The following is a 58,298-nucleotide window of genomic DNA, read 5'->3' on the forward strand; positions in this document are numbered from 1 at the left end:
TCAGACAATAACATCTCATTAATATGGATTGTATAGCTTTAGACTGTTGCAAACTGGCAAAGAATGGATATGGAATTTATTTTCTTTTTGCTGGATGCTTTGTTTAGCTCTTCAATTGACTCATTATCTTAAGTAGTGTAGTGTTGCTCTCTCTTTGAGCTTGTCAAAACTGTGTATGCATATTTTCTCATTCATTAATGATGCAAGGCAATGCAGCAGATGTTTAATACATACAGCACAAAAAAACTTGACTGAGGATGAAACATTTGAACTTTATTGACAGTTATCTCTTCATTTAAAATATGTGTATTCACACGTGTACAATGCACAGTGCAGAGGCCTCAAGGTTACGGAGAAATTGTGGCTAAAGTTAAATAATTCATTATTGCTGTTCTTTTAACCTTCAATTGACAGGTGTCTAGGTGAGACCAAGAGTGGCCACACATTTACAGCAAGGGCTGAATTAGTCCCCCCTCTCCCCTCCATCGCACCTGCTCTCAGAGCGTGCACCTGTCACAGAGCACGTGCCCACTTCTGTGTTCTAAAAGGTTAAACGTTTCATTTCAAACACTGACACAGCGACGGCAAATTATGCAAATGGTGTGGCGACCATCAACGTGAAGGGAGCCATTAATCAAATATCTTATCAGACCAAAACAAAACTTTGAGAGGGGTGGAATTAGACATTCTGAAACATTTTTTTTCCATTTCAGGAAGTATCATAATGATTTATTTATTGCTCCTATGTGAACCAGAAGGTGCCGGTTGCTGAAGCAGTTCCCAGGCTTCATCGGGTAAGAGGCAGGAAAAAACAACATATTATTTTTAGTCAAATATTATATTTAGTCAGAGCAATTGCTTGAAGAAGACCAACATGGTTATGATTATTTGATATCAAAGGCTTCTGCTTCCCTCCCAACTCAGTCATTAACAGACATTTTTCTCATAACCCTTTGCTCAAGTCACGTTGTTTATTTACTTTGCTCAGAAAATAAGTTAGGCCTGCCCAAACGCCTCCTCTGAAACAACAGCAGAGGAGAAAGGACGAGCAAATTGACGCTAAACGTCCACAATGGGCCACAGAAGTGAAAAGGTTAAAAGGTCACTTCGGTCATGACCCTTGTAGTCATTTAAAAGGGATATGGTCTGTACTGCCACCACCTCACCAGCTTGTTATTGCTGGCCAGGTCACCCCTGTCAACAATACGTTTTGCTAAGCAGAACAGGCTGACTAGTGATAAAGAACAATACAGAAAACATGTTTACAGTATAAATTAATAAGATTCTGCTATCGGCTGATGTGACTTTGCTATTTTCCTGCTTCAGTGCCGGCTAACACAGTGTGACCTTCCTCCCAGAGCCTGCAGAGACCTTCAGAATATTGCTTTTGAATGGGGTCCAATAAACAAACAATTACAAGAGAGGAGGACGTATTTGGCAGAATTGCTTCATGATGGTGAAGCGTTTAATTTCCGATTTCACAGTCCTTTGACTGAGGGGAAAGGGGGCCAGGCTAACAGCAGTCGCTTTCCCATGGACACACATGTATAAAGCTCCTCCGCTGCCTTCAGAGGCACACACACACGCGTGCGTGTGCTCACATACAGACAGAAAGATGTACTTCTTATTTTCATGCCTCACTGTCTTTGAGCAGCAAATAATAACATCTTATAGCCAAATGTCACGGCTCCCTTTGTCAATTTAGCATATGGTTATGATGCGTTGTGGAGCGAAGGCAACATCCATCTCTACCTGGGTTTTTACATGCTCCTCATAACTGGACTGCATATTGAATAATTCAATTTGCAGCAGTACATAATCACTAAATATTGCGGAGAGTGACCACAGTCTCAATACTCGCATAATGGATTGATTCATTTATTGCAGTGGTCTGGAGTAAGTAGTTTTCCTGCTGTCTTGTGTAACCGCAGCATATCCATAAAGACCAACATTAAGCTACACGCAGATCAATACGGACCACTGGAAAGAGGATGGGCCTTATCTTGAGTAAGAACATGATGAAGCCTTTTTCCTTAGCGATAGTTAAATGTTCAGTATAAAACATCTGTTAATGCCTTTTCCTTTTCTGCTTTCGTGTTCTAAGCAGGGCTGTTTTGTAACAACAGAAACAACCTAAAACATTTCAAGTCCTTCGTCTTCAGGCTCATTTATATCTCCTACCAAGCACCATCGGGGTTTTTGGAGGGACAGGCAGTATGTGCTATTTATTTAAAGGTCATTATTATCTTTTAATCTTCCAATTTTTTTTACATTGCATTTAAGAAAACATCCAATCGATCAGATCCAAATAAATAAATGTGTTATTACAAAAGCCCTCTCAGACACAGACACAAAGCTGTTAGGGCAGCGTCCTCATGATTAGATTTCCATTTTACAGTCTAACTCAATATACTAATTAAACCCCAACCTCAATTTTGCTTTAAGCTAAATCTGTTGCTCTGAAATATAACATTAAAAGCATTGGACATTTAAAAATGACTGGACCTCAGAAGTGGGGTAAAATTCCCTAAAATACACACACACACGCACACACAAACACACACATGCGCGCGCACACGTGCTTGCCCATTGTTCTCGTGGTATTGTTCTGGGTGGATTTGTGTGTATCACTGATGCATCTGCCAGCCCCGATCCATTGTCCCACAGTGTGCCACACAAACAGGCATCAATTAGGCCGGCTGCTCCATTCTGTAGCAACCTGATTGTTTTGGCCTGGTCTCCTTTGCAGCACCTGTCTCACACATGTTGGAGTTCTTTGATGGGCTGTAACTTAACCCCTATTCAAATTACCCGAGAGGGTAAAAATAGTACGGTCATGGTCACGTTGAAACAACAATTAGTTCAGCTGAGACATTTCCAATAGATACATTTATTGGATCCAACTAATTCTTATATCTGTTTTTTTATTTTTCATGGCTTCGCAAAATCAGCAGGTGCTTTTATTTTCAACAAATTGTATCTGTTTTTATGTATTTATCACTTTATTATTAATATTTAATTAACTTACATTGACTTTGTGTTGTTTGTAATTTACTATTATTTCTTTAATGATTTGTTTGGACTATGTTTGCCCCCGATGAAATGCTGCTCTGCAATCGGATGCTGTTTTAGCTCAAATTCAATCAATAAACTATTGGAAATATTTGAATAGAGCATCAATCAGGCGAGGAGACGTATAATACAGCTGTATAGAGACAGTTAAATATGGCGACTGTTATGAATCAGGAGCAAATTTTAACGAAGAAAGCGGCATATGGATGGATGATGAAGTTAAAGAGTCTGACATGGTTTGTCTGTGACGGTGCGCTTCCTGTTGAGGTGACATCGATGATGAAAATGCCTGACAAAGGTGATTCATTTTTATTAGAGGCTTTCTCAGTAAAGGCCATTCATCCCCATTCAGACACTGTGTCAGAAAGTCGTCTCCCTACTTTAAATCATAGCAATCTATCTAAATACAGGTGTCAGCACCGGTAACAGCACATCACATAAGCATTTTCTTAAATATGAGAAGTATATATTTATTTACTGTATGTGTCTACACAACAGGGATTTCTGAGCAAACACAGAAAGTGTCTGGAACTGCATGATTTAACCTTTCCATTAGCGCGAATCAGTAACATACCAATAAACATCTGGCGCAAAGTTGATGCAAAATCACATATACATGAAGAGATTACAGGATACTAAACTTATAATATTGCTGCACATGATTCAGTCAAATAGTGTGAAGGCCTTTTTTTTGTCTTTTGGATTCTATGGCAACATTCACCGACATGCACTTCAATCACGTCTGCTCGGACGGAAATTAAATAAATACAGTCTTGTATACAAAAAGATACTGTTAATCCCTTCTCATACTACATGGTTTAAAAGAACCGCAGCTAATTAACCGCACACCAAAACAGGAATATATTTTAATATTGATCCCCTTATGTCCTGGTGCATTGTCTTTGCGTGTGTGTTTATGTGTGTGTGTGTGTGTGTGTGTGCGTGCAGACAAGAGTATGATTATGAATATTTTAAGAGCACATTTAACATGGCGAATCCAGAGCAGGCTCGGTGAGGGATTTGCGCCTACTCTTCAGCTAATGACCCCAGGCGCTTCCAGCAAAGCTTCTTCATATTTTAAAGAAAGTCGATAGAGCTGCAGCCCAGTCAGCAGCATTAAGATTCATACAGACGCCACAGGGACCCTGAAAAAAATTAATAACACGCGTGTCTAACAATCCTTCCTGCGATTTAGTGGAGCACCCAAGCGCTCGGCCTGAAATGCAAAGCAGCGGTGAACTCACAGCTAAGATAAATTCTGAACATGCATCCCTTAACCCTCAAGTTGACGCACAAACACGGATTACTCGCACTACTCCCAATGTAACCATCATAAGAAACACATCACAACTTATACAGATGCAACTGTCCTAATCACTCTGTCACATTCAGTTCCCATAAAATAATGGGAAATGATTATGACTGAACTATTCCAGAACACTAAGGGAACTCTTTTGGCTCTCATATTGTTTCTTCTCCAAGTTTTCCTTTTCCTTTAAGGACGGCCAGAATTTGCCTTCCAAGTTTAATTGTTGGTAAAAATGAAAACATGAAATAAAATATTGACCCTGATCAAAATGTGGTTTGTTTACCCTTTTTTTTATTAGTGTCTGGGGGTGTTGCTGAGCAGCGGGCTTCCCTCAGTCAGGACAACAGTGCAGCAGTGGGCTCTGCCGTCGCTGGGAGGCTAGACAACATATGGTACTGTCTCTGAGGGAGCAGCACACTATCCAAGCAGCCTGGCAGCATCAGTGTGTGTGTGTGGGTGTGTGTGTGTGTGTGAAGGAGGTGAGTGAAGTCATTGTACTGTGTGTGCCTGCAGAAGATAGATGCCTGCCAAGTTTCTTTGCATGGTAAAAGAAAATAAATTGCAAGTGTTATTTGTTTTCACAGCAATTTCAATCCAAGCAGACATTAAATTAAACACGTCAAACATTTGCAAGTCTGACTGAGTGATTAAAAATACAGGGAATCTATTTCCATCCGAGGGGTGTGCCGTACGCACTGTAAACATAATTTAAAGGGGGTTGAAAGTGATACGCAGCACAACAATATGCTTCAAAGGAACACTTGTTTGATGGGGATGCAGAGGGTGTTTCAACGTTCAGACTAGGGCAGCACGTTGTTTAGAGAGCAAGAAGGAGTTAATGAGCTGATTCACAGTAGACGAGGAGGAGGAGGAGGAAGAAGAAGACTGCAGAGTCCTTGTTGTCTGTTGAGCAAAATAGTTTCCATTTTCATGTGTGTAAGTTAAAAGGGAACAAATCCATAAGACATTAGTGGAAAGCCATCACGATATTCCGGAGCAATCTTGGGCTTATTACAGCCAGTTGGTCAGGAAGTTGGAAATTGTCTCTTTAAGGTGAGATATCTAAAGACTAAAGCTGAAACAACTTGATTCTATTCATTTGACCATTACCTAGGAGATTATTAATATTCATAACCCGTTTGTGTCATTTTATGCATTGTTTTACATTGTATTACATTAAGCCCAACAATGCATTCAGGCATTTTTAATCCCTCTCTCTCTCCCTCTCTCTCGCTCTCTCTCTCTCTCTCTCTCTCTCTTTCTCTCTCTCTCTCTCTCTCATTCTCAGACCATTATGAGAAGCTTGTGTAAGCAGCTCATCAGCAGCCTGTTTGCCCATATGCGCCTCACACCCCACATTCCCCAGTGGGTCCTTGGTTTTGTGCAGTGATACCATCTCATCTGCTAACACAGGCCACTTGAAAAGAAAATGACGCTTTCCCTCTTCTCTTTGTTTCCTTGGCTGTAAAGATCCACACAGACAGCGTAGTCACTCTGAGGTCCGAGTCAAGTGCCTCATCAAGGTCTGGTCAGTAATAAAGGAAGGAAAGTGAATTACTCTTCATCAGATTTGGTGAAGACTGAGAGTGATGATGCCATCTGAAAGTCGTCAAAGGGAAAATCCATAGTGTCTTACGGCGAATGTACAGTACATTTATTTTTGCTTTTGAGGGGTCAAACCTCCATATAGGTGAGAATGATACATCGATGAATACATACAACACTTAGCGGTCCAGTCTCGTATTCGCAGTCTGTGTCAGCAGGTCCCGTGCGACGGAGCTTCGCGTATCCCCCTGCCACCACACATATGTTTGGGAAATGGAACAGTTGGACGTGGCCAAAGGCTAAAATGGGTCAGATCGACACAGATGGAGAAAAAAAATCCCACTGGGTCAGTGTCAGATGACGCAATTCCATAGAACCTAGTGTGAATATGTTCATACTGTAGGCGTGTGCATGAGTGTGTGGGGACAGTTTTTTTTAGGGGGAGATTAACAATATAAATTGACTTTTTGTGTATTAAATGTAATAAACTACTCAGTGGTACAAGCTAAGTAAACTCAATTATCTGCTGTGACCACAATAAACACCTGAATTTATATTTTTGCTTTATGACCTTAAGTGCTCAGGTCAAAAAAAATCACAGTAAAATTTAATGAATTTATCAACCACAAGGACAGTATTATTGTCAGTATGCCTGAAACTAACAAGCCATTTGAGACAAAATAACATGACACTGACATGACTCACAAATAAGCTGCTGGAAACCCGCAAAAGATGCTGAAATGATTTTTATTTCACTGTAAAATCCACTGGGCCAAAGTTAAAATGTCTATAGAACTCTTCTGGGAAATGTCCTTGATTGTTAGACCCTTCATTGGTGAGGCCATCATTGCTAAATTGAAAGGTCATCCATCCATTTCTTTCATTCTGGGAAACGTAATCCTTTAGTGGCACAGAGAGACAACCCAGAGCTGCCTGATGAAGGCCACTCAGAGCCCAACACATAGAGTTTCCAAAGAGCTCCCAGTTCTTGGTCACGTTCACATCCTTTATAAATGCATGTGTATGTGGTGAACACAGAGAAATATCCCTTCATCTTTCACTAAAACATGGTATCAGATCCAGATTAAAAAGTTCATTTGTACTAAATCACCCTCTCCAAAAAAAAACAAAACCCAAAGAGCCTGTCAACCTTGCTCTGGCTTTCACTCTGCGGCCATCATATGTTTACAGTGAATCCCTTGGATGGATGTCAAGTTTGCAGCTGCAGCCTCAAAATAATTCATCGCTCTCCTTCTTACCCTGGAGGAGCCACAGGTAGTTGATGAAGTGGCAGTGCCAAGACTCCCAACTGGCAAAGACGAAGCGCAGCTGCCAGGAGTCAGCGCGGCCAGATGCCGCTGCTGATGTACCATGTGTTCCAAGCAGGGCAACAGTGTGTTTTGTGCGTGAGCTGGAGTGGGAGGGGAGGAAAAGGCATGCTTGCCAAGACATTCTCACACTGATGCCAACCTGACACATGCTTGTGTACTCCCCATGGTTTGCGTTACCATCTCATCCTCTCTCACAGATCTGTGGGGGGTCCTCTCGCTCCCTATTTCCTCTCCTGCTGTCCCTTGCCAAGTGTGGAGTTGGCGCCTGATTGCAGCCACCCAGCCCATCCTTTCAGGTGGTCTTTTTCCGAACAGGGTGCTGGCAGCAGGCCATTGCAACAGAATGCCAGATTCTGCTAACTGCTCTGTATAATCATGTTTTCTAGGCATAACCGCGAGTCGTCAAAGTATTCGTACGGTATCCTGTAATGCCCGCAAAAGAAAAATGCAGTATAGGCGATTCCCTTTAGTGTCTTTGTCCATCCCTGCATCTGTCCAGGAGCTGTACGTAAGACTCGCTGTGGCTCACATTCCGATCCTCATACACCTGTCAAACGTACGGCCAGCATACAGGAAGGAAATCCAAAATCCTGGATTGTCTCTACCTTATTTTGCTTCATCTGAGATGCCATCCAGTCATTTTTAAGGGTGAATCCTTACAAAAAAGGGCATCATCATCTTCGTAAAAGTCTGCCAACGATGTACACAGAAAGCAGTCTCTTGAAATTTCATAACTGCTGGGGTAGCATAGCATTCCCTTGAACAGCGTTTTACCCCGAAATGGCAATGAGTAGTCTTTGACGATACTATTCATATGGAGTGGAGGGGAGTTCTCGCAAACAAAGGCACCCGTTTCGTTAGGAACATGCCATCCTTGTTTGCAGTGTAGGGGGTTTGGGGAGGGAAGTGAAAACTTTTTGAACGCGTGCCATGCCTGTACCATTCTCTTATCTGAGGCCCACGACTGCCAGCTGGCGGTTGAATGTGCCCACTTGCACTATGATGATGAAGCAAGCCAAGCTAGTTGGCACATAGATTGGTGAGGCTGGCGTGTGATCTAAAGCCAAACAAAGCTGTGTGTGGTAGCTGCAAACATACTGCAAACTCAACTGCTATTCCTCATCTCGGGTGAGCAGCCTAGACAGTGGACCTGGACTATCTCAAAAATATGGACCAACCAGAGTGGAGCAGAATAACAAGACACAGTTTATATTGTAATAACTTTCAAAGAAAATATAAAGAACAAGGGTTCAAGGGTGTCAAGATGTCAACTTTATATTTTTATAATTGTGTATGCTGTGCAAAATATCTTGTAATGGTAACAAATTACTAGATTACAAAACTACACAAACTGTTATTTAAACCTTATGGTTGATGTCACCATTTGTGGCTAAATGTTTGAATATTGAAATGTTATATACATTTTAAAATTAGAATTTAATCTTAATCTGATTTCCTTAAAAGTGAATATAGAGAAACAGAAAAGGTTAGGAAATATTTTAAAACAGTAAATTAAGTCAGCATAAATTAATATAGTTTGTATTTATCAAATGTATGCGATTACCACGAACTCTTTATTTGAATAGTTTAAAATACTATGTATTGAGGGAACTTTACAACCTCTAGCCTCATTCAACAGAGGAGTTTAGGTTAGTTTGTATTCCTACGCGGACGGAACCATATTCGCATCCTTTTTTCATACCGGAAGAGTAACAGTGTTGCACCGACCTTCACAACAAGACATGTCAGTTTAAGGTAAAGTGAAATTGAATACACATGTTCTAAATCACAACAACGCAGTGACAAGCTGACTAAAAACGCCTTTTTTGTCTTCTCTTTAAAGTAAGAGTTTACGGTTTATTTTGGTTGAATTGCGATCTGTGTGATGGTCGTTTAAAATTCCATTTAGCTTAATAAATGTCAAAAATTGAATGGTACGCTATCTCACAGTGAAATTAATAGATTGAATGGTGACTGCACCGGACAACGTTGCTTGGATCTAAGAACTATGAAGTAAACTTATAATTTAGCGATGTTTGTGGCGTCTGAATTGAGAGCTTTTAATTACTTTTAAATTATTGTTTGCACTTTGGTAATTTCACTATTAAAATATACCACACAACCGTAAAGTTGTAAGGATCTTTAGAGATTTCTGCAGGTGTGCTTCTTAAAATGGATTTGTCATGTCTTTAACACAGGAGCAAGTTTTGCAGAAAATCTGGGTTAAAGTGGAGGTTTGTAATGTAACAGTTGCGTAGAATAGCAATGATGCCCTTTTTGTCCTTTTTCATGGCTAAAGATCCCAATATCTTTGCCACAGCTCCTGCCTTTGAATTCCATTACAAATGAATGAAATAATACATTTTTCATTTTACAAAATAAATGATGTATAGCATAATATGTACAATCATTTCAATATCATTCTAATATGCTCTAAATTGTCCTTTTTGTGTTTGTTTACATTCACCTGATGACAGGACACAATCATCTGATGTAATGGATGGAGGAATCATGATAGTCCAACTCCTAAAAGTCTGAATAGCTGGAAAAGATGGTCTCGGGAGGCATTCCTAGCATCTTCCACCCACTAAAATGGTCATCACTTGGGTGGAATTCCTTTCCCCATTCATTTTTTTACAACCTCACTCCAAAGAAGCATGTCCTGGAAAATATACTTAACAGAAGAATTCATAGATTGACTGCACCATCATCTAGGATAAACCAGAGGCCAGTCTTTACCAGAAGTCCTGGATTTGAAGACAGACTTGCCATCATAGACAGTGGTGGAAGCCACACCTATAAGCATTTGTACTACACCAGCTTGGGACTTGCCGAAAGAATCAGTGCGGCTCTCAACACAGACTTTGGCGGTTTGGAAGGGAAGAGAGTCTGCTTCTTGTGTGCTAATGATGCTTCTTACACTGTGGCACAGTGGGCAACTTGGATGAGTGGTGGGACAGCGGTGCCCCTGTATCAGAAACATCCTCATGCTGAACTCGAGTATATCATCTCCGATTCACAGACTTCCCTGCTAGTTGCAGGGCATCCTCATTTTGACACCCTCCAGCCACTGGCTCAGAGGCTGGGGTTACCATGCTTGAAACTTCCTCCTACTTCTGATATGGGTACGTTACATGGGGCGGACTCAGAAGAGAAAAAAAACGCCATTTCAGACTGGGCAGATCGACCAGCAATGATCATTTATACTAGTGGTACTACAGGACGGCCTAAAGGAGTTCTTCATACACACGGAAGCATCCAAGCTATGGTAAATATACACTGGGTCAAAACTGTACTCTAATCCCAACATATATAGCCCAATAGTTTGGAAGTTTATCAACACAAACACAAATTAGTTCGTTATTGAGAATGGTACAGTTGGTGCGAATAGACCTCAAAGCAACAACCAAGTAAAATAAGAAAAGTTGCTTGTTAAAATAAATATAGATATATAAGTCTGCAAACATGTATTTTACTGAGATTCTTGAGATACGTTAGACTAGGATTTGCTCATTTCTGCTCTTTGCTCTTTCTCTCTCATCCTTCAGGTCAAGTCTCTGGTTTCTGAGTGGTCGTGGTCCAGCGATGACGTCATCCTCCACACTTTGCCACTCCACCATGTTCACGGCATTGTCAACAAGCTGCTGTGTCCACTCTGGGTGGGTGCCACCTGCATCATGCTGCCAAACTTCCATCCTCAGAAGGTCTGTCTTTCATTGACACCAATGGACATTTGTAGGGTGCAGATAAAGGCGAGGAGGTGACTGAGGAACAAATCAGTGACCGTAGAGTTTCGACACTCTTTCACATCTAATAATCGTTAGTAAGGTGTGATGCGTGGCTGAAGTATAGACCTTCCCATTTTTCTACAACTGTCTGCTTTTCTTTGTCCACGTTTCCCATTATTCTTCATCTTTCTTTCTCCTTCACCTCTCTTTGTATCAGCGCTCGCCTCCTCATCCCTCCCCCCTTTCTGACTGTCAAACTAAGTGTTTGGGGTTTAGTGATAAATTGCCCTGTGTGGCTTTGTATCTGACCAATGCCGACTCACGGCAGGAGCTTAAGCAGCGGATCAATCGATGAGCTGACATTGAAGAATGATAGTACTTGTTTGGCTCAGACAAGGGAGGGGGCCAAGATGAGGTTCTAAGTGTGTTTGTGTGGATGTGGCTTTGAAAACAGAAAGTAGCATAAGTGCAAATGTCTCCGTGTGTGCGTGCGCATGTGTGTCTGGGGGTGGTGGGGCCGTCGCTGGCTTTGGTGGATAGAAAGAAAAGGTCTTCAAAGGAGACAGTATCTGTCGTCATGCATATTGTAACACGGTTAGCCGTAGCTATCAGTATTCAGCTGTTATACCTGACCTTGTGCACTGAACCACAAACCCTCTCCTCTCATGCACTGAAAAAACCCTTTATTCTCCTCCTGAAGTTACAGTACATTGATGAAGTGATCAATATTCTGTCTCTTCTATCCCTTAAGATCTCTGAAGGGTAGCCTAGGCAGCAAAGGCTGCCATTGATTTCTTTTTTTCCCCTGATTTCGCCCAAAGATACTGACAAAACAAAAAAATTCATTGCGGGAATTGTGATTCAGTAAATGGTAGAAGTCTATCTGTAGTGTGTTTGTGAAGCCGTCGGTGGGTGCAGCTCAGGGTGAGTTTGTGTATTTAAAACACCATTTTCTACTCTACAAAAATAAATGTATTCAGTCAAGGAAAGTCAAATTTACCAGCATTTAACGATGTACAAACATTAAGATTTGGGTTTGTTAACGATCACCGAATTTGCTTCTGACATGGTATTTCTTTTTATTTTACCATCTATTTTTCACAGTGTGTATAGTTCCAAACATATATCATAACAAGCATCCTGGGTTTCAAGAAGGAATTTAGCTCTACTTTAGACTTTGTGAGGACCAGAGGAGAATTGATTATTTCATACAAAATAAATTCAGTTACATGTTGGCCTGATATTTATTTTTATTCTCCACAATCTAAAGAACAGTTTGTGATAGGCTAGCAAATAAAACAAAATATTAGTGGAAAAAATAATTTCAATTTTTCCAATTTTGGTTTCAGTCCGTTGTGTTAGAGTTCTGTTGTTGAGCAGAGGTTTTTGATTAAGATGCAAGACATGGCTCTGGGTTCACACAACGTTCTGTCCCCTGGCTGTTGGCCGGCTCTTTGACAGACATAAATTGCCTTCTTCTCCCTCCAAACTGGACTTGGAGGAAGCGCTCCACTGCACTTGATGGACACTGCCCAGAAGGGTCAGGGTTTGCTCAGTTAATAATCATTCTCAATGCGCAAAGTTTTCATCTGTATGTGCAGTAAACATTTGAGCACATACAATATTACACATTTTAGGTGGCTGGATGGCCAGAAATGTTGTAACAGACTGTTGACAACTCTCATTTCTCTGATACTACCTTTCAGTGTTCCTGGGGAGAAGCTGTTATATAAGCATATGACAGGAAAACTAAAAGAAGGAACAGATAAAAAGTTACATTTGTTGGCATTTTAAGAAGGATGCATTGGTGCTGAATATGTGGGGGCTCAGGGGAAAGACCATCTTGTTCGAGTCTGCTGGGTAGCCAAGCTGAAAATCACAAAATGGGGAGTGAAGGTAAGTGAATGTGAGATGGGGAGGGGATGAGAAAAAAGAAGATGGGAAGACATAAGAGGAGGCCTGAAATTAGAGAATGAGAAGAGGGTAGCAAAAAGGTAAGGAGATGTAGGCTATAGGGAAGGTTGGTCTTCGTTCACTCTATAGGTGAATGTTGATGTGATTTAAGTAACACTTTTAGGTATTTCTATAAACATTTACTCAATGTGTATTTAATTTCCCTTTTACACACTGAAATGCACATCATTACTGAAATAGGCTCCCATTATTGTTGCTGATATTTCCTTAAAGTATTAACAAAAAGATGTCCAAAAAGCAATTTTAAAAACAGGAATCAGCTGCTGGGCCAGAGCAGCTTTCTGCTGGCACGCTTGCTTCTGCGATGGACAAGCGTGTCTTTTTGTAAATGTCAAAAAAGGATATTCGTCAAAAATAGCTGCAGTGCAAACGGCATTTTACCTGCCCTGTAGCAGAGTGCTGTTTTCCTCCCGCTGACCTTTACAATTCTTCTTTTTTTCCCCCCTTTTCTGCCTCGCTTTTGTGTTGACAGGTTTAATATGAGGTTAGCAGGAGCTTAGATTACATTTACATCAAATAAAACAATAATTCAACTATGCATGTCTGAATGAACGGGAACGAATTTGCCTCGCATTAACCTGGCTGTGTAGTAGAGCCCTTTCCTTTTTATTATCTTCTTTGGCCTTTTTTCCTCTCATTTTTATGCTGTCTCATCTCCCTGTGTACACCCCTTGTATTCCAGGTGTGGGAGATGCTGTTAAGCTCCAGGGCTCCCCTGGTTAACGTCTTCATGGCCGTGCCAACCATTTACTCAAAGCTAATTCAGTACTACGATCAGCACTTTACGCAGCCTCGTGTCAGGGACTTTGTGAGAGGAGTCTGCAAAGAAAGAATCAGGTATTGGATATTGCCTTTATTTATATATTTTTGCAGAGATCTTTTTTTTCCTGGAATGTCTCCTGTAGGTGTTTAATGCGAGGTTCTTTATAGCATAACGGGAGATATTATTATTTAAAGCAGGAGTACTTTCTCTGGTGTTGCCGTTCTTCCTCCAGACTGATGGTTTCGGGCTCGGCTGCTCTCCCTCTTCCCACACTGCTGCGCTGGGAGGAGATTACTGGTCACACGCTGCTGGAACGTTACGGCATGACTGAGATTGGTATGGCGCTTTCCAACCCTCTTAAGGGCCCACGCATCCCAGGTACAGAAGTTTGACTGGCTGCATACGTGTAATTCATATAACCACCAACACACTTTTGTATTGGGGGGGGGCACATACAGTACAATAGAAGTAAACTTAAATGATGCTCGGGCCAGGTGTTTTTTTTAAGAGTTGATAACAATAATGTCAATCAAGCAGAGAAATGGTCCTAAAGCAGCACAATGCCCCAAATTTTAAAAATCTTTTAGGCTGCCTGTAGGATACAAACCACCTGCAAGATTATTGGCAGGAAAACAAGCTAGAACAAAAGTTGTTTTCAGAGAGAAGTTAGACATCTGATAATTAGCAGCTGCTCAAGCCTGGAAAGCTTTTCACTAACAAAGCAAACAGAGGCATGATTTCTTCATGCAGTCTAAACTGTATGAACAATAAATGACAGCCAAGAATGCAGGTGCACCACAAGTTTGAGATTTCTTTTGTTTATTCTTCAGAAGGGAGAGAAAAAAATCTTTTGTTTGTTGCTTATAAAGCCCTTTCAGAATCTTCAATGTGTTGATTTCCCAGCCGTCAAACATGCTGCAGGACTGTCCGTATCTAGGAAACGTGGATGTGAGTTAACTGCCGTGAACAGACAGTTTCAGACGGATGAACGGCCATTAAAAATGAAAATGCGTTTAGCAGAAACATGTCTTTACAAGAGTAAAAGCTTCAGATCTTCACCACACCCACAGCAACTTAAATAAGTATGGGATTGTTCTGCTGAAAAGCAGGACGAGATCTAAAAAATGAGGTCAGATTAATGGCGTGTTTTGTTTTCATCTGCCTTCTTCTCCCACCCTGTCCCGTTCCGCGTTCTCCAGTTTCTTCTTCCTCCTGTTCCCCAGCCAAATCTTTTACTTTACAAGCAAGGCTAATTAGCTTGCGCGCGTATTGAGTAATCCTCTGTATGCTTGTTTTGTTGTTGTTTGTGTTTGTTTGTCTGTCTGTGGGGTTATGGTTTTGCATGTAGCGAGCAGGCTGCGTTTGATTCCTCTCCAGTGAATATTAAGAAAGGCTTCAAGAGGTCTATTGATGTTTCCACTGCTGTACAGACTTCAAAATGTGTGCTTGGTTTTGTGCGTGTCTGTGTGTGCTTGTGTGCGTGCGTGCACGCGCAGGCAGGTAAATGCAATTCGTGTCTGAGTCTGGATGCGCCCGTCTTTCTTTAAGTAGGTTAAAAAGGATCAATAGCACTGTAGTAAAACACTGAGAAGAGGAGGAATGTGCTGCTTTTCCCTTCTCTTTCTTCTAATCACCCTTTTTTGAAAGAGTGTGGCAGCTTTGCCTCACAAAAGTCGGCTTTTTATATCTATCTTGACAGCACTTTTATTCTCTGATGTTCAGATCATTAATTGGTTTTCAAGCATAACAGATCAACAGCAGTGTGGCTTTCTGGGTCATTGAGATGTATATATAGTGCATGTGAGATTAGTTTAACCTAATTCAGTCTGCAGCATTATTTTCAGCCTTTGTTGTGTGTTTCATCCTTTTGTTCCTTTGGTCCAAATTTTAGCTTCTTTTTATATTGGTGGGCAACGGGACATCCTTGACCTCCGTCTGCTAAAGCTTCATGTCACCTTATGTCAAGCATATGAACTGTTTGATGCTGGTCTTCCTCGGATCTTCCCCCATCCTGCACATCGCAGGCTCCTAAAAAACGGCTGTCAATCTCGTCGAATCATAGGAGTCCAACTGCTGCATGTTTCAGGATTTCTACACCTCCCGGTGCCAGAGGGGGAAAAATGATGACAGAGGAGGAAATCAGAGTTGAGAAATTCCCTGAAATTCACCTTAAATTAACTTTGGAGACTTTTCATTTTAGAGGGAAGGACAGCGTGAAGATTTTTTTTTATCTCATACACTTTTTCACTCTTATGATGTCGTTCCTCCTTTAAAGTCCGCGGTATTCTTTCTAGAATTCAACCATTATTTTATTTTTCTGACAGACGTGACAAAGGATCCTTTATAGAATATTTTACATCCAGATCAGGATACATTTAAAGTCTTCTGAATCACACAGGTTTGTCTTCCATACTTGTCATATTTTGACCATCCACAGTCGAAGAGTTGAGTTACTTTTGTAATCTGTTAGTTTTGCTTTCTGGAATGTGAGCAACAAATGGGCTGACAGACATTTCCCATCAGTCCCAAAGCGAGGTGGATCAATATGAACTGAGAGAACCAGTCTTTAATCAGGACTTGGCCTTCCCTTTTATTCAGAGCCCAGTGGCCTGTGAAATGATATAATAGCTTTAAGTCAGGCTTGCACACATGCAGAATATAACTCCTCTTCAGATCCCATGTGCACGCTTTGATATAATTACTTAACTTGGGACGTCACACATGGATACACAAAGATGACCGCAGGTGAGGTCAGCCCCTGTGGGAATTTTAAATTGACCTTTTGTTTGCACATTTCTCATTAAAAGCTCCTCTTCAAAAATACCTTCAGTTTTTTGGGTTTTTTTTATCATTTGTCGGTTCCTCCTCGCCACCTTCACACAACTGTGCTGCAGAAAGAGACCCTTATCAGTTACTCAGCAGTATTTAGGCCTAAATGACTGAGCTGACAGCTCTGTTTTCCTTCAGAAAACAAAACAAAAGTGAGACATTAATTTAGTGCATTTTGTCATGTTATGGGTTTTATGTTGACTCAATGCTGCAGTTGAGCATATTTTGTAGGACTCAGTCACCACGTCTGAGAGAACCAGATATTTTAGAGTGTAGTCCCATCCTGGAACTACTTGATGCTGGATAATTTAGCTGCATTAGACGCTCTCCTGTAGATCCCCATTATTGACCAAGGAAGATCCTCACTGATATGAAAAAGTCTCAGTCTGGTTTTATAAGCAAACCATTTATGTCCTCATCATCAATCATTGGCAGGTGTCTGTAATGCAGAAATGAAATCTTCATCATTAGAAATGTGGTTGCACAGCTCAGACCAAATGATCCAACATGCTGCTGCTTTCAATTAAGCGTGTTTCTTTTGTGGATTCTGTTTTGACAGGATCTGTGGGATCCCCACTTCCGAGTGTGGAAGTTCGGATTGTCATGAATAACACAAACCACACTATAATTGCAGAGGGTAACCAGAAACAAACACGGGTAAGCAATACATTTCAATCTATTTTCTTCTACAGGCAGACTAAAATATAAGGTTTTGAGTTGTGTCATTAATTCAGAGTCATGGGATAAAGCATAAATCATTTATCAGGTCAACACTGTCCAAACAAATATTTTACTATAAAGGGTAACATGGTAATGGATTTTTAATCCTGTCCTATTCGACTCCCACAAAAAAAGCCATCAATCACGCACATTTTTTTTGCCAACCCTCATGACTTAATGAAAAAAATGTTTGTAAAAATGTGTCAGGCTCAGTAGAACGGCGGTTCCCTCCCACAACAACAATTTTATTGACTGATTTTCAGCAAAGTTGTCAAAAATTTGCACCTTTGATTAATCGGCGCAAGCAAGTTATACATAGTCGCTGCGCCTTCACCCCTAAAATAACTCTGACACAGGTGATATTCATACCCAAACCTATTTTACACACATTCGGTTTATACTGCTGCTCAGCAACAGAGAGATTCTTATTCCACTAGTACTCTTTTGGTCTTCCTTTTTATTCCAGGTCCATCCAGGTCTGGAGGGGAAAGAGGGAGAGCTCCTGGTTCGAGGCCCTTCGGTCTTTAAGGAGTACTGGAACAAACCTCAAGAGACCGAGCAGGCTTTCACTGATGACGGCTGGTTCAAAACAGGTCTCATCCTCCCATCTTATCTCAGACATCAGCACCGTACACGCACGCACGCATTTCACACGCAATCCTTCGGAGGCAGTTCTGCACCTTATTGCATGTTCATGAGTGGTGCTGTCAGAGGGCTTCTCAGGAGGGTTAGGGTGTAAGATGTTTTCTTTTTTTCCTGTAATCTTTGCTGCGCTGCACTTTCAGAACCATGCTTTAAACATTTAAGAGCCAGGATTACAGTCCACACAAAAAGTGTGTACTGTGTACGTTTGTGCATTATGGAGGACGATGAGGGAGTGATAAATGGACTATATGCGTTTTTGGTGCTGCGGGGCATTTTTCCTTCTAAGTGGTTGTGACTGCTCTGGGTCTGGAGAAGCCAAGTATTGCCTTGTTGCACCTCAGCGTGTGCGTGCCTGTGTGTGCGTGTAAGCACACAGGAAGGCTGTCATCACAGACTTTTTCCCCTGCAGCTCAGAAACTCTCTTTTTGCTCCAAAACCAGCCAAGCCACTGGTTATGAGCAGTTACTTTATCAAAAAGGGCAGTGAGAAGCAGGGAGAATGCAATTAGAGCTTTTTATTGTTTATAGAAAGCAAGAAATAAGAGCCTGAAGCCAGAAAAGTGCTGGGACTATTGACCAGAGAATATAGCAGTAGATTCTAGACAGAATGAACAACAGGGCATGGCACGTATGGCTGCTCAGAGGAGACAAGGTCAGTATAGGAAAGTTGGGGATGATGGGGGGAGCTTGAGGGAGATGGTGGGTGAAAAGAAGCAGAGGGGAGCAAGTGATGGAGAGCAAAGCAGGGCAGAGTGTGTTTAATTGGCTTTGCAGGCTGGAAGGACAGAGATCCAGAGCACAGCACGGTGCTGTCACACTCCATTACAGCCAGTGGTCACATAATGAGAGCCCGTGCAATCAGGTCCCCACAGATCAATCCTTCAAGACACACACATGCACACACGCATACACACTGCAGGCAGCAATCAAATTCCTTGCTCACTCACCTGCCTGTTCCTTGGTTCCAACTTAACCCGCATCACAGGTGCAACAGTTTTTTCTGTGGGTTCTTAGTTCTGTTCAGACAGCAGAGACGAAAGCTGAAATGATCTGAGAGACAAATATTCAGTCACCCAAAGAGCCAGACTTGTGCTGCGTTGGGGAAGTCGGATTATCGTGGTTACAGGTGCCTCAAGATCACTTTTGGTATCTTTGGAGGGAAAAAAAAAAAACACAACTGCAGAAAAAAATCGTTTTCTGTTTCAACCACAATTAAGTTAGTGGAAGTCGATTAAAGATTCCTCACAACAGATGGACACATGCAGGACACAAGTTACGCTCGTCCTCATGTCACCCTGCATCAGTCTTGGATTTGTTAGATGGAGACTTCGTTCTTAACCTTCTCACCTTCCTCCCTCCCCACATAAACTCTTACCACCTTCACTCCTCACACCTGCTCCCTGGTTCACGCTCTACCTTTTTCTCTCACCCTCTTGCCATCTATCCATCTTCGACCCACTTGGTCGGAAAAGATGACCTTTTAGGGATTTTTAATAAAGCTTGTGTGACTTTGCATATTAAGAAATGTTTCTTTTTCTTCTAACCTCACAGTGAGTAGTTAGCAGTTAGCAAATGAAGCTGGGTACCAACCGCATCACACAGGTGAGGGTTGCAACTTATGGACCACTCGACTAACCTGAAAAAATGAATCCTAATTCCGGATCGTTGCTGCAAAGCAACGCAGCCCACCCACAAAATAGTACGCCCCCTCGCAGGGGCTCCTACAGGCTGCAGCAGGTTTGCAGCTGCATTTCTTCAGCTGGAAATATCGCTTGAATCAGGGCGGAGGGGATAATGAATTGCTCCAAATATAAACCAGCTCCTGGAGGCGTCTGCTAAAAGAAATGTTGCATGATACGACAGGAAGAGGCTACTTGTGTAAACTGTATTTAACTGTGAGTTAACATTGTCACCCTCAAAAAACAGTTGAAAGTGAATTTTTAGTTTTGGTCTCAGTAATTTTAGCAGGAGTGTGGGTGAGAAACTGTCAGCTCGTCTTGTCTCTCGTCATTTTAAGGTGACCGAGGTGTGTCGTAGTATGTTATTTGGTACACAGATGCATGTAATTATAACAAGCCAGAGCCACAATTAGCTGGGAGAAAAGCTGAACTGAACTAGCGCAGGAGATTTTGTGTCTGGCAAACATACGAGCCTGGTGGTCCTTGTGGAATGACTGATGATGTTCTAAAATAAAGCATAAATGAATGTATGAAAAGTTAAATTAATAAAGACTTGTGGGGAAGAGAGGGAAGCTTGGGCATTAGTGAGTTTTCAAATTTTGCATTTCAGTGATGAATAATTGAGGCCTAGTTGTAGAAAGCAGCACTGGGGAAGCTGTGTTTTGGGGGTTGGCTATTAACCCTGCCATGTCTAAGGTGTAATGAATTAATTTTAAAGGAAGGGAAGAGCCATTCAGGACAGAAAGTGGTAGTTGGGGGGACTGGGCTGACGAGGCAGTGCACTACTTTACTCAGTGCAATGGACTGTAGAGCTTGCAACAGTATCCTATTTAAAACAGAAAATTAAAACATTAAAGTCAACTTTATGAAGATATCTCAGTTCACGTCCGTCGTAACCATATTATTTAAACAAGAATTTTAAATCTGTGCAACCTAAGATGGTCATTGCTGTACCCAAAGATGTGTGTCTGGGCTGGAAAATTGTGGCGACTTTAACTGTCTCTAATGTAGCCTGAAATATGACCAGATTGCAGCAAAAGGGGTCTTTTATGGTCACATTACATTACTAAGGACACAGGAAATGTTGCTCCTCTGAGGTGGTGGTGTGAAAGAGTCCATTTCATCAGTAATGTAGCTGTGTTGCCATGGCCACATGTTCAGAAAACATAGGACTTTGTTGTTGTTGATGAGACTTATGTTTGATTATGTTAACTTGCACAGTTGGAGGCAATCTACTGATTTATTCCAGTTATACATTGTGCTGAATGAAATTACCATTTTCAATGTAGTGAAGAAAAAATGGAATTTTTGCTTCTGTTTTTTGGGATTTGAAAGCGTCAGGATTGTGTGCATATAATAGTGGTCCTCACCTGCTTCCTGGTACACATTGTACACATTAGCTATACGCCAAGAAACCAGCTCACCTGCGTTGTCAAGGTAATAACAGATGACTGTTTGATTGGTTTATTGTGTGTTGAGCCCCAGACACAGTTCATTAAATTATTCAGTCTAACCCTCATGAACCATGCACCTGGTGCAGGTTCTTTTTTACCCTTGCACCTGCAACAGCTGAATTCATACATCAGAAGGAGTGTTTTTTTATTTATGTTTTGTATACTGTCAAAATATATACCATTATTTGTTTTTTCTTATTTTTATTTTAGTATAAGCTTACTTTAAACACTACTGGGAAAAGCCACAGAATTGTCAAATATTTCCAAGCTGCCCAATGCAAATAATGCAGCGTTATAGGTAATGAGGGAGACTGCTAGCTCTATTTAGTCATTTATTGTAAACAGCCAGGGCTTATTGTGTGGGCCTAATTTTAGTTTTGGTAAAGGTGAGCTTCAGGTCTCCACAGACGGACACACAGAAGTGTGTCTCATATCCTGCAGAGCCATTGTGAGTTATTTGTGCATAGCTTTTCTGCTCCCAGCTGCGTGCTCCTCCATCCCTCTGTGTGTGCCCAATGTCATATTTCCCCCCGAGTCACAGTGTGTCCTCCTAAATCCAATGTTGGAACTCCCTGTGGGATCCATCATCACCCCCCTGCTCCCCACAGATTTAGTTTTCTTTAATACCAGCCATTGTTGTAACATTTACAGTGAAGGCGTTATCTCATAAAGTAGAACCACAAGTATTAGGTTAAAAGCTGGGGTTAAAAAAAAAACTTTCCTTCTGTCACTCCTTGATTCTAGCATTGCTGGAGCCAATCACATCGGCATTGTGTTCAGACTTTATAATCATCCGCCATTTTAGAGTTTTAACTATCAGATTTGTGTGATTCAGTGCAGAGAGGAAGCATGCAAACTGCAGTTAAATAGTTTTATTTATGAACCTGGCAGATATCTGGCAGGCATCATTTCTCGAGTTTCAGCTTGTTATCAGCTTGTGGAGAGGTGACCCAGGGAGGATTATCATAAGTAACATTAACATAAAGCAATTCGAGCTTCTTTAATTGCGTTATATTAAGCAAATTAGATCACTCATCCAAGTGCAAAGTGCTTTCTTGTGTGATATTAATTAATAAAAAAAGGAGCTGCGACAAAAGTTAAGTATGATAAATAATCAGTCAGAGTTTAGATTTCAGCGCTCGGCCGTTATTTATCCTCATTAACTCTTCCATCTTGTCATCGGAGCTTTAATGTGGAACATCAATATTCATAATATGCTAAGTGTTTACAGTCACTCCGAGAAGACGGCTCACATTGAGACAGGTCTTATCTGTGTGTGGATAAAGCTCTTCTCTCCAGAGTGATGGAGGGCACTCAGCTTTAACCCTCCAGTGTGAGAACACTTCACCGACGCTCATGCACAGACCTGGATAAATGAAAGTCAAACCACTCTGGAGTTTCACTGTAATTGTCGGACCTGTTCACTTGCTTTTGAAAAAGTTTTTCTCTGTCCGCGAGGGCGGTGGAGAGACGTACAAAGCAGTTGGGGTTTTTTTTACTGGGAAGACAAATTCATTGTTTTAGATTGTGAAGGTTAGGCTCTAACGTTATTGTTGTAATTTAGCCTTTTGACTTCCTTTTTTCAAGGCAGCTGGTGGTTTTTCTGGTCTGTCAGGTGGGATCATTCTCACTCATACTTATACTCAATGTAAAAACATGTAAATGAAGAGTTTCAAACGGCTTTTTTAATTACTTAGACGCTTGCACTTGCAATGCTGGAACTAAGCCAGGGCAAATAGATTATCAGGATTATTATGCTTATTATTTAAATAAAGATTTTACTGTGTCTTTCACTGAAAACTATCATCACCATTATAAATCTGTTTGAGGAGCGAACCTTTCCTGGTAATTTAAAGCAACACATGGAGGTAAACATCTTCTGTTTTGCGTCCAACAGCTCGTAATTAACAGGCATTTCACAGCAACATCCATAGAATACCGGTTTCACAGCAACTTGTTGAGGCTTTGTAATATTAATCATCCACCAGGGAGACAGCAATTGCAGTTTTGGCCAAATCAAACACAAACCAACCAGAATGAGAGCATAATGTGCACTTGGACCTCTTTTCAATTTAGCACTCAAAGTGCACTCCAGCTCCCATCTCTAAAGACTAGTGCATGCGAATCCCAAAAACAAGTAAATGGTCCTTACAGCACTTCAAAGTCGGACTGGAATCAAATTCAATTTATATTTCAGAAACAAAAATAATGTTGGTTCTGGAATTCAAACTGGTTGTTTCATGTACAGTCCTGGTTTTTCCGAGGTGAAGGGAAGAGAGGGACTTATATTGTGCAGGCTGCAGAACCCAGTATGGTCTTATCTGTCTTGTTTGGTCTTAAATGTAGGCTCCAACCTTGACTAGGTGTTAAAGTGTGTTTGTGTTGTGTCTCGAGTCGCCTTTAGTACGGCGCTATTCCAGTTTGCACACTCTAATGTGTTTGATTTACCATGGAAACTACCCTGAAGAATTCCATTCTAAACAATAATACAGCGGCTCATATAAAAGACAGCAGGAGTGGATGCCTCTTCCTGGACTTCCGTGTAAACGAATACTCTAAAGCAGAAATTTCTCTTCAGGCCATTCTTTATTCATGCCCAGAATTGCTGTAGAATACAGAAATGTTGATGTCAGACAGCTCTCCACAGTGTCGCGTCTCTTTTAAGGAAATGGTGATTAGTGGCTCGACATACATTCGTGTTGATTATCAGAAATGTCGACCACGGTTGATCATTCAGGTTTTTTCTGGAACATGTTGGGAGCTTCGGCCTGCCCTCCACCCTCTAGTTCAAGTCTTGATGTGTTTTTATTCCTTCTTATTTCTTTTCCACACTGTGTGCCTTCACTTTTTTTAATGCCTCGGAATGAGATGAAAGCCCAGTGCAATTAGGCTTCTTATCGTTTTAATTAAGAAAGCCATTCGGCCATATCTGCCGTCGACGCCATAACGCATAATGGCAGAGTCTCTGATGCCTCTGGTGTGTGTGTGTGTGTGTGTGTGTGTGTGTGTGTGTGTGTGTGTGTGTGTGTGTGTGTGTGTGTGAGAGTGTGTGTGTGTGTGTGTGTGTGTGTGTGTGTGTGTGTGCGTGCATGTATGTTATGTGTGTCTTAGTAACACAGTTCCCAACAATCTCTCTGCAGCACTTCTTTCTTCTCTTTTTATCAGTCTGTGTTCTCCAATCACTATTCCCACTTGTGCCTCTCTGCAAACATGCTGTTCTATCCCTCTTTATTTCCTTCTCCTCAAACAGACAAGGTCAAAGAGTCCTGTCTAAGTACTTCAAACTCAATTCAACTCTTGTCTGAGTGCTTCTTTTGAGTCTCTTTATCAAGCATTGGCTTTTTCGTGTACTTAAACATTTGCAGCCAAAAGATTATTGTTTCTTTTTGTTGTTAATCTGTTTTCTGGTATTTGCATCTCTGTCAAAGATTCATTGCTAGTTTATTCTGTGCTTGGGGTGCATCGGGAGTTTATTGGTCCGTGCTCTCAGCGCTCTTTCACCTGGATTTTTGATGACGGAGCACCATCGCTGTGACCAAATTATTCACACACTTAATTTTATGTTTTGCCTTTCATCCCAGAACACAGCAACGATGCAACACTGTTACACCCGACCAAGACCAAGTAGCTCCCACCATGCCCCCCATGCACCCCCACCCCCACTCCTCCCTCGCCTGTTACTCTGGCCTATCAGTGCAGAGCAGTGGTCTGTGAAGAAATTCCCAATATCTAAATTTACACACTGTATCAATCTTGTTTAATAGACTGGAAAGCTTATAGCTGCCATGGCAAGCCGGCAGAGAGGGCAGCGGTGATAAATTGTCGGTGTGCAGGCGACAGCCGCCCGTGATGTATAATGAAATATTTATGATTTATCCCAGCTAATAAACTGAAATGAAGTGCGTGATGTATGGGAACAGATGGGCCCTCTATTGATGCTGAAGCTTAGAGGCAAGAGGGGAAGATGGGTGGAGTGAGGGGAACAGGAGATGAGATGAGAGATGCTCGACTACCAGTGAGGGTAAAAAATGGAGGGCACGGATGGGGGGGTACAGGTGTGTAGCAGTGGAACTAAGGAGGCTGAGAAACTGAAAAAAGGGAGGAGGTGGAGAATGGTAGTAGAGACAAGGCAGCCATTTCCATTTATTTTTCTGAATGTTCGCAGATATGCAGCGTTAAACCTGCAGAAAATGCCCGAGCAGGGCTGATTACCGCTGAATTTAGTGCAGCTGTAAAGACTCCAGGGCCTCAGTCCAATCCCTCTGGGGTTTTTTTGCTTTGTCAGTGCTTTATTGTATAATACTGATGAACTCTCCGTACCATTATTGGTAGATAAATGTATCGTCTTGTGTTTAAAACGTATAGAAGACTTATTGATTCTGAATGCCACACCGACCTTTTAGCATAAATCTGGTTCCAGTTCAGTAAATGGTTAAATGTCCAGAGTGGGTGGAGACAAACCGTCTCTGTCTTCACTTGTAGCTACAGCCAGTGTCTCAGACCTCTGCTGTATCCCCACTCCTCTCCTCTGATCCAAACTCCAGCATCAGTTTAACCCTCAGTCCCATATACAGCCCCTCCTCGGTCCCAGCTGTGAATGTGCCACCTGTAATGATCCAGAAGGACACCTTCCTGTCCCTGCTCTGCTCCTCTCTGCTCCGTCCTTTCTTTGTCCATTTTTCTCCCTCTCCATCTCTCTCTCCAGTCATCCATACTGACCCATTTCCTCCGCTCATCATCCCCAGGCCCAGCTGAGCCCCGCATCCCACATAGTGTGTCGGGCTCCCTACACCTATCCCCAAGACACATAGGTTTATGGGGGGCGGGTAGGTGTGGCTGTGGGTAAATTTGTATTTTCTTTGCCATAAAATGTCTGATCAATATATCTGGTACTTTTTAAATTATTACATTTACATACAAAGTGCTAGAGCCAGTAGCACGGTTGCGTCATCTCTTCTATTGAAAACAAGCAAATCTGTGAATACAGTAAACCATAAATATACAGAATTTAATTCATTCCTCACTTGTCCAACTGCTACTTTATGACGCAGGTGACACAGCGGTCTATAAGGATGGCGTCTACTGGATTTTAGGTCGCAGCAGTGTCGACATCATCAAAAGCGGCGGTTATAAGATCAGTGCCCTCGAGGTGGAGCGCCACCTGCTGGCTCATCCAGACATCATCGGTAAGGGTGTTGTAAAGTTCAGAGGTCACCTTTTTCTATAATGTTTTAATTCAACATTGGATTTCTAACTTTAATGAAGTTACATTTCAGGCAAACATCTCCGTAGCTCTAACTTAGTTTCACCAGCTGCTACCCAAAATAGAGCTCCATAACTAAATCTGGGAAGCTCGTCTGTTGGGAGAGTGGTAATGGTAAAAAGATGCCCCCTATCTTTCGGGAGGTATCACTGCACAACACAAATGATTAAATCTTCACATGCTTCCTGTCATCTTGCAGATGTGGCTGTAATCGGCGTCCCCGATGCTGTTTGGGGACAGAAAGTCACAGCAGTGGTGCAGATGAAGAAAGAGCAGACTATGACCCTGACGGAGCTAAAGAACTGGGCAAGGTAGTGTGACCTTTGGCTTAAAGTAGAACAATATCATATGACAAAATGAAACAATAAGATTCCATTTGAACTAAAGTTGGTTTTACTGTAGAGGTTTGTAGCTGAATGAAGCAATCTGCGTTGCTTTTTGTCTGAAATAAAACAATCTAGAACGCCGTGCTGAATTCACAAAAGGAGTGCTGACCTTGTCTCGGGTAAAAATGATTATGGCAAATCAAGAAGCCCATTGAGTCGTGTGGCAAACAAATGACAGCTCCTCGTGCAGACTCGGCAGCGCTGTGCGGCCCGCACATCCCTGGTGACCGACCCTGAAGTTTTCAGATCAATATGAAGGGATGTGATGGAGAGAGAGGCCAGAAATGGACTAATGAGGGAGCTGAGGAGTGGGAGGAGAGGACGGGCGTGAAGGATTACAGTTAAGCCATTATTTACAGCAGCAACTATTTATTGGCTCTTCCAACAAAATGTGTTCTCAGAATGATTCCTACCATTGTTCAAATTAAAATTAGGTTAAAGGTTATAGTTTACAGTGAGGACGTGAAGGGGCTTTTCTCCACTGAGGGGGTGTAACTTCCTACTTCTGTGTCCTGCATGATGGATTACGACTCCTGCCTTTGACCTCACTTAACTCACACTTGCAGATGCATAGAAAATCTATTTTTGTGAGGACACTCATTGATATATTGTTCTTCCTCACCACTTATTCTAAACGTCAGCATGGCGCCTAAATGCCAAATCCTAACATCACACCTGAAATAATGTTTTAAAACCCTCTTGAATGCTGTAAGGACCAGCAGGAGAGCCTTCGCAACATAGATTTATAGGCAGAATTCGCCTGCACAGACATAAGAAGACACACACTCTTACACACTGTGTTTGCACCCAGGGGTGCTGCCAGCAGACAGACAGAGCCTGCACACAGGCCGCTGCTGAGGCCACGGATGTAGGGGAAGGGAGTAGGAGATAAAATGAGACATAAACAAGTAGATGGATGCTCACTCTTCAGTGCCCTGGCTTCAGCTGTCAGTCTGAATCTCTGTCACCTCCTCTGCTCCTCACACTGTCTCCTACATGCACACACACAGTCCTCGTGCACACACTGCCCTGGAGAAATTGGTGACACGAGCAAGCCCCATTACGGGTACAGCGTATGCATGCACATACACTCACTCACACTTTACTCAGCGCGTCGTGGAGCAGCAAAGACGGAGACATCTGCTGAAAGGAGTGTTTCATGGCAGCAGAATGAGTCATTATGCTCGCTCGCGCCACGCAGGAACGAAAACAACACACACGCTCGGGCACAAACAAACAAACTAGGTTAGAAGATAATAGAAAAGGCTTAAGGCTCCAAGACTTGACGTAACAGCCGAGCGCACAGAATGGAAGGGGGGGGGAAACACTTTTAATTACCCTAGCCTTCTGTTTTTCATTTTATTAGGGTTTTTTTTCATCTCAGTGTGATTATATTGTTTTGTAAAAAGGGAATTGTCTGTGTCTAGAAGGCAAATAGTGGATATTAAGAAGGAGCGCTGCAGAATGTATGAAGGACATTTCCTTTCTTTATCTAGACTACCATGCCACAGGGCCAGGCTTTGTTTTGCAGTTGTTTCTCAGCCTTTGTTTTTTGTTTTTGTTGCGTGCGGCACGCGTGCACGTGCATATTCTTGTCCACGGGATCGCTGCTGTTTGTGTGTCCTTGTGCAGGCCTGAGCGGAGCTGATTCTCTTAATCTTCTTCTCTGCAGTGAAACAGGCTCCACTGTATTAACAGCAGTGTTTGTTACAGGGAGCACATGGCACCTTACAGCGTCCCCACAGGCCTGCTGCTGGTGGAGGAAATGCCACGGAATCCGATGGGCAAGGTCAACAAGAAGGACCTGCTGCGACATTTCTTCTCTTGACCGGACTGTTTTCATTCCACATCCAGGTTAGGAATAAAATCTGGAAGAGTGCTCCATCAAAAGGACAAATTAAGTGTAGTTTATAAGAGTTGGATCAAAAGTGGCTTTTACAATAGGAACTAATAAATCTGAACGTGATGCACAAATATCGTGAAGCGCTGATGTTATGCAACCTGATATGACCCATTTTGTTGAGCTTAAAATTGATGCAGTGTCCCAGTTACATATTACATCCTGCTTGGATTCTAAACTCATATACAGCCTGTAGGGCTTCTTTTTTTCTTTTTTTTTTAAAATGGCAACAAAAAACATAAACAAAGATGATTTTAAAGTCTCTTTTATTGGTATATTGTGGTCTTGACATTTTGTTCATTTAAAAGACGTGTAACTGAACATTGTAGTCTTTTTCTTCTAATAAACAACAATATTTCAGCAGTAGTTCCATGTGCGATGACAGCCCCCCCCCCGCCCCGACACACACACACACTTCTCACCTCTCATCCTTGCTCTGCGGGACAGGATGGGAGAAAAAAAGGGATGAGATTTAGAAAAAGTGGGAATAGAGATGATAAAAGAGCAAAATATTTTTTTAACTGACAAGATTTGGAGAGGAAGAGTAAGGTGGAGGCATTAATATATAACTAAACACTTATGAAGAACAACTAAAAAGCCAAAGACACACAGGAGCAACACAGTCCAACATCCACACACACACACACACACACACATATATCCACGTCCACCCGCAGTCACCAGAGACCTGATTAAGAGAGCAGAACTATCGATCTGTGGGCTGGCAGGCCAGGATGGATGAGCAGCCAGAGCGGCAGGAGCACCAGAGGACAGCTTCAGTGCCCCCCCAAATCACCACATTGCCCCCCCAAATCCCCACACCAGAAGTTGGAGTTGACCAGTGGTTGCAAGACTGGGCCTACCTCGCCGAGGCTGCATCCCACAGCAGGGGGTCAAAAGTAGGACTGTGGAGGGCAGAGGTTGTGTCCAGTAATAGATATTCTACTGCAGGTGGGGGGGGGACTAGTTTCCACTATCTTCCTGGTGCACACCAGTAGGTTGGTGGCTATTCCCTGCACTGCTCCTGGAGTGCTCCTCTCCTTGAACTACATTCACCCTCTTCACTCTCCTCAGAAATACAGCCAAACACTCCACCTGTGTTTGCCGGAGCGTGGTGGGAAAAGGTTGTCCACACACGACTGCTTATTGGGCCCGAGGGTACCGTACAGCAGGTCGCCGGGGGGGCCGCGGGTAAAGTTGCTATTTTGTGTTGTTCTCTTTACTCACATGGGGCCTGGGTTGAATGGCAAAGGTTTAAAATAAACGGGTGATGTTAAATAGAGGTGACGGGAGAGTTCTGCCGGTGCTGTTTCGGTGTCTTTTCACTTTGTCACACTTTCATTTTTAATGTAAGCCTGCCTGCAAGATGATATTTAATTTAGCTTCCTCTTCAGAAGACATAGATGTAAGAAGGAGCCGGCTGGCTTTATAGCGAAGAACTAAAACGATTATTTATCAAAGAGAGCTTTTTCACTATATCAAGCACAATGATTTAATGCCAGGTTATTAAATCAAATTTCCTTTTTGAATCACATCCTCTGCTGAAGGAAGACAAAAAAAAGGCCCGACGGTTTGTGCCTTCTCACAGGACTGATACTGACTTATTAGCATTAAGGCAATTTGAGATTTAATATTATATTTTCAGCTGTGCCTTCAGTTCAGGCGCTCCACATGTGTTGATAATTGAGTTTTTAAAACTTTGTCCTCTCATTCTGACTCCCCAGAGGTGTCAGCAGTTTCATTCAGCTGCAGATATGAGAGGGCATCCATCATCAAAGATAGCAGAGAAAAGTCCCCCTTGATCACTGAAGGTGAGCGTAGCGCTCCACAGAAACTCTGGGGACTTTTAAACACACACACGCACACACACGGTAAAAACAGAAACACAGTGCGTGTCTAAATATTGATATTAATACTTTTGAATCCCGAAAGGCTCGTAGCAGGAACATGGAGGGTTTATGGAGGTACAGCAAGTGGGCTGAGAGAGCAGCGGTGAGAGGAAGACAGATATGACTCTTCCGCCCTGGGTACGCAACACACACACACCCACCCTCACATCAGTGATTCTAGATCCCCAGAAGGTCTGTGTGGGTGCGTAAATGAAGCTTGTAGTGGCAGGTCGTTGTTTACATGGAGCTCATGTTTATTCTGAAGCTGCTTACACCTCAGTGGCTCGGCCTCAGGCTTTGTTCCTGTGAAACTCCTGCTGACTCGCCCCTGATTCCTCTCTGCCTTTTTCCCAGTTGACCTTTTCCCCTTCTTTCTCCTCTTGTCACTCTGCATTTTCCTTTCGTACTCTGCTCTCTTTAGCCTGTAATTTTCCCCAGCGTTACTTGATGGTGTTTTGGTGGATTTGAATTCTATTTTTAAGTGGATGGTGCAACCTGTAGGGCCGTTTCATACTCCCTGCGCTAACATCCCAGAATGAGCAATTATCTTTAAGACAAAGTGAACCATAGCTAATGACTCATCAGTGCATTTTTAAATCCTGTACCCATGGTAGCATCTGATCATCACTGTAATATTTTTCCCTTCCTTTTTCCAGTAATATTTGTGTCTTACTCACACTTCTGTTTATAAAAAATTGATTCTTCTGCCACACAGTTTGCACCATTGAACACAGCTGAAAATATATATAAATATATATCTTTTTAAAAAAAAAAGAAACGGGATCAATAGTGAATTATCATGTTCTTGCTCTCATAACTTGGTCTGCTCAACAATGGAGAGAGACAAGGTCATGAGAGAATAAATAGCAGGCAGACTAGCTAATGATCTATCATTCTGGACAAGCGGCTGCACTCGAGAGCGGGCTGGCTGACAAGATCATTAATAAAAGCTGCTGGAAGAGTGATCGATCGGCTTGATGGATGATCGGGGCCACAAATACTATAAAACACCTGGACGTCAAGACGCCTCTGTCTTAAAGAAAGTGAGGGGAGGGGGGTCTTTAAAACGTCCAGCTCCCCGCAGTCAGTCGTCAGAGGGCATCGACCCCCCCTCCCCAAGTACGCCACTGGAAGATAAATCCGTGGCTCCATCTGCATGCAGGTTTTTACACATAGCTGCGCTCTCGGCCCTGTGTGTGTGTTTTAGGCCCCAGTTTGAGAGCATCAGTGCAGTTTGAGGTGGATCAGGGTGTCAGCGGGTGTCCTGCTGTACAGGCAGCTGCAGCCGTCCACCACGCTGTAATGGGAGGTATTTATTATTGACGTGCTCCTCTCACACCATTACGGAGCGCTGCGGTGGTAATCTGTGTCTGTATCTCCACTCTCTCCTCTCTCTTCTATCTGCCAGTGAGTTACAGTGTCTCTTTTGTCGTCCGCACACCCACAATGTCGCACGCACACACACCTTACTCAGCAGTTCATCTCAATTCCTAATCTTTGAGAGAGAATGAGTTCAGGAGTGTCGACTCCTTGCATGGCTGCGCGTATCAATATCTGTACATTGATCTGGCCTCGCCTCTCCTCCTCCATTCATCCAGATATAGATTGGTTTTCTCAGCAGGTATCAGTGTCTCCAATCTGACTGATGGGCAGAGTGCGTGAGGGGGGGGGGGGGGGGTATTGAACCAGGGTGTCCCACATGCCAGCAGTGTGTTACACCACTGAGCAAAAAAGCCCTGGGAGAAGGCATCAAGGCCAAGGTTACACCTGATACAGATGAGCAGGGGCCTTAACCGTCTCGAATCAATCCATCAGTCACAGAGTGAACCGACGCGTCGGCCTGAAACATTTTACATTGTTCCTGAAACACGTATTTCATCCCACAGGATTCCAGTCGGCTACTTTACCTGCTCTTGGTTTTGGAGACTTTCTACTGGCTAAATCAGGGTGGTCTGCCAGTTTTTGTAATTTTCTCATTAACAGTATTTTTAAAAACTCTCTTCAGACTTTAGTGCACTAAAGAAAAGCTAAGCCATCAGACATAATGGTGGTCCTCCTCAGGGGTCCTCTCTAACGCTATTTCAGCTCAGACCTGCTGCACCAGCACGTCCCCTTTGTTCAGCCACTGTGACCAAGTCCAGGAAAAGAAGAGTATAAAAGTATATTATATTGCTAAGAAAAATGCACTTGCAGACCTCCAAGTAGCTCATTTACGGATGGATGGATGGATGGATGGATGGATGGAATGGATGGATGGATGGATGGATGGATGGATGGATGGATGGATGGATGGATGGATGGATGGATGGATGGATGGATGGATGGATGGATGGATGGATGGATGGGTCACATGGTAATGAGCATTATGACTATTTTTGTGCTACACAGCATTTATATGCTTGATAAATTTTAGTGTAAGAGCTGTAACTTCTGAAATGAAAAAAATAGTCCAGTAAATTACAAAATGAAATGTGGTTGAGAGTTTTTCCTGGGTGCAGGGAATTTGACTGGTATCAGCATGTGTTTCTTTTCTGTTTATTTCTTTCCGCTCCCGTCCATAAATCAGAGGCTTCGGGATATCCCAGCTCGTGGCTCTGCGTGTAATTACAAATCTGACATTTAAACACCGGCAGTCATATTTCACTCTCCGCGGCACCGGACGCCCAGTTGTCGGTGGACTGAGTAAAAAGTTGGGGGTTTTTTTTGTTTTATTTTAAGAAAACAGGAAAAAGAAAATCAATAAGTGATAGAATGCATTCTAATGCCTTGTTAATGGACCCGCATATTAATTATTCAGCGCTGGCCATTTTGTCGGCTCTTTAAAGTGGCAGCGAAGCAGAGAAATATGCAGCCTTGCGCAGGAGTAATGTTGCACCGCATTTACTTTTTATGCTGCTACGGTCTGAATCTTTGTCCATTTTCAGATTATTCTCTACATTTTTTTCCCTCCACTATCCAGGAGTGATTTATTATGATTTATAGAGATTTGTGGTTATGATAATGAAGGAAGCCTTAATCTCATGAGGGCTGGTTGAATTGATCATTTGTGTGAAGGCTGTTATTGACTGAACGTTAGTTTAAAATATTCCTCAGGCAGGAGATGGGTTGAGATGGGGGGAGAATAAAAATTCTTGTTTGGCCAGTTGTCAACCTGCGTCTGACTGCTCAGAGGAGCCGCTGCGTGATGGGATTCCTAATGACACTGCAGCAGCCATTGCCACAAATTGCTCTGACTTGATTTATTTCTCCTTTTACAACCCACCACAACCGCCGCCGCCACCCGCCGCCGCCGCTCCTCCTTTCTTCCGCCAACATCTCCAGTCAAGCATCCACTCTCCCTCCCTCCCTCCCTCCCTCCCTCCCTCCCTCTGTCCTCACAGACAGATATACTGCGTGCACAAGGGACACCATCTCCTCGTCTGAGCCGTGCCAGTGGCAGGAAACATCTGTCTCTAGGTCCCTCTGCCACAAAGTGTTAGAGTCAGGGTAGGTCACTCACTCGAGTGGCCAGCCTGGAAGGGCCTGTGGGCAGAGTGGGGTAGAACTGGCTGGGGTATGAGGGCGTCCAGGCGGAAACTTGTCCCCGGGTCCATCCTGCCTCGCCTGCCTCGTGCCATTTGTATCTGTTTGTGTGTGTTTTGTGAGGCTCTCGCAACCACGAGTTTGTGGGTCAGAGGGCGCCAAGGCATCAAAAACAACTAAAGGCTGCCTCGATATGTCCTCTGCTTCTTTGTGCTCTCCGCCGAGCGTCTCTGATGCTTCCGTCTTTCTCTTCGACTTTGCAGCACTTGCGTGTGTCGCGCACAAACCCGCGCGCAAGCTTCCTCTTTCCGCAGCGGTGCACGGCCGCCCGTGACGCGTCCCTGTGCTCATCCACTGTTGGGCCAGTTTTAATCTCCTTACATTTAGACTGTTTAAATTGTCTCAGTTCACTTAAGTTCCTATTTACTTAACCAAAGTGGAGCGCTATCAGAGGCAGCAGGCAGTAGGCTGCCAGTCACACAGCAGATAGCTTCTTCATGCAGCGACAGCCCTGATAAAGGGGCGCGGGGGGAAAAGCACTGTTTAATCAAACAGCAGAGGCAATGGGGGATAAGTGCAGAGAGCCTGGAATCCGTTGCAGAAACCAGAGGAATATTCATCACCAAGTTCCCGTCCTTCCTCTGCCCTTCTTCTGCACCAGATAACTACCGGTACTATCTTTTAGCTCAAACCAGTCATTCATCCAGTGGAAATACACCTTGAAATTGTATGAAATGCAGCTGATGAGTGAGGTAACATCCCATGCAAATACAGGGATGATTGTGGATTATTATTCTAACAATTAAACAGGTAAAATGTAGCCCCACAACCAACTCAGCATTGGTTTATAATCAAGCCGTTTCTGTATTCAAATGCCTGTTTGTCTTGCATGTTTTGTGCGTTATGCTAATGTTTTGCTGATAAAAATGGATTGACCAACTTGGAAAAAGTGCATTATCAGCAGATATATTGAGGAAGACAATGGTTGCAAAGCTCATTGTTGCTTTTATCACATGTGTTTTGTCGACTCGTCACCTTTATGTAATTTTCACATATTTAATAATGTGTTTATTCGCAAATATCCGTTTTTTTGATATGCACACATTCCAGTTGCTTAGATAATATAAATGAATATTGGAAGGGTAACGTGAGTTGATTTACCATTTTCTTTATTTCAAGACCAATTCAAAGACAAATTGTCTTATTGTCACAGCCCAGCTCAGAAGCTGCTACAAAACAGGAGAGACGCAGGATAAAGATGGGAAAAGAAATGCTTTATTATAAATCAAATGTAAGGATTAACACCCAAAAAAGATCTAATGATACGCTGAGGTATGGACCTCTGTACAGTCTTTGCTTCATTTTGCCCTCCCCTCAACTGCCCCGCCTTAATCACTCCATTTTGATATCTGTCTTTCCTCATCCATCCATCTTCCTCCATGCCCTTTTCAGGTGGTATAGAGTATTTATCATCTCTCTACCTGGAGCTTTGAGGGCTCTGCTATATGGCCTGATAAATGGGCGAGTCGCCGATGTGCAGCCACCTCAGGAGACACAAACCAGACAGCTTTTTAGGAGCTGAACAAGACACATCGCTTTTCTTTTATTGTTTTCCAAGCACGTGGACGTGTTTGTGTGAGCATTTGTGCGTTTGTGTGTGTGCTAGCGGGAGGTTTAAGAGGTGAAAAAGCAGCATAACAACAGACGCTTCTTGGACGTCAATAAAAAATGCAGCAACTGCCCACGAGATGGACGATTATCCAGCTACAGTGTATCACCATGTTGTTGACAGATCAATGAGCGATGGGGGTGATTCTGTGTTACATCCAACATGGAGCACTCAGACAGTCTCCCTGTTTACTGTGGAGACGGCCAGGGAGCACTCGGGGCAAGGATGCTCCTAGCCGAGAGATGTGTGTATGTGTGTGTGTGTGTTTGTGCGTGAGTGTGTGCGTCTGTGTGATAGATAATGAGCTTTCATAGAAGGCCTTTCGGTTTTCCCCAGTCGTGCCGGCACAGGTGTAAAAATGTAATGCAGCCGCACAGAAGTTGCTCATGAAAGCTTCATGCGATTGATCACAGCTTGTGACGCTCGCAGCTTGCTGCAGAGGCTAAATGTTACCCATCGACAGGCATTTGTCCTGGTGCTGATGTGCAGTGACGGTGCCTTTCGTCCTCTCCTAAAGGGCTCTGCGGAGGGTTGACAGTGAGCCCCGAACTCCTCCAGGTTAAAGTTGCTCAGGAGCAATATGGCGCGGCGAAGAAGATATCTTTATATGCAGGTTGGTAGTTTCACCACAGCTGCAGCGGCAGAATGTGCTACAGGGCAGTAATCCATTCATAGAGACATACTGTAAAGTTTATGGCTAACATGCTACACGCACGCTGAGACAGGAGCTCCTATAGAAACTGGGAGTCACAGATGAGGAGAACGGGATGAGCACTAATGGGTGAGGCCAGACTGAACCCAGAGAAGGGATGTTTGAGGCAAGGGATCGTCCGAGTTTGATTGACAGCTGGTCTTAAAGTCCCGCCTGGCCGGTGCTGGGGGCAGGTCACTGGGGCGAGAGCACCGGTACTCATATATGAACGCTTGACTGGCGTCAGCCTCGCGATGCTCAGGATGCAGGAGCCCACTCGCTTCTTATTCCAGTAGCATTATTGATTTATTTGTTTGTTTGCTTTCAGGGATATCGCCTCCATACTCAATATAGACTGATAGAACAATCTGATCTTTTAGAGTTTTATGGTTTCTAATCGATTATTTGATGCAAACATAAAGATCATGCATGTTAGGCACAAAAGAGTCAGATGGCTGAAATAAAGAAGTGAGCAAAAAACTTTATTTTGCGTTGGAGAAACGATGGATTTTTCCTTTCCAGGACTCCATCTCATAATTTCCATTCCAGAGGTTTGTTTTGGCTGCTATTGGCATTTAATGATATTTTCAAAAAGCCTCACTGTTGAGATTTACCATCAGTAACTACTGATTTTTTTTTCATGCTAACAATAACAGTTTCTCAGTTATTTTGCACTTCGGTGCATAAGAAGCACCACCGTGGCCCCTGGGAAAGGTCAGAAACATGATGGTTTGGGGGTTTAACCCACCAACGGCCACTACAGGCCCCGACCCTGCTGCCCAAAGAGTTTAAAGGGAACAGAAATCAGCCAAGAGTAAAACAACCTCAGAGTTCAAATCTAGGCGGCGCCTCTGATGTCGTCCAGCTCAGACAGACGGAGAAGAGCTGTGGGAGCCAGAGGGGTTAAAAGGAAACGTCAGCGGCACACGGGCAAGAAGACAAGTGTCAACGGCGACAGGAAAAAGACAGAGGCTGCCCGGGTGCCTAAACCCCCCCCACACACCCACCACCGGACGCCCATACCCCCTCCAGCCCCACCCGCCCCCTCCCTTCTCTGCAGACAAGCATATGTGGGCTGACAACATGACATTGCCAGTGAAGAGAGGGAGGACCAGGAGCCTCGGAAGCCCCCCACATCCTCCACTCTGACAGCTGACGGAGGCAGATTAGACGCACACAACCGTCAGCTATCCCATCTACCCCCAACACACACACACACACACACACACACCAGTCCCTAATCGTCCCCCGCTCCTCGACGATCCACTCTAACGTGCAGATGTTTTCCTCCACCGCGCTCATCCGAGATGCTCTCCACGTTGACGCGCCGCTCCGAGAAGGCTGACCCGCAACGATGACGAGGTCTAACAACCGATTCTCAGAGTCAGAAGCAGACGCACGGACGGCAGCGAGGAGAGCAAGTTCACGCAAGCTGTCTGCCTATTACAGCGCGGCACACCCCCATTATCATAATGTCTGTAATCCCCATGACTCAGGTGCCCTCACACAACCAGATGCCTCCTGTGGGCGTAGCCGGACATATAGCGCGCACATGCTTAACGGATGGATTACTTATACACAGCAGACATGCACAGACTTCAGCCAGCTTTTCTCATCCAACCATGAAAAACAGGCTCTTGGTTGTTGTTTTTTTTCAACCCTGTCTGAAAATATTTCCGGGCGTTTTAAGGGAACAAGAGTGGACAGATTTTCAGTCTGGATGTATTTTGGTGGCGCTTCTATATTTCTGTGTGAGAAAGCTGACATTTTACTCAGTGACAGATAAGATGTGGAGTAGAAAATAGTGTGCGTACGTGTGCGTGCGAGTGTGTGTGTGTGTGTGTGTTTACTGAGGCAGACGTCCACCCTGGGACAGTGTGTCATCGATTGGGCTGCAGGAAGAGGCCTATTATCTCCAGCCATGGTTCAAGCGGGGGAGTCAAGTGTGTCATACGTGTTGGCTCTAATTGGCAACCCACAATGGTGGAGGGAAGCCAAGCTTCTATGTGAAGTAACCCCACCACCTCCCTCTCTCACACACTCCCCCCACAGTCACTGCTGGGGGGTGATGTTGTCTACCCGGACAAAGAAGTCTGATTTGTAAAAGGTTGTAATGAGCTGAGACTCAAACAAGGTGACTATAACGGAAAGACAATAGTTAGTTACCGTAGTTTTTGCTTTTTCTAGAGCTGTTTGACTGCTGCATTGTGAGTCAATGCCATTACTTTGCTTAATAATCCGCCAGACATACCCAGGGTCAAAATTTGTTCTGATCATCAACAAATTTCTTAAGAATTTTGAAAAAGCTTTGAGAGGCGGAAGTTATCGCTCAGCCAGGTGGTTTTAGTGGTCCAATGCTGCCCTCTGCAGGCGGTTTAGGGGACACAATGCTGCAAAGTAGAGCCAAGGAAGAGTATTCTTTAAATTAAAAAATACTACTTGATTAATGAATAAGAAAAACGGGCATCTACAGAAACACAGATCAACTTAAAATGTTTAAAAGCTTATTTTGGTAACCGTGAATAATTTTATTCCTATTTAGAACAATACAATGGCAGCTAAAACAGAGATGTTGACATCTTCAGTGGAAACTTTGGTATAGATTATATAGATTTCCAATCAAATTTTAATCTTTCACAAAGCTTTTGGCAAATGTAGGTTTCTTTATCTTTAAACAAGAGCTTCACACACAGATGTTGAGGGCACGTTCTGGAGCTCATCTTATTCCTTGACTTTACCCAAGCAAATATTATTTTTGCAAAAAGATGAAGCGAAAGTCTCGAAATGCAGCCTTCCAGATGGTTCGCCGCCGTTCCTGTCACCGCCATCAGTAATGTGGTGTGAAAACCGAGTTTCCTCTGCCTCCCTCCGGTATCCATCATTATGTTACCGTCTACCCGGTGAGCCAGACTGTTTCCAGGTTTCCTGGTCAGCGGGGCTCCTCATGTGTGTTCAGGGGAATATAATACAGACTTGACTGGAGCGCCACACATTTCCTTTGCTATTATCGCCTCAGTGGGACCCAGTGTGAGCCAGATTTTGAATTACATGATCTAATTTCAGCTGTGCTGCTGCATCTGATGTTCTTCAGAGAGTCAAATCAGAAGGTGTAGATTTTTACATGCCGTCTGTGGAATATAACCGGCTTAAATGTTCTGGCAGTTCATGGAAAAATGTGAGTTAATATTGGCTGAACATGTCCAACTTCAGCTCACACGGACAGTTCCTTTAGACCGCCAAGACATTTAAAGCTATAGTCAAAGCAGAGTGTTTTCACTCCCTTTACATCTTTAACATTCTCTTATGTTGTGGTCTTAAATGCTACTGAATGGCGGCATTGACATGAGAAGCAGGTACAGATCTTCCGCCATTCATCAGGTTCAGGTTCGGGTTGATGGGGGCTGTCGGGGGACGGCCCATTTTTAGGTCTTTTCAGAGGCTGAGTTCAGGTCAGGACTTTGACTCAAGAGAATCCATTTTTAACCACTGCTGTTGTCAGAATCAGCTAGAAGGTGAAGCTTCAGCCGGAGGTCCTGAGGGCTCTGGGTCAGGCTCGTGCGCCTGATGCCGCCGCTGCTGCCCTGCTTCACGGCAATGATGTGTCGGGCAAGTGAGGAGCACAGCTTGGCCGCCCCAAACATGCTCGGCTAGCTCCAGGTGGGCCCCCAAGTGTCCTGAGGAGGGGAAATTTTTCCAGATTAATGAAGTGCTGTGGTCATGGTGGATCTTCTGCAGCTCTTAGTTAGACCATTTTCCCCTGATTACTGGGAGTGTTGGGATGTCTTCCAGTTCAGAATGTTGGAGACAACTGTCCTCTTGGGAGTTCTTGTAGGCCTCCCCAGATCTATCCCTTGATAACACCTGCATGCAAAGCTGAATATAACTTCCAGACCTTAATCACATCCAGGGTGATACATGGATTTATTTAGATGGTCAGGACACACGAGCACGTTTAGGTGTGAGGGGTTTTAGCAGCCGGCAGTGGGCAGAAGAGCACCACCTTTGGACTTCAGAGCTTTTTAATACATTAGAGCGAATGAAACCTCAGTAAACAAATTCTAAAACTTTCATTTGTGTGTGTGTGTGTGCGCAGGTGCGCGTGTGTGTGTGTGTGTGTGAAAGGAAGCGAAACATCGGGGCGTCTACTGCCAAGTGCCTCTGAGTGAAAAGACAGAGACAGGTGCTGAAAAATCAACCCTTTATTCTGGAACTCTCACTGGACACGCACACACACACGCACGCACACACACACACGGTGACACATGGAAGCATACCGACGCCCACTCGGCACGCACGGCCCGTCTGCCAACATCCTCCATTAGCCCCCTGCTCTTTCCAACAGGAGTTTGATCACTGCTATCGGCAGTAGCTGCGACTGTGGGGGGGGTTCGGTTTAACCTGAATCCCCCCAGTGAGTCGGGCAGGAGGAAGAACAGCCAGCCTCCTCTGACATTGTTTACCTTTGAACGCTCCGCGGTGACCTTTGACCTCTGCGCCAGGACTCGATGAAAGGGGGTTCTGTCGGACAGATCTGGCTTTGGCGAGACGCAGCTTTCCTCCCGGTTCGTCCCTCCTGAGAGCGCACAGCCGAGGAAGGGAACCTCCTCGTCCGTCTGATGGAGACAAACACCTCCGGTTGCAAACCTCTAGTGCGCCATTAGTCCTCGTCGACATCTTTGACACCGTGTTTAGAATAGCATCAAAGGGTTGGTTGGAAGGTTCCGCACGCGTGACGGCACCAGGCGTCGGAGTTATGCATGACCCAACGCTTGATCTGTGCACAGAGCATTGGAGAAGAAAGGGCTGCTAAGATACTAAAGACCCTAAACACAACGCTATTCTGTTCTCTCGAGCGGCGCCAGTAAATGAAAAAAAAAGCAAAAGCTCATGGCTGTTTTCCTGTCGGGGTGGACAAGAGCAACAGATGTGAGATGACTTACGAGCCGTGAGGGAGCGCGGTCGGGGAAGCGTTAAATTTGTTTCTGTCCCAATTTACCTCTGAGAGTGACATCATTATCTCTTCTTCAGTTAGAACACGTTCTCTCAGCAGTCCAGAGACGGAGGTCTCACGTCTGAGGCTTGTGGCGGTGAGGTTGTCATCGCAGTCGCTGTGAGGGCGTGCTGTGAGGGACAGGTGACCTATCCTGGGAGGTGTTACCTGCCTCACACCCAGAGAAGGTTCAGCTCCATCTTCCCCTGTGGGGCTCAAATTACGCACAGATGAACCAAACTGGGGCTCCGAGCCTCAACAACTGGGTGAATACATGTGGTTTGTCACAAGGGTTTGGAGGGTTTCTACTTTTTATGTCTCTTGGTTTTAAATTCAGCATTGCCAGTATTGTTGCTTTTAAAATCCTCAAAGGTTTTGACTAACTGGTGGAGACCCTCCTGCTGAACAGCTGCTCTGCTCTTCTCTCCCCCCCCCCCCCCATCTGAGTGACAGCACATGTGCTGGGGTACATGGGAGGGCCGCTGTTGAAATTCTAACCCCTTACCCCAGCACTGTGAGACATAGCCCAGCCATGCAGAGGGAATAGCTGAGAGGGGAGCAGAAGCAGGCTGAGAGGCTATGAGTGTGAAGGGAGCAGAGAGAGAGAGAGAGAGAGAGACGGGTTGATCTGGGTTTTTAGTGGAGGAAGCTCAGATCTTTGACCAGCAGAGTGTGTGGGTGCAGGTGCTGAGATGGCCTCATGGATGTTGGTGCTGTGTGTCCTGGCTGCTTCGCTCCGTCAGGTAAGAAAACTCCTCTTAATCTCTCAGTGAGCTAAAAATAACGAACATGAATCGAAATGATTGGTCTGCCAGGATATTGTAGTTTACCGGTATCGTCTTTGGTGTTCTGCCCTCGTCCTCGTGTTCTGCTGCACCGTCCTCCCATTTCAGCCCCCCCCCCCTTTCTAGAAGGTGATTAGCGTGACCTTCTGCCGACCCGCTCCACAAATACGCAGTTTATGTTTTTACCTGAGTGATGTCTCCAACCAAACATCCGCTAATATTCATCAGCGCCGCCAGCGGCAGCTCTAAACCGTCGATTCTTGTCAAAGCGAGGATGACGGAGTGTTCTAGCAAGGGCCAGGCTCCAGATGTTTGCAGGGGGCTCGGGGCACCGTCAACAGACCCTGGCGGCAGACGCCACTGTGAGATGGAAAATGGATGAGAACATAAACTGAGATGTTACCACCAGCACTTCCAACCACCATCAGTCTTCCCCTGTGTGGAGCACTAATGGAGCCCAGGCTGGGAGGACCTTTGAGGGCTTTGGCTTCAGGTGGTTCCCCCAGACGTTCTTGCAGGGATGTGCTGGATAATCCATCCCCATTGTTGCTTTATTATGATTGAGGAAATGAAGGATTAAGCATCTGTGATTGGAGACTGACTGCAGAGAATTTGTGTAAAGAGTCCGTATAGTTCATCTATGTTGTTTGTGTGGTTTATTTTCCACGTTGGGGACAGAATCTATGGAAACGCAGATTGTGAATTTTGGGAAGAACAATGACGCAGCAGCAGCAGGAAGGTCCAGTTGGTCACAGTCAGGCTTTCGTCTCAAATGACATTACGCTGAATTCTGAATCATCATCTTCTTTTTTCTCAGTTTGCTGGTTAAAATATTGTCGTTTTGAGGTTAGCCTATCATTAACCCAACGTAGCAACGCAACAAGGCGGAAGAGAGGCTCAAACACTCATCAGCATCCAAGTCTCGAAGACAGATTTCTCATGAACACACAACTTAATTCCAACTTGTTTCAGTGTTTTTTTTTACTTTATGAGAGGTGTGTGTGTGTGTGGTGTGTGTGTGTGTGTGTGTGTTGCTGTGAGGAGTGGGCAGAAGCAACAGCTGTACCCAGATGCACACATGACGCCATTTGTCCCGCTCCGTAATCTCCTCGTGGAAAGAGAAGCGGGCCGCTCCGCGACCGTGAAATCGGGCACAAACCAGGAGTGTGTAACAGCGGGCAGCTGGTGCTGACTCTGGATCAGTGGAAGCCTGTGTGGATACCTGCCGCCTGTAAGAGCAGCAGAAGGAACAGAGAGCTCGAGATCATCAAGTCTCACTCACTGAACTCAATTTCCTCCTCATTTTTTTCTGACCTTGTTATTTTTAACAGCGGAATCGTAAAAAGAAGCCAGATACGTAACTGAGACGGGTGATAACTTAGCAAAATAAAAGACACCAGCACAGGTTTTCGGATTAACTGATGAAAACACCCACAACTGCTGCGAGGGATCTGTTTGTTTCATCTCAGCCAGCATTTTCAGCCAATTGTGTTTTAATATTCAGTTTCAGTGTCTCCTGGGATATTTGAGAATAAGAATGATCACATCCTAAAGTAACTTACAGCGTCGATTTTTGCCTCCTTGTTCATGAACTCGTTGGTTTTGCAGTCTAAGCTTGTCCAGCAAACATCTGTTCATGGCACCAAAATAGGAGGTCCATACCCATGACTTAGCAGAGGCAGGAGATCTGGGTGGTTAGAATATTTACGTCTGAGCACCAGATACAGAAATGACCACAGGGGACACCTGTGTGACCTTTGAACCCACGGCCGGAGGGACCGTCAGCCATCGGCTCTCGGCCAAGTCGCATATCAGACGGTGTAAAGACGCACAAATTCACTCGCAGGTTCTGAAATTTCATATCATACGACGCGCCGAGCTGTTATTTTCACAAACGTCTCACTGAAGCTGCATGTTTACTCTATCTAGTGAGTAACTGAGGAGGATTTTTAATAAGATATATGTTTGTGTACATCTGAGTTGATATTTGGTCGTAAATTTCTGTACCCTGACATGTTTCAGCTAATTTTTTACCCGGTGTACATCAAAGTATTCTCTATTTCTCCACATTTATTTACCTTAAAGTAGAATTTATCATTTTGTTTGTACTCAGTTTTTTCCTATGAAAGTGGAATTCATTTGACAGAGATCATGTGGCTGAGACGTGACTTAGATTCAGAAATAAACACTGGCCAGACCATAACGCGCTCTCGCTAATCCACACGCGCAGTTTGTTGGTTCATTCTTGCCATTGTGACCTTTGCGGCTGGTCCGGATCCTCTCCACGTCTGGCGCCAGCAATATTAAACACTCATCTCCGAGACATTTAAAACAAACTCACACTAATGCTTCAGATAATAAAGTAAGAAACAGCAAGAAATGTTTATTGTTGTACAAATTTTCAAGAATGTGACTTAATGCTTTGATGTGGATCAAAGAGGGCGAACGCGTAGCACGACAATACAATTATGTCCTTCAAAGCCACACCGGTGGTGAGGGCCCGGCATCTTTCTGTCCTTAAACAAGTCGTCCGTACTTCTGTCAGGGCCTGAGGTGAAAGGTCAGGCTGTAAAGGTTTCTGGGAACAGGCCTGAGAACAGTTAACCTGTGGGTGGTGTCATCACTCAGCCTTTAAGAGGAGGCACTCCTCGCTCTAATTGGTAACGTGACACCGGCGTTTCTGCCCCGTGGTCTGGTAAAATCATTAGAATGTGGCGCTGGCCACGGTTTTGTGCACGAGACCGTTTTTAACAGTTTTAAAATTCACGGCTTTGCTCACCTGAAGTGATGTCTCCATAGGCGTGACAGGAAGTGCTGCTCCACACTCAAGGAAGCGTGCGCCTTGTGCGTGAGAGGCGAGCTAACTGAGCCATCTGAGCTAGCTTTAACTTAACTGCGTCCAGGAGGATGTTGTTAATCCTGCTGAATTCCCCCGCCTGTTTGTTGCTTCACTTATCTTAAACATTGGAAGACGCTCCATAGACACCATGACCTCATCAAACATGTTTCTGCATGCAAACATCACAATTCTCATGTGTCAGCGTTTTGACTAACAAGGCTGTAAACTGTTGGGAGATTGCGGTGCAGCATATGTTCACCAATAAGATAAATTTAGACGCTTCTATCCTGGGACGTCCAACTGTGATGCAGCTGTCCTCGATGCCGGTGCCGTATGTGGGATACGCCGCTGCAAGTTTCAGAGCTCCTTCACGCTGAGATCTTGAGTATCAAACTGAGCTGTGAGGAGGAATTTGCGTGGGCGGGGGGGGGGGCATTCTCTCCCGGAACGTGAGCGTCAGTGTCACCGTGACAGCGAGGATGACGACGGCGACAAACATCCCAAAAGATGAATCTGGGAATATTGAGCAGTCCAAGATTAGCCTGGCCTCTGACTCGGCCTGCAGATGCCGACCGTGGCTGCCATTCTTCTCTGCAGAACGCCACGGTGGTATAGAGACATTGGACACCCGCCTCAGATGCAGGTCAGGGATCACAAACCATTCAGAAATGATTCCCAAATGAACCCACTGTTTGGTTAATTCAACTGTTCCCTTCAATAATTTCCTGAAAATCTTTCTATGAGATCGCAAATTTAGAATTAAAAAAACCCCAAACGGTCTGGTTAGTACATCCAGATTTATTTCTGGCTCCATCTGACTCTGAGTGCTTAAACACATGTTGAAATATTGCTGAAGCTATAGAATTCCCACAGACAAAACGGAAGCAGCGGAAATGTATAGATGCATGTGTGGGTGGACAGTGATGTTGACGCATGTACATGGACCCGCGTGCATGTGTGTGCGAGAAAGTGTATTTACGAGCGCGTCTGTGGAATTCCTAGAGCAGATCAGCTCTGTAAGGTGACCCCCCCCCACCCCAGCGCTCCCAGTCAGGTGCAGGGTCGGAGCATAAAGGGGAATCTGTGAGCGCGAGCGGGAATGCGGGTGGGAAATCACAGCATCTAAATCCACAGTCGGCAGCTGTCATGTGCATGTGTGCGGGTCCGTGTTTGTGTGGACGTAGCCAGGAGAGCTGCGGGGCCTCCTGAGCGTTTGTGTTTGTCTGGGCCCTGATCAAAAGAGGCGCCTTTATTAGCGTGTGAAACCTGAAGCTGTGGCCCTGAACCCCTCCTGCCCTGGACAATCGCACCGCATTCTACCTTGGAGCCATAATCTTCCGTACAGGCCGTGGGGGAACGTTACAGCAGCGAGGGAGACGCCAGACAACAGCTTAAACAGCTGCAAATGTCAACAATGACATAAGACGTGTCCTCTGTGGAGCGGAATTATGGGAATCAGACACAAGCGCTCGCTGTTGCTATTATGGGGGATTTAAGGGGGGGATACTCAAACAAGGTGGCTGATCTGAAATTTGTCTGATGTTTCTCAGGTGTGGAGCTCCCTCGAAGAGCATCCTCCACGGGTTCTTTCCCCATGGAGGAAGCAAGGCAAGGGCTTGTCCAGGGTGAAGAGAGACTGGATCATCCCTCAAATCAGAGTGTTGGAGAACAGCAAGCAGGTTCCTGAGGCCCTGGTCCAGGTAAAGATGTCGGGTCATTGCGTCATCGCGAAATGATGAGATAAAATGTCCATGTAGCACGATCCCTCCCAATAATACTGTTGTTTTTACTTTTGGATTTGAGACCTCAACACTCACTTGGTGAAAATTGGAGAAGACAAGTGTTTTGTATCATACATGTTGAGAAAAGACAACACCACAGCTTTAACCTTCTATTCCCATCCAGACTGCTAATAGAGAGAATAACGATCACCACAGCTGTCTAGGCTGATGATAGCATCACACACGTGCATTATGCGCACGTAGTGATGGAAATAGAACAGAGAAGTCTCGACTAGACACTGTTATGGGTGAAGTCTCACCTTCTGTCAAAGAGCTGAACTTGGCCGTCTCTCATTAGAGCAACATCTGGTGTGAGAGCACATGGCTGACATACGCAGCCAGCTTCATCTCCTCTCTCCCCGTCTAGATCAAATCAGACAAGATCTTTACCGGTGAGGTGATCTACAAGTTGGAGGGACCAGGGGTGGACCAGGAGCCCAAGAATCTCTTTGAGATTGACGACAAATCGGGAGTAATCAGGAGCAAGCAGCCGCTGGACAGGGAGAAACACCGCTCCTTTACGGTAGGAGAGGTTTTATGGGCGGCGCGTTAAATCCCTCAGACGTTTGAGGTCTTTTTTAGAGGGCAATCAGCAGAAGTAGGCTGTTGAACCAAACCCTTCCCCTGCCGATGCCCTCGGAGAGTCCTGGCAGCTCGTGTCTGTGAGCAGGGCTCTGTGTTTCTGTCCTAAAGCATTTATCAGTGTCATAGATCCTCGCACAAACAGCCAGAGGTCAGCTTCCTGCAGGGGTTAATGGCCGTCCCGGGACAGACCTTCGACTGTTTCAAACCAGATGACTATGATGTAATCCGCCATGTCCAACCAAACTTCCTGCATTGCTTTCTGCCACATCCGGCACGTGTGCACGTGTGAGATTTGCGGCGAACCCCCCCCCCCTGTGGCTCCATGTTGCGTTCATGTACAATTGTCTCTGGTGTCTGTGCAGCTGAAGGCCTTCGCGTTGTCCCCCAGTGGCGAGAGACTGGAAAATCCCACCACCATAGAAATAGTGGTCCTGGATCAGAACGACAACAGACCCGTCTTCACCCAGAGCCAGTTTGTGGGCACTGTTTCAGAGTTCTCAATCCCAGGTGCAAGCTGTTGTTTTAAATTGTACACATTTCAGCATGCATAGGTGAGGATCTTTAGCATCAGATGGTTTTAATTCACACAATCTCACCAGTAGGTGGCGCCAGATCCCACACACACTGGTGCTTTGGCGTTAGTTTAGCTGATGTATAAGAGATTTAGTGGATTCGAACTGGTTCTTTATTTTCTTCCTCTCTTTTTTTTCCAGGCACGTCCGTGATGTCGGTGTCGGCCACTGACGCGGATGATCCGACCACCGAAAACGCCATTCTGAGCTACTCCATCATTGGCCAGGAGAGCGTTCCTCCCAACGCCGTGACCAAGGTCATGTTCGGCATCAACAACGAGACGGGAACCATCTACACCAGAGACGTGGGGCTGGACCGAGAGGTACAGACGCAGGTGGAGCTGAAAACGTCGCATCTCCGCAGCTCAGAGTCTGACTGAAACGAGCCGCCGTCTGTCGCAGGTGGTGAAAAGTTTCCGACTGAGGCTACAGATCGCCGACATGTCGGGTCAGGGACTAACCAGCGAAGGTGTGGCGATTATTCACGTTTCTGACATCAACAACCACGCTCCGCAGTTCCGCCCTGCCTCCGTGAGTCCCCGCTCCATCAGCCACACGTGGACCACCATCGTATCGGGACTGTTTACAGTCGTCTCTTGCGTTTGCTGATTGCAGTACAGTTTCACCGCACTGGAAAACAGGAAGAGCTTTGAGGTCGGCCGCGTGAACGTGACGGACAGGGATGACCCAGGAACAGGAAACTGGGAGGCCAAATACTCCATTACAAATGACCCCGATGGCAACTTCGACATCAGTACGGATCCTGTCACAAACCAGGGTGTCCTGACAGTGTTGACGGTACCGTCTGATCAGCTTTTTAAGCATCTGTTAAGCTTTTTGATTATCAAATTCACAGTGGATTACTGTGTGTGTGTGTGTGTGTGTGTGTGTGTGTGTGTGTGTGTGTGTGTGAGAGAGAGAGAGAGAGAGTAGCATTTACTAAGAGTTCGGAGCTTATTTGTTGCTATTATTTAAAGTCTCTTATATGTTCTGTTCCTGTGAATGTAAAATGATTCCATTTCATTCACTTGGAGAGAAAAAAAAGCTTGAGAGTAATTTATTGATATGCTTGTCTTTTCAGGAGATTTTCTGTTTTTGTTTTTTTGTGTTTTCAACTCAGAATGCTTTTCATTCATTCTTCAGACTAATTTTTGTTCCGAGTTTAGAAAGCATTCAAAACAAAAGTTGGATTTATTCCTTTATTGAGAGCTCAATTCACACATAACTGGCTTGTTTAGTTAGTTTAACTGTGATTTTATTACTATTACTTTGCCAACTTTATGCAAGCACCTGAGGACTTCTATTTGTTCAGGAGAGCCCATTCAGGTCTCCCACACATAGCAGTGTTTCTCCAGATTAAGCTGGACATACTGCTCCTTGGATTCACTTGTAGATTGGAGGTTCTCGAGGTATTTAAAATTGTCTTCATAATTTAGAAAAAAAAATTACTCTGAAATACAGAAAAAGATTAGACAGAAAAAAGGGGGGGAATTATTTTTAAAAAAACTTCAGAGTGGATTTTTTCAAGTGAACTCACGTGTCTGTAATTTCCAAAACAACTTTTTTTTTTAATTAAAAAATAACCATTGGTGTAAATTATTTCATTTTTATAAATAATTAATTTGGAATCAATACATTATTTGTTGGGCTCTAAATCGCGTCTCAACATCGCCACCCAGTGGCTAATTCTAGAATTACGCGTTTCATCCTCGCAGACTCTAATTTGACTAGAGCGGAGACTTATAGTCATTTCTTTTGAAAATCATTAATTTTCTGTTTTCTCCTGCAGCCGCTGGATTTTGAAGCCAGAGATGAGTACAACCTAAAACTGAGGGTAGAAAATGTCAATGCCCTCAGCAGCAAAGCGCCAAACCTCCCACTGAGCTCTGCTACCGTGCAGGTAAAGGTTGTGAACGAGAATGAAGCTCCGCATTTCAGGGAGGACCCTGTTTTGATTGTGGTTCCTGAGTCTGTTCCTCCTGGGACATTGCTGAAGAGCAACTATGCTTTTGACCCAGAAAATTCAAAACTAAGGTATGACAGAGCAACAAAAGTAAGAGGAGCATCTTGATGGTTTAAAGAATCCCACGTTTGAGCTTGATGGTTCTTGGCAGGTATGAGATCAGCAGAGATCCCGAGAGGTGGTTGGACATCAACAGAGATTCGGGAGACATTACGGCAAAAAAAAGCTTTAACATGCGCTCCCCACATGTCAGAAACAACATCTACAGAGCCGTGGTCAAGGTTACAGGTCGGCCAGTCTGATTAATGTGTCTCTTCCTGCACATTTAAGCAGCTGTACCGAGCTGTGCCTGTGCTCCTGTGCAGATGTTGGAGGCCTGTCAACCACTGGTGCAGTGACCATCACTCTGAAGGAGACCAATGACTTCCCCCCTCAGGTGGTCCCTGTCAGCGGGTCCGTATGTAAGGAAGGAACCCCTGAAGCTTCTGGGCTGGTGGTGACGGCTGTGGACCAAGACTACCCTCCGCACGCCGCTCCTTTCATCTTTGAGATCCCCGACGATCTGCCCGTCAACTGGACCGTCTCTCAGCTGAACGGTACGAAGGGAAACAGCAGCGAGGTAAAGGTGAGCGTCGCTCCCGTGAATCTCACACGACTCTCCGTTTGCTCCCCGCAGCCACTCACGCCGTCCTCCACCCGCTGGTGCTGCTGGAGGCGGGGGAGTACGCGGTCCCACTGCTGGTGTCGGACTCCGGCCGCCCGGCTCTCAGCTCTTTTGCTCACGTCAACATCACCGTGTGCCTGTGCGATTCCTCCGGAGACTGCAAATCTGCGGCGGGCGCTGTGTTGGGCTCCAGCGTGGGGATCAGCTTCATCGCCCTCATCATCATCATGGCCAGTATCGCGCTCCTCCTGCGTAAGTAATCAGAGCGAGAAAGCACTCACACAGCTGTCGGATCTGTTCAGTAGGAAATCCAAAACGGACGAGATGCAATTGATCAAAATGAACCTCAGGTGGTTTAAAAAGTAGATCCCCCCCCATGAATCATCTTAAAGGCAAACAAAAGCATCTCGTGTTCATATAAATGTGCTTTAATGACCATCAACGAACTCAGTTTGACTGGATTTGGCCCGTTTAACACATTTAACACATTTAACAGTCCTGTCTGGAATTTGGTTCTGTGGAATGCTGATAAATGGGTGAGTTTCTTCTTCTGCAGTGCTGCTGCTGCTGGCTGTGGCCGCCACCACCTGTGGGAGACGCCACCACATCAGGAAGGGAACGGGGCTGCTTATCGGGGAGTCGGAAGACGACGTCCGCGACAACGTCTTCAACTACGACGAGCAGGGAGGGGGCGAGGAGGACGAGGTGAGTCTGGGGCGGTCTGACCGCGAGGGCCGCATACGACCCGTGTCCCAAATGTACTAACGACAGATCAGTGCCGCTAACGTCGTCATCTCGCCTCCCAGAACGGCTTTAACATCGACCTGCTGTGGAACCCCCACGATGACCCCTCCACCCCGGGCTCCTACTACCCGATGCCGGGCTTTCCGCGAGGCAAGCAGCCGCTCAGGAGGGACGCCCCGCATAACCTGCCCTCCCCCATCTACCCCCGGAGACCCCCCGCTGACCCCACTGACATCGAGGACTACATCAGTGATGTGAGAAGCTTCTGACGCGAGATTTCAGACTCAGGGGGAAAATATATAAATAGGGGAAAAGACAGCATCGCGTTCAGCCACAGCTGTTTTTAATTCCTTGAATCTCTAACTGAAACTGTTTCAGGGTCTGGAGGCTGCAGACGGTGACCCCAACGTGCCCCCGTACGACACGGCCCTGATCTACGACTATGAGGGAGAGGGGTCGCTCTCAGGCAGCCTCAGCTCCATCGCCTCCGGCAGCTCCGACGGAGACCAAGACTACGATTATCTCAACGACTGGGGACCACGGTTTCAGAAACTGGCCAACATGTACGACCCACGTTAACGAGCATCGCTCGGCCGAGACGCCTTAAAGACTCAACCCCGATGAAGTTTAAGTGTTGAAGGTAGAGGTTGTGCAGAGCCGCGAGGACTCCTCCTGACCATCGGTGGGAAAGAGCCACTTAGGATTGTTTTAGCCTAAACAGACGCAAGGTGTGTGGAGATGAGGTGTTCGTGATGCACAGAAACTGGACTGTATTCAAATCTGCATTTCTATGTGTTTTATATATATATGTGATTATTTTATAAAGTGAATCTGCCTTGAAATTGACTGTTTTCCTCATCTTATTCACAACCTCTCCGTTTCAGGCTCCTTTTAGCACGGCCGCGCTAAATTTCACCAAAGTAACCTGTACCGCAGAGTTCTGTTTGGAGAATTTGAATGTTGTTTTTTTTTAATATGGTGAATAAATTGGAGTTTTAATGGTATGAGAGAGTAAGGTCATCTTTTATTGGGTGTATTATTAAACACACAATGTTTAAATAACTCTTTATTATGTCACTGTAACAATCAAACCACACACTTCCTGATACACTCGACCTTGTCTGCTGAATAATCTGGCGCAGGATGAAAGTGCACACTACCGCGACTGGCGTCCACGGCTGATTATTGATGCTACAGACTGTAGAAAACATTCATTTTGGGTTTAGTGCATCTAAAAGTCTGAATGCTCTTTAATGTGATATGAAATATTTGTTTTCAAGGTCTTCAAAAAACCAGGAGTTCTCCAGATGAGGCGAGTTCTCTCAGACCGTCTCAGACAGCTGGCAACATCTGCCTGGTTTTAACATTCCATCAAACGCTCCTTTAAAGCGAAGGGTCAGTCCCAGGTTAGTGACCCGGGCCCTGAATAGTTCTGTTCAGACCAGCTGCGGGTTCATGTTGTCCTCTCCGCTGTTGCGTGGAGGCGGCCGAGGTTCTTCCGCCGTGTCCTGTTTGTCCCTCTCGGCCTCCAGCCAGGTCTGCGGGGCGATCATCTTCTTGGGGCCGTGCGGCGGCGGACCGATGAGCGCTTCGATGTCATCGTAATTCAACACTTCACGCTCCATCAGCGCATTGGCCAACTGTAGGAGACAAATCTGCCACTTATGACTAATAAAAACAACAAATTCATCCGAGACTCGGGTGAAAATAGGAAAAAAAAAACAAGAATTAGATCAAAATAAGCAGAACTGACCAGCGCCAGCTTGTCTTTGTTGTCCTGTAGCAGCTTTTCTGTTTGCCTGTAAGCACGCGCTATCACCATCTTAGCCTCCTGAAACCATGTTACACCTTTATGACACAAGGTAACAACACAAGTAAACAAAACCATAATCCCAGAACAAGTACCCACATGGTCCATCAGCTCCTGCAGGGCCTGGCTGAAAGGACGCCGTCCAATTGCACCTTTCTCCTCCGTCTCTGGGAACGAGACGTGCCCGATGCTATCGCACATGCCGTACTGCTTCACCATGGAGTAGGCCACACGTGTCACCTTCCGCAAGTCGTCCTGCGCTCCTGCGGAGGAGTTATTAATCACCGATGAGCCGCACGGGATCAAACGGACCGACAAACGGATCTGACAGGAAAGACACGGGTACCTGTCGTAACCCTGTTAAAGGTGATGGCCTCAGCGGCCCTCCCACCCAGCGCCATGCACATCCGCTCAAACAGCTGCGCTTTGGTGAACAGATATTGATCCCGAGGTAGAATCTGGGCAAACCCCAAGGCTGCGTTAGTCCGCGGAGCAATGGACACCTGAGAAACACATTCACACCAGCCATCGGTGACGTTTTCACATTCTTCGCCATCTGCGTTACCATAACAACCACAGAGTATATTATTTATTTAATATTTATTTCCAGTCAGGCATGAGAAGGCCCACCTTCATGACTGCCTCTGTGTGCTCGAGCAGCCACCCCACTAAAACGTGACCAGACTCGTGGAAGCTGACCACCTTCTGTTCCTGTTTGGCGAGGATCTTACTCTTCTTTATACTTCCTGAAAACCACAGGCAGGCACACAGGCTTGTCAGAGACCAGGAAGGAAGACGTACTCCGCACTGCTCAGCCACGTATTCCTACCCGCTAGTACTCGCTCCACCGCATACTCAAAGTTAAAGGTGTCGATGGACTTGTGTCCCTCTCTGGCGGCGTGCAGGGCAGCTTCGTTGCATATGTTAGCAATGTCGGCACCTGTAGAGAGACAGCAGGTTGGCAAAAGAGGCTTTATTATACGCATGAGATGTTGTCAGCTGACAGCTTATTAATTTTTTACAAACTCCATCAGGCCTAATTAGGAAACGTGTAAATACCGCTGAATCTCGGGGTGAGCTCGGCCAGGCGCTGAGAGTAGAAATGAGCTGGCTGGCTCAGCTTCAAGCTCTTCAGATGCTGTTCAAAGATCTCTTTTCTTTCCTGAGAGGAGAAGTAAGACGAGGCGGAGTTGACAGGACTGTTGGAGTCTGTGCATATGAATGCTTCAGGAGAAATGGTCTCTAGACCTTTTCTTCTCACCAGCACCTGCTGAGTGATTACCTGCAGAGTTGGAAAGTCTATAAAGATGTGTCTGTCCAGCCTGCCAGGTCTCATCAGAGCATTGTCCAAGATGTCTGCCCTGTTCGTGGAAGCGAGGACAATGACGTGGTCTGACGTTCCCATACCTGAAGAAGAAGTTTGGGGGTTCTTCATCCAGGCGGATCAACACCAATGACAGCGAGGCTGCTTCTAGAATCCCGTAAGGCTTTACTCACCGTCCATCTCAACGAGCAGCTGGTTCAGAGTCTGCTCCTCCTCAGTGTTAGAGAATCCTGACACGTTGGTGGAGCGCTTCTTCCCCACAGCATCGATCTCATCGATGTAGACGATGCAGGGCGCTCGGCTCCGAGCCTCTTTGAACAGACTTCTCACTCTGGCTGCACCCAAACCTACACACATCATCAGACAGCACATTGAACCCCATTTTTCAGGGTATATGGTGATGATGTGCTAGGTGGACAGCAGGGGGCGTACCTCCGATGACCTCCACAAACTCAGAGCCAGCCATAGCCAGGAATGGGACCTGAGCCTCGGTAGCCACAGCCTTGGCCAGCAGGGTCTTCCCACATCCTGGAGGCCCGAGGAGCAGCGAACCCTTGGGAACCTTGGCTCCCAGATGGAGGTATCGTTCTGGGTTCTGACATCACACAAAAACATAACGGTGATAAGAGACAGAGGAAAATCCAAGATAAAGGATCAGTAAACAGCATGAGTGTAAGATTAGAGCTTCATACCTTCAGGTAGTCCACAAACTCTTTCACCTCCATCTTGGCCTCATGCATACCTGCAACATCTTTGAAACTCACACCTTTACCAGATTTTCCATCCACGATGGTAAACTTGGCCATTTTCAGCTGGTTCTGAAAGAAATGTGGGAAAAAGTGCCAGACAATTCAGTGAAGAACAAGCGTCTGAAGGTGCACATGCAGACTTTCTAGTAATGGAAATAAGCACATTGGAACTTCCTGGTGGATTTTCATATAGATTTTTGGGATGGGCATATTCGTACACAAGCCTGAACTCACGAAAGCGCTGAAGCCGCCGTCTCTGCCACCCATACCAGCCAGTCGGAAAATGTACCAGAGTATCGCCACCCCGATGGCGGCCATCCCCAGAGCGTAGACAGCACTAGAGTTGACAGACAATAACAATAAAATAACCATCATGACAATATTTACAGAACCCCCTGGAGATTCAATGATGCTGAGGAGATAGAAATGAGTATAAACCTGGAGAAAATCACAGGTTATTAGCTCTTACTTTCCAAAGAATCCAGTACGTTTGTACGACACTGGTATCCTGTCTTTGGTGTCGATGTTGAGCTCTTCTTCTGCAACTCTCAGCTTCTCCTCAAATTTATCAATGTTGGCAACTTGCATTCTGTACATGAGCGCCAGCCTCTGTAAAGCAGGAGACGTGTCAGAGGAGACATTCCCGCTGTAAAACCTTTGAAAACAGGTCTTTGTATTCACTGCAGAGCCACGCACAGGCCTTCCAAAGATGACCGCTCCAGGATGAAGGTAGATTTCAACAATATCGCTCTCAGGAACAACTTGCACGCGTGACACTTCTCCCTTGGCCAGCATCTCATTGACAAAATCATTCCAAGAAATATTCCCACCGCTGGTATTGATGGAATTTAGCAGGCTCATGATAAGTGCTATAATAAAGAGGGTCCGCAGGCGTTCTCTATACATCTGATCCTCCTGCTCGCGGCGTTTCTTCTCCTCTGAAAGGTTGATGATTGAAAGAAAGCATAAAAAGGATAAGTAATAGGAATTAATGGCCCAGTCAGGTAATCAGATCATTTTAGCAGCAAAATAATCAGCCAAAACGTTGGATTATTTACCTTCATCTTCCTGTGGAGTTTTGCCCTTTGGGGCATTACTGTTATTTTTCTCTTGTTTGGATTGAGATGTGCTGAAGAAGTTAAATGACCCTGAAATTAAGAGATCTTTCATCAAAAATAGGTCTAAACAAATGCAAGCATGTGTGTGAGGAGGTAGATACAGTAGTTTAAATTTACCCAATAAATTAATCAGCCCAACTGGGTTCCTCAGCAGGTTGTTCCTGGTTAACTCTTTACTCATTCCAACCATTCCAGGACCCAATGGTCTGTGGAGAATACTCTAAAATGGGACCAGGAAACACCAAAAGTGTATTTAATCTTGGGAATGTGTCAGAGAAATGTGAGAAAACTCCCACGACAAACATTTCACATTTAATATTGATGGTTTCTGACAATTGCTGCCTGTCAGTAAAATTATACATTATGCTTAGTCGGTAGAACGCTTTTTAGGATTTCAGATCCTACTTTTTGATATTTATGAATAAAAAGTGATCTTCTACATTACGAGATGCTCCATTAACATCAATGCACTAAAGCCAATAGGCGAAGTTTACTATATTTTCTGACTTACCTTAATTATGCCGTGGACCTGAATCGCATCAGTCCGATTTAGATTGAAGAGGATCTTTCTGAGGTGATCCGATCTCCCAGCAGCTCCCGTCACATTTTTTACACCGCTCACACTCTTGTTGGCGAATAAATGCGAGTTTCTTATTAACAGTGTCGACAGCAGCTTTCTGCTGTATTTTCTACAAATGGCATCACGTTGCTGCATCAACAGAGCAAACATATTGTTACCGAACTGCGTATTCTAACTCATTTATTCCAAAAACCTTGCCCCCGTTGTCAGCAGAGGTTGCGCCGTGTTGCAGGTTTGTTGTTCGCTGCCTCCTTCCTGCGTTAGCATGTTATGTCATTTATTCCACGTAACGGAGCAGTGCGACTTTAAAAAGGGGAAGGACAAGAAGTACAATCTAGATCCAAAGCGAGTTCACTTCGAACAGTTTAAATCTTGCCGGCAGCTGCAATCAACATTATGATGAATCTACTGAAGCTTACAACGCCTTTGATTATATATTTGAACTTTAAACTTCAACCTTTAACCGAGTTGATCGAGAAACTAGAAGTTGCGCACAGTTTGCGCAGACCACAGTTAACGTCTTCCGCTGCGCGTTGTAATATAAAAAAGACAGAATTATTCGATGCCACATAATGTATTTAATTGAAAATTAAGTATGTAAATTTATTAACAAAACGTATTTTAATGCTACTTTATTGTTGAAAACAATAACAATAATACAAGATGTCTCCGCCAGGAGACGCTCTTGACTTATTCGGATATGCTGAACTATCCGGGCGCAACATTCGTCGGTATTTTCGCCAAACTTTGCAATATTTTTGATTCAAATGTGTATCGTTCTTAGTTTATAAAAAATACAAATAATACATAAACAATTATTCTTTCGTAATAACGCTGTTACATTTGTAAATAAAGATGGAATGACGTGTTTATTTGAGTGGCATAAAATATTGACCAATAAGAGATCAGAAACGGTTTGTTTTTAGCCAATAGAAATCCTTCTTTCATACATTTCCCGTATTATTATTTTTGTGCATGGGTGCGTCAAATTTGTTCACCAGTACCGTCCGCTTTCTATTTGCTCAGACAGTATGACCCAGCACAAGCTTGGTTTATTTCTCAATAGATAATTTAAAAAATATATCCAGAAAACCCAAATTACAATAATACAGTGTTTCGTATGTTTATCAAATATTTAGTCAATTCCAAATGCCCTTTGTTATATTTGAAAGTTGACTTTTAACATGTTAATGAAAATATTAGTTACTGGAAAAAAACAGCATTAAAAAAACTGATGGTTCCACATGCATTTTGGCAAGTTGATCTACGTGTCCAATAAGGAGTAGGAATAAGCAAAAAAACGTATTTAGTCCTACGCCTTTACAGAAGTTTATTCACTATTTTAAAAGCCAGCCAATATTATCATAACGGCGATTTCAGGAAACCTAAAAGTGTGAAGAAAGTTACGAAACGAGCGCGCCCATTG

General features: G+C 44.5%; 3 protein-coding genes and 2 long non-coding RNA genes across 9 annotated transcripts; 2 read left to right on the top strand and 3 right to left on the bottom strand.

Annotated features, from left to right (window-relative positions):
- Positions 1–252: 252 nt before the first annotated feature.
- LOC130521851 (uncharacterized) lies at positions 253–8,081 on the bottom strand. The gene is made up of 2 exons (XR_008949468.1): positions 6,101–8,081; positions 253–5,980 (listed from the first exon to the last, which is right to left on the bottom strand). It is a non-coding gene; the product is annotated as an uncharacterized LOC130521851 (long non-coding RNA).
- Positions 8,082–8,933: 852 nt separating this feature from the next.
- Positions 8,934–28,963, top strand: acsf3 (acyl-CoA synthetase family member 3). 5 transcript variants are annotated; one of them, XM_057025649.1, is made up of 11 exons: positions 8,967–9,012; positions 9,456–9,491; positions 9,735–10,525; positions 10,806–10,961; positions 13,642–13,796; positions 13,955–14,100; positions 17,111–17,208; positions 17,738–17,864; positions 26,100–26,234; positions 26,511–26,622; positions 28,411–28,963. In XM_057025649.1, the coding sequence occupies exons 3-11, from the start codon at positions 9,809–9,811 to the stop codon at positions 28,523–28,525; spliced, it is 1,761 nt and encodes a 586-aa protein (XP_056881629.1). In that variant the 5' UTR covers positions 8,967–9,012; positions 9,456–9,491; positions 9,735–9,808; the 3' UTR covers positions 28,526–28,963. The 5 variants fall into 5 exon arrangements, with proteins under 5 accessions (XP_056881626.1, XP_056881631.1, XP_056881627.1 ...); XM_057025650.1 differs by lacking the exon at positions 8,967–9,012 and adding an exon at positions 9,015–9,099; XM_057025646.1 differs by lacking the exon at positions 9,456–9,491 and having other exon boundaries at positions 8,934–9,012.
- An 11,586-nt stretch (positions 28,964–40,549) lies between these two features.
- Positions 40,550–41,718, bottom strand: LOC130521852 (uncharacterized). Its single transcript, XR_008949469.1, has 2 exons — positions 41,365–41,718; positions 40,550–41,142 (listed from the first exon to the last, which is right to left on the bottom strand). It is a non-coding gene; the product is annotated as an uncharacterized LOC130521852 (long non-coding RNA).
- A 1,448-nt stretch (positions 41,719–43,166) lies between these two features.
- Positions 43,167–52,295, top strand: cdh15 (cadherin 15, type 1, M-cadherin (myotubule)). The gene is made up of 14 exons (XM_057025641.1): positions 43,167–45,625; positions 46,533–46,682; positions 47,131–47,286; positions 47,711–47,855; positions 48,062–48,243; positions 48,323–48,451; positions 48,536–48,718; positions 49,710–49,954; positions 50,035–50,171; positions 50,249–50,479; positions 50,560–50,799; positions 51,104–51,252; positions 51,354–51,545; positions 51,670–52,295. Exons 1-14 carry the CDS (start codon positions 45,548–45,550, stop codon positions 51,868–51,870), a joined length of 2,418 nt encoding a protein of 805 aa, XP_056881621.1. The 5' UTR covers positions 43,167–45,547; the 3' UTR covers positions 51,871–52,295.
- spg7 (SPG7 matrix AAA peptidase subunit, paraplegin) lies at positions 52,296–57,325 on the bottom strand. The gene is made up of 17 exons (XM_057025640.1): positions 56,804–57,325; positions 56,410–56,512; positions 56,233–56,322; positions 55,871–56,112; positions 55,644–55,783; positions 55,409–55,511; positions 55,118–55,243; positions 54,858–55,020; positions 54,599–54,772; positions 54,384–54,508; positions 54,161–54,263; positions 53,931–54,041; positions 53,732–53,847; positions 53,448–53,604; positions 53,201–53,364; positions 53,045–53,122; positions 52,296–52,931 (listed from the first exon to the last, which is right to left on the bottom strand). The coding sequence occupies exons 1-17, from the start codon at positions 57,020–57,022 to the stop codon at positions 52,728–52,730; spliced, it is 2,418 nt and encodes an 805-aa protein (XP_056881620.1). The 5' UTR covers positions 57,023–57,325; the 3' UTR covers positions 52,296–52,727.
- Positions 57,326–58,298: the final 973 nt, after the last annotated feature.

This window comes from Takifugu flavidus, chromosome 2 (genome assembly GCF_003711565.1).
Source record: "Takifugu flavidus isolate HTHZ2018 chromosome 2, ASM371156v2, whole genome shotgun sequence".
NCBI lineage: Eukaryota > Metazoa > Chordata > Actinopteri > Tetraodontiformes > Tetraodontidae > Takifugu > Takifugu flavidus.

Excerpts from the sequence above, each read along its gene's own strand:
- cdh15 (XM_057025641.1), top strand. The coding sequence starts at position 45,548 with ATGCCGACCGTGGCTGCCATTCTTCTCTGCAGAACGCCACGGTGGTAT. Across the intron at positions 45,626-46,532 it reads GACACCCGCCTCAGATGCAG|GTGTGGAGCTCCCTCGAAGA; the intron begins GTCAGGGATCAC and ends GATGTTTCTCAG. Across the intron at positions 47,856-48,061 it reads TTCAGAGTTCTCAATCCCAG|GCACGTCCGTGATGTCGGTG; the intron begins GTGCAAGCTGTT and ends TTTTTTTTCCAG.
- acsf3 (XM_057025646.1), top strand. The coding sequence starts at position 9,809 with ATGGTCTCGGGAGGCATTCCTAGCATCTTCCACCCACTAAAATGGTCA. Across the intron at positions 14,101-17,110 it reads TAAGGGCCCACGCATCCCAG|GATCTGTGGGATCCCCACTT; the intron begins GTACAGAAGTTT and ends CTGTTTTGACAG. Across the intron at positions 17,209-17,737 it reads GTAACCAGAAACAAACACGG|GTCCATCCAGGTCTGGAGGG; the intron begins GTAAGCAATACA and ends TTTTTATTCCAG.
- spg7 (XM_057025640.1), bottom strand. The coding sequence starts at position 57,022 with ATGTTTGCTCTGTTGATGCAGCAACGTGATGCCATTTGTAGAAAATAC. Across the intron at positions 56,513-56,803 it reads AGGTCCACGGCATAATTAAG|AGTATTCTCCACAGACCATT; the intron begins GTAAGTCAGAAA and ends GTCCCATTTTAG. Across the intron at positions 54,042-54,160 it reads GCTCACCCCGAGATTCAGCG|GTGCCGACATTGCTAACATA; the intron begins GTATTTACACGT and ends GTCTCTCTACAG.